Here is a 58,657-nt window from a genome sequence, read left to right on the forward strand (position 1 = left end):
AAACTTCAAACGGGCATAAGTCATGACTCGTTTCGTTTGAAGTCATGCAACTTGCTTACACGCGTGCTTTGACTCGAGCGGAAGACATCTGTGTCATTGTTAAGTAAGCGCCGCCCTTCGATTTTCCGCCATTTTGAGCAGTTTGTAAAACGCGTAAACCCGCTTTTATTCTGGAATTTTCGCTCCACGTGCACAAAACTTTTTTTACGTGAACTTTGGACCGATATCTAAAGATCTGTCAGATCGGATTTCTTTAAAATGTAAACATGCTTTTTTAATAATTCAATGAATATTGCAGTTTTATGCAAATTATTCTTCTGCCTCTAAATCATCTTGCAAGCACATTCCCAATAGGTCAAGGAACAGATACCACCCTTCTCACATTGGCCTGTTATAGCGCCACCAGCAGGTCAACTTTTGCACAACACATTTTTGGAACAAAATGGACCAATCTTTGACGTCAGTAACGTCAAAGAGAGCACTGCCTGCGATCTTGACATTGTGTACTTTTATAGCCATTGTTTTCTGGCTTGAAGCGAGCCCACAATTGTTTCGAAGGAACAATATTTTCTAGTTGTGGGCTCGCCTATAAGGCGAGCACACTTTAGATATTGTCATTATTTATTTATTTATTTATTTATATACTATATCAAGTTCTCCTCAAAACTTCGGTTCCTTTCTACTCCTACATACTTAGTGAGAAAATGAAAATAAAAACATCAATGTGTTCAGTTTACAGTGGCGAAGTGTGCTATTATTTTTTATAGCAATTGGCCAAATGGTGGCGCTGTAGGAAGCCTTCGAAAGTGCGATCTTTGAACAGGTATAGCTCATGCTGTGTTATACATACAGCCATGAAACCTGTATACACTTATGCGTCTCCTCATGCCGAACAACTTTTACCCTCTAACTTTTGACCTCTGACCTTTAGGTCTCCCACAATTCGGAATTATATGAAAAACAGTAAAAATCTATCTCCTCCTGGGTTTTTTTCGATACGCGCACGAAACTTTTTTCACATGAACTTTGGACCAATACGGTCAGATTTATCTCGGCGGATTTCTTTTAAAGTGAAATATAATTTTTTAATAATTCAATAAATATTGCGGTTTTATGCAAATTATTCTTCTGCCTCTAAATCATGCATGCAAAGTTACACGTTCATGGCATTTGGCAAAGATGTGGAGGGTTAGTCAAAGTATCACTGAAACCAATTTTATTCCAATCGGCCAAAGGGGGGCGCTATACGAAGCGTTTGAAAATTCAAACTTCAAACGGGCATAAGTCATGACTCGTTTCGTTTGAAGACATGCAACTTGTTACACGCGTGCTTTGACTCAAGCGGAAGACATCTGTGTCGTTGTTAAGTAAGCTCCGCCCTTCGATTTTCCGCCACTTTGAGCAGTTTGTAAAACGCGTAAACCCGCTTTTATTCTGGAATTTTCGCGTCACGTGCACAAAACATTTTTTTACATGAACTTTGGACCGATATCTAAAGATCTGTCAGATCGGATTTCTTTAACATTGAAACATGCTTTTTTAAATAATTCAAACAATATTGCATTTTTATGCAAATTATTCTTCTGCCTCTAAAACATACAAGCAAAGTCACATTTTCATGACAAAATAGTGTAGAGGGTTAGTTCAAATATCACTGAAACCAATCTTACCCCAAATGGCCAAAGGGGGGCGCTATATAATTTTGAGCAGTTTGTAAAACGCTTAAACCCGTTTTTATTCTAGGATTTTTTTTGCAATTTGCATGAAACATTCTACACGCAATCTAAGGACCTTTATCTAACATGCCTATGAAGTGCACACAAAAAATTATAAAATAATAATAATAAATATAGCTGCAAGCAGCGATAAAGTGTCCAAAGCCAAAAACACCTCAAATCATGAACACAGCCTGGGATGTGCGTGAAATCTTGCAAGCACATTCCCAATAGGTCAAGGAACAGATACCAACCTTCTCACATTGGCCTGTTATAGCGCCACCAGCGGGTCAACTTTTGCACAACACATTTTTGGAACAAAATGGACCAATCTTTGACGTCAGTAACGTCAAAGAGAGCACTGCCTGCGATCTTGACATTTTGTGCTTTTATAGCCATTGTTTTCCGGCTTGAAGCGAGCCCACAATTGTTTCGAAGGAACAATATTTTTCTAGTGACAATATCTAACCGTCATATCAAGTTCTCCTCAAAACTTCAGTTCCTTTCTACTCCTACATACTTAGACAGAAAATGAAAATAAAAACATCAATGTGTTCAGCTTACAGTGGCGAAGTGTGCTATTATTTTTTACAGCAATCGGCCAAATGGTGGCGCTGTAGGAAGCCTTCGAAAGTGCGAACTTTGAACAGATAGAGCTCATGCTCTGTTATACGTACAGTCATGAAACTTGTATACACGTATGCGTCTCCTCATGCCGAACAACTTTTGCACTCTGACTTTTGACCTCTGACCTTTAGATCCCCCAGAATTTTGAATTATATAAAAAACAGTAAAAATCTATCTCCTCCTGGGATTTTTGCGTTACGCGCACAAAACTTTTTTCACATGAACTTTGGACCAATACGGTCAAACTAGTCTCGGCGGATTTCTTTTAAAGTGAAATATAATTTTTTAATACTTCAATCAATATTGCGGTTTTATGCAAATTATTCTTCAGCCTCTAAATCATACATGCAAAGTTACACGTTCATGGCATTTGGCAAAGATGTGGAAGGTTAGTCAAAGTATCACTGAAACCAATTTTATTCCAATCGGCCAAAGGGGGGCGCTATACGAAGCGTTTGAAAATTCAAACTTCAAACGGGCATAAGTCATGACTCGTTTCGTTTGAAGACATGCAACTTGTTACACGCGTGCTTTGACTCAAGCGGAAGACATCTGTGTCGTTGTTAAGTAAGCTCCGCCCTTCGATTTTCCGCCTTTTTGAGCAGTTTGTAAAACGCGTAAACCCGCTTTTATTCTGGAATTTTCGCTCCACGTGCACAAAACTTTTTTTACGTGAACTTTGGACCGATATCTAAAGATCTGTCAGATCGGATTTCTTTAAAATTGAAACATGCTTTTTTTAAATAAATTCAATGAATATTGCAGTTTTATGCAAATTATTCTTCTGCCTCTAAATCATACATGCAAAGTAACATGTTCATGGTATTTGGCAAAGATGTAGAGTGTTAGTCCAAATATCACTAAAACCAATCTTACCCCAATTGGCCAAAGGGGGGCGCTATATCATTTTGAGCAGTTTGTGAAACGCTTAAACCCGTTAGGATTTCTTTTTGCAATTTGCATGAAACATTCTACACACAATCTAAGGACCTTTATATAATATGCCTATGAAGTGCACACACACACAAAAAAATTATAATAATGAATATAGCTGCAAGCAGCGATAAAGTGGCCAAAGCCAAAAACACCTCAAATCATGAACACAGCCTGCAATGTGCGTGAAATCTTACAAGCACATTCCCAATAGGTCAAGGAACAGATACCACCCTTCTTACATTGGCCTGTTATAGCGCCACCAGCGGGTCAACTTTTGCACAACACATTTTTGGAACAAAATGGACCAATCTTTGACGTCAGTAACGTCAAAGAGAGCACTGCCTGCGATCTTGACATTTTGTACTTTTATAGCCATTGTTTTCTGGCTTGAAGCGAGCCCACAATTGTTTCGAAGGAACAATATTTTTCTAGTGACAATATCTAACCGTCATATCAAGTTCTCCTCAAAACTTCGGTTCCTTTCTACTCCTACATACTTAGACAGAAAATGAAAATAAAAACATCAATGTGTTCAGCTTACAGTGGCGAAGTGTGCTATTATTTTTTACAGCAATCGGCCAAATGGTGGCGCTGTAGGAAGCCTTCGAAAGTGCGAACTTTGAACATATAGAGCTCATGCTCTGTTATACGTACAGTCATGAAACCTGTATACACCTATGCGTCTCCTCATGCCGAACAACTTTTACGCTCTGACTTTTGACCTCTGACCTTTAGATCCCCCAGAATTTTGAATTATATAAAAAACAGTAAAAATCTATCTCCTCCTGGGATTTTTGCGTTACGCGCACAAAACTTTTTTCACATGAACTTTGGACCAATACGGTCAAACTAGTCTCGGCGGATTTCTTTTAAAGTGAAATATAATTTTTTAATGATTCAATCAATATTGCGGTTTTATGCAAATTATTCTTCGGCCTCTAAATCATACATGCAAAGTTACACGTTCATGGCATTTGGCAAAGATGTGGAGGGTTAGTCAAAGTATCACTGAAACCAATTTTATTCCAATCGGCCAAAGGGGGGCGCTATACGAAGCGTTTGAAAATTCAAACTTCAAACGGGCATAAGTCATGACTCGTTTTGTTTGAAGACATGCAACTTGTTACACGCGTGCTTTGACTCGAGCGGAAGACATCTGTGTCGTTGTTAAGTAAGCTCCGCCCTTCGATTTTCCGCCATATTGAGCAGTTTGTAAAACGCGTAAACCCGCTTTTATTCTGGAATTTTCGCTCCACGTGCACAAAACTTTTTTTACGTGAACTTTGGACCGATATCTAAAGATCTGTCAGATCGGATTTCTTTAAAATTGAAACATGCTTTTTTAAATAAATTCAATGAATATTGCAGTTTTATGCAAATTATTCTTCTGCCTCTAAATCATACATGCAAAGTAACATGTTCATGGCATTTGGCAAAGATGTAGAGTGTTAGTCCAAATATCACTAAAACCAATCTTACCCCAATTGGCCAAAGGGGGGCGCTATATCATTTTGAGCAGTTTGTGAAACGCTTAAACCCGTTAGGATTTTTTTTTTGCAATTTGCATGAAACATTCTACACACAATCTAAGGACCTTTATCTAATATGCCTATGAAGTGCACACACACAAAAAGATTATAATAATGAATATAGCTGCAAGCAGCGATAAAGTGTCCAAAGCCAAAAACACCTCAAATCATGAACACAGCCTGCAATGTGCGTGAAATCTTGCAAGCACATTCCCAATAGGTCAAGGAACAGATACCACCCTTCTTACATTGGCCTGTTATAGCGCCACCAGCGGGTCAACTTTTGCACAACACATTTTTGGAACAAAATGGACCAATCGTTGACGTCAGTAACGTCAAAGAGAGCACTGCCTGCGATCTTGACATTTTGTGCTTTTATAGCCATTGTTTTCCGGCTTGAAGCGAGCCCACAATTGTTTCGAAGGAACAATATTTTTCTAGTTGTGGGCTCGCCTATAAGGCGAGCACACTTTAGATATTGTCATTATTTCTATACTAGGCAGGCATATCAAGTATCAAAAAACTTCGGTTCCTTTCTACTCCTACATACTTAGTGAGAAAATGAAAATAAAAACATCAATGTGTTCAGCTTACTGTGGCGAAGTATGCTATTACTTTTTACAGCAATCGGCCAAATGGTGGCGCTGTAGGAAGCCTTCGAAAGTGCGATCTTTGAACAGGTATAGCTCATGCTGTGTTATAAATACAGCCATGAAACCTGTATACACTTATGCGTCTCCTCATGCCGAACAACTTTTACCCTCTAACTTTTGACCTCTGACCTTTAGGTCTCCCACAATTCGGAATTATATGAAAAACAGTAAAAATCTATCTCCTCCTGGGATTTTCGCGTCAAGTGCACAAAACTTTTTTCACATGAACTTTGGACCAATACGGTCAAACTGTCTGGTCGGATTTCTTTTAAAGTGAAATATAATTTTTTAATAATTCAATCAATATTGCGGTTTTATGCAAATTATTCTTTTGCCTCTAAATCATACATGCAAAGTTACGCGTTCATGGCATTTGGCAAAGATGTAGAGGGTTAGTCAAAATATCACTGAAACCAATCTTATTCCAATTGGCCAAAGGGTGGCGCTATACGAAGCGTTTGAAAATTCAAACTTCAAACGGGCATAAGTCATGACTCGTTTCGTTTGAAGACATGCAACTTGTTACACGCGTGCTTTGACTCGAGCGGAAGACATCTGTGTCGTTGTTAAGTAAGCTCCGCCCTTCGATTTTCCGCCATTTTGAGCACTTTGTAAAACGCGTAAACCCGCTTTTATTCTGGAATTTTCGCTCCACGTGCACAAAACTTTTTTTACGTGAACTTTGGACCGATATCTAAAGATCTGTCAGATCGGATTTCTTTAAAATTGAAACATACTTTTTTAAATAAATTCCATGAATATTGCAGTTTTATGCAAATTATTCTTCTGCCTCTAAATCATACATGCAAAGTAACATGTTCATGGCATTTGGCAAAGATGTAGAGTGTTAGTCCAAATATCACTAAAACCAATCTTACCCCAATTGGCCAAAGGGGGGCGCTATATCATTTTGAGCAGTTTGTGAAACGCTTAAACCTGTTTGGATTTTTTTTTTGCAATTTGCATGAAACATTCTACACACAATCTAAGGACCTTTATCTAATATGCCTATGAAGTGCACACACACAAAAAAAATAATAATAATGAATATAGCTGCAAGCAGCGATAAAGTGGCCAAAGCCAAAAACACCTCAAATCATGAACACAGCCTGCAATGTGCGTGAAATCTTGCAAGCACATTCCCAATAGGTCAAGGAACAGATACCACCCTTCTTACATTGGCCTGTTATAGCGCCACCAGCAGGTCAACTTTTGCACAACACATTTTTGGAACAAAATGGACCAATCTTTGACGTCAGTAACGTCAAAGAGAGCACTGCCTGCGATCTTGACATTTTGTACTTTAATAGCCATTGTTTTCTGGCTTGAAGCGAGCCCACAATTGTTTCGAAGGAACAATATTTTTCTAGTGACAATATCTAACCGTCATATCAAGTTCTCCTCAAAACTTCGGTTCCTTTCTACTCCTATATACTTAGTGAGAAAATGAAAATAAAAACATCAATGTGTTCAGCTTACTGTGGCGACGTGTGCTATTACTTTTTACAGCAATCGGCCAAATGGTGGCGCTGTAGGAAGCCTTCGAAAGTGCGAACTTTGAACAGGTATAGCTCATGCTCTGTTATACGTACAGCCATGAAACCTGTATACACGTATGCGTCTCCTCATGCCGAACAATTTTTACGCTCTGACTTTTGACCTCTGATCTTTAGATCCCTCAGAATTTGGAATTATATGAAAAACAGTAAAAATCTATCTCCTCCTGGGATCTTTGCGATACGCGCATGAAACTTTTTTCACATGAACTTTGGACCAATACGGTCAAACTAGTCTCGGCGGATTTCTTTTAAAGTGAAATATATTTTATTAATAATTCAATCAATGTTGCGGTTTTATGCAAATTATTCTTCGGCCTCTAAATCATACATGCAAAGTTACACGTTCATGGCATTTGGCAAAGATGTGGAGGGTTAGTCAAAGTATCACTGAAACCAATTTTATTCCAATCGGCCAAAGGGGGGCGCTATACGAAGCGTTTGAAAATTCAAACTTCAAACGGGCATAAGTCATGACTCGTTTCGTTTGAAGACATGCAACTTGTTACACGCGTGCTTTGACTCGAGCGGAAGACATCTGTGTCGTTGTTAAGTAAGCTCCGCCCCCCGATTTTCCGCCATATTGAGCAGTTTGTAAAACGCGTAAACCCGCTTTTATTCTGGAATTTTCACTCCACGTGCACAAAACTTTTTTTACGTGAACTTTGGACCGATATCTAAAGATCTGTCAGATCGGATTTCTTTAAAATTGAAACATGCTTTTTAAAATAAATTCAATGAATATTGCAGTTTTATGCAAATTATTCTTCTGCCTCTAAATCATACATGCAAAGTAACATGTTCATGGCATTTGGCAAAGATGTAGAGTGTTAGTCCAAATATCACTAAAACCAATCTTACCCCAATTGGCCAAAGGGGGGCGCTATATCATTTTGAGCAGTTTGTGAAACGCTTAAACCCGTTAGGATTTATTTTTGCAATTTGCATGAAACATTCTACACACAATCTAAGGACCTTTATCTAATATGCCTATGAAGTGCACACACACAAAAAAAATAATAATAAATAATATAGCTGCAAGCAGCGATAAAGTGGCCAAAGCCAAAAACACCTCAAATCATGAACACAGCCTGCAATGTGCGTGAAATCTTGCAAGCACATTCCCAATAATTCAAGGAGCAGATACCACCCTTCTTACATTGGCCTGTTATAGCGCCACCAGCGGGTCAACTTTTGCACAACACATTTTTGGAACAAAATGGACCAATCTTTGACGTCAGTAACGTCAAAGAGAGCACTGCCTGCGATCTTGACATTTTGTACTTTTATAGCCATTGTTTTCTGGCTTGAAGCGAGCCCACAATTGTTTCGAAGGAACAATATTTTTCTAGTTTATCTATCAGTCAGTCAGTCAGACAGTAGACGGGAACTTCGGTTCCTTTCTACTCCTACATACTTAGTGAGAAAATGAAAATAAAAACATCAATGTGTTCAGTTTACAGTGGCGAAGTGCGCTATTATTTTTTATAGCAATCGGCCAAATGGTGGCGCTGCACGAAGCCTTCGAAAGTGCGAACTTTGAACAGGTATAGCTCATGCTGTGTTTGAGGTACAGGCATGAAACCTGTATACACGTATGCGTCTCCTCATGCCGAACAACTTTTAGCCTCTGACTTTTGACCTCTGACCTTTAGATCTCCCACAATTCGGAATTATATGAAAAACAGTAAAAATCTATCTCCTCCTGGGTTTTTTTCGATACGCGCACAAAACTTTTTTCACATGAACTTTGGACCAATACGGTCAAACTAATCTCGGCGGATTTCTTTTAAAGTGAAATATAATTTTTTAATAATTCAATAAATATTGCAGTTTTATGCAAATTATTCTTCGGCCTCTAAATCATACATGCAAAGTTACACGTTCATGGCATTTGGCAAAGATGTAGAGGGTTAGTCAAGGTATCACTGAAACCAATTTTATTCCAATCGGCCAAAGGGGGGCGCTATACGAAGCGTCTGAAAATTCAAACTTCAAACGGGCATAAGTCATGACTCGTTTCGTTTGAAGACATGCAACTTGTTACACGCGTGCTTTGACTCAAGCGGAAGACATCTGTGTCGTTGTTAAGTAAGCTCCGCCCTTCGATTTTCCGCCACTTTGAGCAGTTTGTAAAACGCGTAAACCCGCTTTTATTCTGGAATTTTCGCGTCACGTGCACAAAACTTTTTTTACGTGAACTTTGGACCGATATCTAAAGATCTGTCAGATCGGATTTCTTTAACATTGAAACATGCTTTTTTAAATAATTCAAACAATATTGCATTTTTATGCAAATTATTCTTCTGCCTCTAAAACATACAAGCAAAGTCACATTTTCATGACAAAATAGTGTAGAGGGTTAGTTCAAATATCACTGAAACCAATCTTACCCCAAATGGCCAAAGGGGGGCGCTATATAATTTTGAGCAGTTTGTAAAACGCTTAAACCCGTTTTTATTCTAGGATTTTTTTTGCAATTTGCATGAAACATTCTACACACAATCTAAGGACCTTTATCTAACATGCCTATGAAGTGCACAAAAAAATGTATAAAATAATAATAATAAATATAGCTGCAAGCAGCGATAAAGTGTCCAAAGCCAAAAACACCTCAAATCATGAACACAGCCTGGGATGTGCGTGAAATCTTGCAAGCACATTCCCAATAGGTCAAGGAACAGATACCAACCTTCTCACATTGGCCTGTTATAGCGCCACCAGCGGGTCAACTTTTGCACAACACATTTTTGGAACAAAATGGACCAATCTTTGACGTCAGTAACGTCAAAGAGAGCACTGCCTGCGATCTTGACATTTTGTACTTTTATAGCCATTGTTTTCTGGCTTGAAGCGAGCCCACAATTGTTTCGAAGGAACAATATTTTTCTAGTTTTAACTGAAACTATTTGACTAAAAAAAATATCAAAGCTGCCACAAATGTCCTTTAGTGTTCGCTCTGTACTTTTATTAGAAACAGAATATTGGAAATAGATCTACAAGTGCACGTGTTGAGCTTATGTAGATCTGCTATTTAGGCCTATTGTAACAATTATTTTACAATAATGACCAAAAAAGACACCAGTTTGAAAGTGGTTTAGACATGGCATGACTTTAAATATGAAGTCATGTACTGGTTGTGTGAACGGAGGAGTTTGGCACTGAATGTGTGCCGATTCAAACAGGGTTTTAAATCAGGGGACAGCACGGTGACATGAGAGAAACCTATAGTAACCGGATAGGCTACTCACTCAGAGCAATGTCATCTGAAGGGTTAACAGTAGACCATCAGGGGTCATCAAATGTCCACACACGTGTCAACTTAAGACGGTCCTTAAGACTTGCCCTTGTCTGTGGACATTTTAGATACCATTATAATGTTCTTATTTTTATCATAAGACCCAACTACTGAATGTCAATCTCCAGGTTTTCTTCGGAATATGACACTGATTTACTATGACGCATTAGGAGATCATTAGGAGTGGTTCTCAAACCTTTTATTTTCAAGGACCCCATTACTCTGAGAGTGTACAAATGCATTTGTCAGACCACCTTCAAGCAACCCAGAAGGTCTCCCAACCCACTTTGAGGACCACAGCACTATTAGGCCTATACAATTTAGGGCAGCTCTGTTTCTGGTAGACTACTATTAAGCCAAATATAAAAATGTTGTGTTGCAACAGACCCTCCATCAAAAAGATAGTTCACATCAGATGTCAATGTGGAATACAACTAAGCAGCCTACATACCTTTTAGCAAATCATGCCACTCAGTGAGATTAGATTTGAAAATAAATTAGGTTAAGAGGCGCTGTGGTAATCTTTTCAACTATAGGGGAGGGTTGATTCTTTGTCTTTATGCAAAGTATGACCATAATTGCGCTTGAATGCTTAGCATCAGCCTGATCATTCAGTGTAAAATGTTCAAAATCTATTAATTCAACTCTTGCATTTACATTTCTACACATTAGTTAACAAACACTTGAGGATCTTACTATGTCGATGCGATCTGGGACTGAGTGTACCTGTATTATGGGCCAAAAAAAATTCAACCCCATAAGTGACTGGCGACTGTAATGTCTTTGTCTTTGCATAAAAGAAAACATACCTGTGGATTCAGATTTGTAGATTACATTTGTCAACACATTTTCATTTCTTGTTTTTGCTGACACCTAGTGGTTATCAGCATATGCACAGTGACTTGTCATTATCCGAAGATTGACAAAGGATGGCACATTTAAAGGGCCATTCCGGTGGTCCTCTATCTCTCCATCCGAAGCATACTGTACTGTAGTTTGTATGATTTCCGAGGATATCATTGGATTCCATTAATTTCAGTAGGGCATGAAAATCAACTAGCAGAAACCTTTCCTTTCCGTTCCTTTCCCAACTAAATTCAAAACCAAACCATACAATGATGCTTAGCTCAATTATTCAGATTGAATAACTGATTCAGAGCCATTTTAATAACTGGAACATTTCTAAAACAAACAAAAAATAAAGCTGTTAACAGGAAAGAAAATCAATTTCTTTCTCACAACATACAGTATAGCCAAAGCTGTGAACAGACTGACATGCACAGCAGATGGCAGTGTGGTCCTTTAAGTCAACACACTCAACATTAGATTTCTCAATAAACTTAGATTTCTAGTTTGCATCCAGGGCTGGACACTTAAATACTTGGTAGCAGTGTTGCAATGTAAATAGAGTAGCCAAAATAGAATTGTCGTGTTTTGTGTCCATAACACATGTAATCAATGGTAGAATAAAGGGTGTGCATGTGCAAACAAAGCATAGAACCAGCCTGCCTCTGTAGACATTTTAAGATGGGACAATGAATGTCAAGCTGAGTCTGATGAAGATCACACAGAAAGCATTTTGAATGTCAGTGCAGCAGCATTCAGTGACATAGTGCCAATGAGCAAACCGTCTCATTCTCCACGCTACATGCACCTACTTTTCCTACATACTAGTGCCTACTGTCAGCTCAGCTCACAAGGCACAGACTGACAGAGGGAACTAGCATACGTATATACAGCGAGAGGTGTTCGACTGGGAGCATGTGACAAAAACATTTGCAATACCGAGCCCTGATTTTATCATTAAATCAAGTTCTTTGTACCCAGATTAATCAACCGTACATGAACAACGTAAGAATACACGAAGGAAAATGAATCTTTACTTTAATCACATTATTAATGAACCTATCAGCCACAGAAAGACACAGCTCTGTCTTCTTGTGTACTCCTTGTTTATAGGCAGATGTTCATGACAAGCCTCATGGCAAGTTACATTATACATAGAGACAATGACCACTGACTTACTTGGCAAACCAGGGCCAGCATTTCTGTAGCTCACAGGCTACATACAGTATGAGACAAACAGGATTCAACAGATCGAGTTGACACATGGACGAGCAGAGAGCGGGCGGTCACTGTGCTCAGGCTAGCAGCCTGCAAAGTTCAGTCTGAGTTCTTTACCGCCCCACCACCCAACGTCAAAAAGGCATTTGCTTCATCCCCAGGTTCCTTTCTTCTTCAACGTATAAAAAAAAAAGACAAACAGAAATAAGGAATAACAGCCAAACGGTGGAGGGACAGGCGGATGTGCAGGTCTACTCCAGCACCACGGTGCCACCTGCTGCCTCCAGGGCCGCTTTTAGTTTCTCTGCCTCCTCTTTGGAAACATTGGCCCGGATCTCCTGCGGAAGAGCCTCTACCAGCTTCTTAGCCTGAGTGAAGAGAGACAGAACAAAACAGAAAACAGTGAGGCCAAAGGCGACAAATCCCTTAACCACTTGAAACACAGCATTCATATTCTGGAGGGGAACGTTAGAGAGATTTGGTGTAGAGCAGGGGTCTTCCAACGTTTTCAGGCCAAGGACCCCTTAGCTGAGAGAGTGATAAAGCAGGGACCCCCACTACATATTGTATAAAATTGTGGCGGAGATTAAAAATGTTCATAGATTTCTTAGACAGAGTAGACTTGACAGCACTATCAGCAGAGTTTGACAGCACTATCATCATCATCATCAGTGTAGGTTGTTGGTCTAATGCAGGGGTCCTCAAATACAAATCTTGAAGGTCCACAAATATTTTTTTGAAACCGGTCTGGGTCCGGGGAAAAAAATAAAATAATAAACAAAAAAAGTACCAACCAGGGGTTGACACTATGGTCTCAGAGGCACTTGCCCGTCTGGCAAGTACAGGTCATGTTCTACTTGCCCTCAGGTCATGGCCACTTGCCCTCATAATCTTACATTAGGGATACCTTTCTTATATTATTTTACATTTGCTAATGTTAGTTTTTTTTAGTAGTTTGTTGATGCAGTAATGGTCTTTTTCCGTTTCTTTCTTTATTAAAAGGGTCTTTAAATTATAACTTCACTGTCATCTGGCCTGGCCTGGCCTGGGGACTCTGAGTCCTCCAAAATCATTTGGGGACCTCACTTCACTTGACTAAAGAACAACAACAACCCATTGAAAGGAAAACAGTAGTAAATCAATGTGGAGCAGAGATATTTTGCACTAGTGTTAGTTGCTCTGGTTTCTTTTAACAAACTGGGATAATCTTCGAATAATTTATGCTTGTGTCGCAACGTGAATATCGATCTGAAAACAAGTTGTTGCGCGTCGGTGACGATTGACGAAACGGCTCGTGGCTCACTCCTGTGCTGTACCGAGTACTGCGTGCAGCTCGCCATGCAGAAAGAGAGGCGGCCGTCACGGGCCGTGGCGTGTCGCGACAAACTCTCCTGAGAGAAGATTACAATCCTGCAAACGTATTCACGTTGATGTTGATGTGCGTGAATGAAACCCACTGATTTATAACTAGTTGCACTGTTGCAGGCTGCAGCTAGAGCTATAGCTGCTAGCTGCCTGCTCTGAAAGCTTCCACGCACGGTCTGTGGTAACAGCCTGTCAGCGCGTCGTTGTTATAGAGATGACAACCCATAATATATGTAGCCCGGCATCAGCCAATCAGCGCGTTGTTGTCTCTCTCTCTCACACACGCACACACACAGTCTCAGAGCGCATACAATGAAGTGAACGAGAAGTGGAAACATAGATATTTTCCGATTTTTTAATTTTTTTACTATAATTCGTCCTGGGTCCGGTCGGCGGTGCCTCGCGGTCCGGACATGGACCGCGGTCCGCCTATTGAGGACCCCTGGTCTAATGTGTATTTTTAGACGTTTAACCACTTGAACCATCAATAATTAGTCTGACTGCTCTTGTTTGCCTCTACACCAAACCTCTTTGCCAAGAATAGCAGATCTACAAGCTCACAACGCCTCGTGTTATGAGCTTGTGGATCGGCTATTCGTGTAGATTGGATATTCTTGGCTAATGTTCCACACATAATAGGGATACTAGGGTTCAAGTGGTAGTGTAGAAAAAAAAAAGTTCTTAACAAACAAAGATATGGAGGACCCCCTGTAGTAACTCTGAGGACCCCATAGGGGTCCCGGACCCCCTGTTGAAGACCCCTGGTGTAGATTCAAGTTCTGAGCCAACTAGGTTTAGTAAGTCCAGAGGGTTTAAGTGGTTAAAGGAATAAATTGTCAGTCCACTCCCTTTCATAGACAAACAGTAGAAACCGGAGTAAACTAAAGCCTGATGATTTATCCTAAAAGATTCGCTGGCAGTTCGACGAATAAGTTGAGATTTCTGGTACCTCACATCCATTCTTTATGGTTACATTGAAGGTCAATTGGGGCTAAAATTGTTTTGCAGCCATGGTGATCTTCTGACCAAAGTCTAAGCAAACATATCACTTTAGAGTGAGCATTATTGTACGTACAATCGTACATGGTAGCCTTCAAAGGATTCTGGTGGGGCACTGGGCATGTACTGTAAATGCACCACCAAAATGATCACAAAATCACCCAGAGCATGTCATCAAAACCAGCATGCTTGTTCAGAAACACCACCCATCTATAATTAAAGTATTTCATTTTTCAGCTGCCTAGTTGAAGTTTTTATATTAGTTTTGGTGCAATTTTTTCTGAGACTTTTCACTGAGCAGAGAAAAAGATACAGCGCATTCTTCTGTGTCTCATTGAAGGGATGACTATGAATTGCATATGATTTCACACTGTGCACACTTTGACAGTTTCCACAGAGAAACATTGCATATGGCATATGTGGACATTCCTTTTACTGAAGTGGTTCTTAAAGAAATGAATCATAAGAACCGATTTGACAAATTATTAATTTTGATTATTGGATGGCAAGTCAGGCGATATATTTGTTATAGACGGGTTTCTTGTTTACAAACATTGAGACTAAATGCACAGGTTACTGTATCATGTAATCAATTCCTACCAATCCCCAAACCTGTTGTTTTGGGGAGCGCTGGTTTCATTGGCTAATTTTGGTACGGGACCTGCGCACGCATCTAGTTCTTGTCAGTGTAACGTGGACCAGAAACCCGTCCATATCGTCTTTCAGACTTTCAATCAAAGCAAATACATCTGTGCAAGCGACCTCATTCTGTATGTGATTGTGTAAAATTACATGCACCGTGCAATCTGCAGCAGTAATAGAAAAAGTTCAATTCCGCCCTCTGAGACAGACCCTTATATCAATAATATATATATTAGTATCAATTCATGATGTTTTAAAGGGGTTTAAGTAATATATGTTTGTTGAAACATGTGTTGAATAACTAAATTACAATAACAGCTTAGTGTTAGTTCAGGAAAAGGTAAATTTCAGGTCGGCCGGGGATACCAATTTTATCCAATCAGGAGGGAGAACTCATACAGGATAAACAAGTGGAAATGGAAGTGAACATACTGAAATAGAAACCCTACCTGCACTAGATTCAAGCCTTGGATGCAGTTCTTCACTTCTTTTATGAGTTTGACTTTCTCAGCTGCTTTCAGTTCTGTCAATTTCACTGTAAAAACGGTCTTCTCTTTCTTGGCTGGGATGTCCTCCTCTTCTGTGGCCTGGGAATACACAAGATGCAGTGGATTACACATTTTATTTGGATTTGCTTCTGCATTGAGTGGATGAATTACTACACTAGATTCTAGAACCAACACCTGAAATACTGACACATGAAATACATTACTGACCACATGAGAGCAGTCATTTAGCTGTTAAATCTACTTCAGCCACGAAATGTAAATCCATCCTAAAGACTGATTTATACTTCGTCATATTAGTGCAATGTGTCGCTCGCCAAATATAGCTTATCTTTAAGCTCAGATAAGCGATTTCCGGTAAGTAACACACACACCAGTTTAATGGAGTATAAATTAAGTATAATGAAGCTAACCGGTCGCCCTTATTTTTTCCGCAGACCGCTCACCCTTTAGGAATAAGGTTAGGTTTAGGCCGAGTTTTACTGAGGTTACGTTTAGGAATAATGTTAGGTTTCAGGCAAAGTTAACTGAGTTTATGTTTAAGAACAAATGGTGTTGACCGTTCCGAGGTCGCAGGATTTGACCCGGGGTGAGCGTGTTTTGGGGGCGAGCATTTCTAATGAATGGTTTAAAGTATGTAATGAAGTACTCCATTACTCCATAATGTAATGATCTTTCAACTCTCACCTGAGCTGCAACAGCTCCTGCAGGCATAGCTCCCATCGGCATCATTCCAACATCTTGGATATTAAGGGTTTTCTGTGTCAAAGTAGTATGTCAGAATTATCTCTGGTGCAAGTTTATTATCACCATACTTAACAAGGTTTCAGATTGTGTCCAGATATGTCACATACCTTCAGTAGCTCATTGAGGTCTGACACCTCTAATAATGTGAGGTTGGCTATGTCATTGACCAACTGTTGAATTTTGGGCGGATACTGTTTGGGTGCCCCATCTAGTGGAGGGGTGGCGATGGCAGCATCACAATAAATGGCTGGACTGGTCTTGAGTAGCCTAAACGCACACAGTGCTGGCGTTTGCCTCTGAAGGTCTTGCCTGTGGAATGGAAACCAAATGAATGATTACATACATGAATTGATCCAAGGATTTGTCATAGATTAGATAGGTCCTCCATTATGAGTCTTGAGTCCAGCATTTTACATCACTGGAACAAAATGCATAGCTTTTCTTGAATACGTTTGGTTTGTACCAGTGTGCTCAAGAACTGTTCAGTTCATGCAGAACTGAAGCCCTTGGTGAAGCCAGCAATAACAATAATGCAACAAACATTAAGTCAAATGAGCATGACCTTGGCTATAGCACATCTTCTTGCAAGGGGGAGCTTGCAAAAAAAAAGTCATTTAAATCAGGTAAAAGATAACTGCAGTTCTCGCTTAGGTAGTTTTTCCTATCATGATAACGATATGTGCATCAACCTTGTGATAAAGGTCCACTTTACAGTTAGCAAAGCATCGCTAATGACAGCTAGCCATCACCAGCTAACTATCAACCGGGATCTTACAGAACAGTCTGCTGGGTCAACGCACATATCTCTAGTCTCTACCTATGTTAGCTGAGACTATAGTGTTTATTCTACAGTCAAATGAGCCGGCGGTCTTCTGTCCTTGAACATCACAGCCTGTCTGAGCAGCAATGACTGGGGTCTTTTCATAAATATGTGGTCTCTTTACGCAACAAGACCCCGTACAACCATACTGCTTCTCCGGCGCTGGCTGACGTTGACACCCGCTTGTCTTAACGTGTACATACCGGTGTAGATTGGCTGAGATCCGCAGCGCGGTCCGTAAACAGCGTCTGGTGCAATACATCCTATATTTTATATTACCCCCCAAAACCACTCTAATCCCGCTGGACTGTCTTCAGATGCTTCTCTCCTCAGTCAAAAGCACATGGCGTCCTCCGCTCTATTGCTGACCTACCCACAATGCAGTGCATTACGCAAACCAGGCTGGAACGTTCAACTGCCCTCAACTTTATTTATAACAGGACAAGGACAACAGTGTGGGTATTCTCACTGTAGGTCAGTCAGTGTTTCTCAAACCTTCACATTTCAAGGTCTCCCCAGAGTCTGACAGTGTACAAATGGAACCAAATGGACCATAACGGGTCCATTTGGTTCCATTTGCACGCTGTCAGAGTTACAGACTTGTATGGGTCATTTAATCCCCCAAAAGGAAGTTCCTTTGGAACCCACATAGTCCCACCCTGGAATCCACTTTGAGCACCACTGTTCTAGGTAATGAGTATATTAATTTGAGTAGGCCTACTTTTGCTGTTTTGATGTATTCATTTATTTGTGGTTTATGAAAGTATTTACATACAAATATTGTGGCACAAAATGTTGGTCCTCGGCAGGGTTTAACATTTCCCACCAAAACACCAATTGTGTGTGTGTGTGTGTGTGTGTGTGTGTGTGTGTGTTTTCCAGCTCCGAGTCCAGTCCAGGGGGATGTTAGTGGAACCTGTACCAGTGCAGTTTGGGGTTGAGTGGCGCGACATGGGGAATCAATCCTCTTAAACTGGTAGCCTAATCTCTGGACCCATCTGCTTCTATGATCATCTCCTGCCTCAGCCTCCACTAATAAGTCATTTCCTCGGCTTGTGGCTGATACAGCAGAGTAAGTGTCTTATTCCTTATTCTCTGAAAGAGAAATAGAAACACATCTATTCAACTTTTCCACTTCATTTATTTCTTCTTTGTGCGTTTCTTTTGTCGTGGCGGTGATACAGGACTGACAGTATCTAGTTGCCTTCTCCTCTCCTCTCATCCAGACCATGCTGCTGTCTCCTCTAGCGGAGAGGAACTGGGAGGATGTGTGCTCGGTGCTGGAGGAAGTCCTGGAGAGTCAGTCTCACAGGGAGCTCTTTGCCCTGGAACTGGGTTCTGGGACAGGCCAGCATGTCATACACTTTGCACAGAAGATTCCCTTTCCTATCAAATGGCAACCGTCAGATATCAAAGAGGAATGTCATGAGAGGTGCGTGCTATACATGGTGAATTGAATAAATGGGACCACAATGGAAACAAGTCCCCAGGACCTTTTTGCGTTATCCTTTTAGCCCAAATGTATTGACTGTACCTCGTGCTATTTGCATTTCTGTCTAATAAAGTGTTCAATTTATCAAAACAATGTAAATCTTCTCTGTTCATATTAAACGTTTTCTGCTTGGCTACCAGCACCAATATGCTCTTCTCACATCTTCAATGTGTGCAGTACTGACTGTCTGACCATACCACTAATGGCTACATTAACTTTTCACAGATACAGTCCACTATTTGATAGTAAAGCAGCAAGCACCATTCATTGATAGAATATAGATAACTGCTACTGTCACCTCCTGTTTTGTATTATTACCACCTATGTGTACATAATAACATTTATACATTTAATTAATCCGTTTTTGAGACCCTACTGTGTAAATATTTTCTTTATTGTCATTACTCGCTATTGACTAATGGAAATTCTTTGTACGTGGAAAGATAGTGTTTACAAAGGATACTTTTTATAATGTATTAATATGAAAAATCATGTTGCTTGTTCTTAACAGTATCAAGGCCTACATTGCAGTAACCAAAGCAAAGACTGTGTTGCAGCCTGTTCACCTGGACGCAAGTGAACCATGGGAGAAATGGGCGGGCCTGGCCCGTAACTCCTGTGACATCATTATCGCCATCAATTTGCTGCAGTATAGCTCCTTTAAAACAGCAGAGGTACATACAGAGGCATCTTAAAACACAGCTACATTGCTTGAGTAATTAATACTCACACACATGAAAAGCTATATTGTAAAATGTGTTGTAAATCCACCTCAATGGCTATGTCAAAGTCCAACATATTGTAAATAATTAGCCTATGTTGTATATTAATCTCATTCCCTAGGGTGTATTCAGTGGAGCTGGTCAGATCCTCAGAGAAAATGGCCTTTTGATGCTATATGGGGCATGTATCTAATAATTTCAAGTTTATTGATGCACATGCAGTGCAATCACATAATGAGGAAAATACAACAAGTCATACAAATTGATGCCACTAACCTTCCAATACACTTCCCAGGCATATGCCATTAATGGCACCATTACACCAAGCTCTAATGAAGATCTGGATGCAGAGCTACGAAAGATGTGAGTGTTGCATGCAGAGGCAGAATTAGACGTGATCGCTTAGTTTCTGCTGTTTGTGTTGTGAGTAGGCCTGTCACAATTGTTTTGTCATAATCGTCATAATCGTTTTCATGTTGAACATTTTTCATATATACATTTTCAAAAATAGTGGAAATAGCAGATCTACAAGCTCACAACACGCCTTGTAGATCGGCTATTTCCAATATCAATGTTATTTTTTAAGTATGAAGTTGTCAAATATGTCATTAATTTCTTGGTGTACCGGACTGGTATTTAGGTTATGTGTCATATTTGCCATGTGCAACTTCAAAGCCTGAAAGCCAAGAATAAATGTCAATGTCAATGAAAAAAACACTATTAAATCGTTAATCGCAATCGATAGTGACAATTAATCATGTAAAATGTCCTAATCGTGACAGCCCTAATGTGAGTAGAATCTACGTTTCACCCCCACAGGAATGCAGGGTGGGGCCTCCCTGACATCGATGTGCTGAGACAACTAGCCAATGGGAATGGGATGCGTATGGAAAGGATGGTGAGTTGCTCAACAGTTTGCACATTTGCTCCTAACATAGTTGACACAATATGGCTCATCGATTTAACTTCAGATATTTAAATGTTTTCCAGATTGAGATGGAAGAATACAACAAGTGCCTCATCTTTAGGAAATTCTAAAAAGAGATGGCGATTGGGAAACCTCATACTGTAGTACTGCACTAATCAAGCAAACTGAACTGATGTAATGTCTTGCCAAGCACTGCAGTGCACACAGCAAGATCCTGAGTGTAAATGGACTCCAAGGGGTCCATTTGTACACTCCTGAGTTAAATACTCAAGATTTTACAGTATGTAAACAAATCGATTGTTATTGACTTCACGTGAGATGTAAAATGTCTTTCCCTTTACTAATAAATGTCATTTTGGCCTTTTCATTTACAACACTAGGCTAATGTGTTAGTTCAGACATGCAGAAAAGGCTGCACTCACCTTACCAGGTCGAAACATTGGTATCCCTTCAATAAATCCTGCATCGTGGCTATGAGTGTGCAGCCTTTTCTTCACTTCTATACTTATTTACCAAGGTCAACAGCACATGAATACTGGTTTGTGCCCTTCGCCTGTTTGTTAGTTCAAAGTCATGTCATATTTTCAATTTGTGCAAATGTTATATGAAAACATTGTATTCATGAGAATAAAAAGTAAATAAAATACTAAGATAATAGTGTATGCCTCTAATTACATATTATATACCACAAGAAAACAAACAGGATGAAGCACGTGGACAATAAGAACAAGATATTTATTAAATATAATCTTAAAATTACTTTGAAGTCAGACAGATCAGTATGATGGAAGAAATAACTTCACAGATGGCATTTAAGGGTTACAGAAGTCACTGACTGGAGTTTATGTTACATTACACATGCAACAAATCGTGTCCATCTCCGCCACACGTGATTTTCATATCGTTTAAGAGACCCCAATGCACTTGAGAAAACAGGAAGCCCCCACCTGTGTTTTACACTGCAGATAACCTCATCCATGAAACACAATCAACAGCTGTGTTAACCAATGACAAGTGGACAGGACACCTGCTGGTGAATTTGCACTTGATTAATTGGCAATGGACCTAACACTAACAATCAGATAGAAAATAGCCGATCTACAGTACAAGCTAGGTCGGCCATTGTGACACAGCCGTACGACAGTGCTTCAAGTTAGGTGGTACTAGCCATTGATAAAAGGGATGCAGGGTGCCATAAGAGATGGGAGAGTAGTGGATCATTACTTTAGTATCTACAGTGTTGCTAGTTTTTCTTTTACTTGCAGAATCTATTGCCTCATTGATCATAGTTAGTGAAGATTAGAGTACCAGGCCACTTTTTGTAACAACCCTTCCGTTGCGTTATGCATCCAACAGATGGAGCTGTGCTAAAGGGAATGTCAATGTCAATGAATGATCCATATATAAGGCGCACTTGACTATAAGGCGCACTGTAGTTTTTTGAGAAAATTAAAGGCTTTTAAGTGCGCCTTATAGTCCGGAAAATACGGTACCCATACTGGCCTCTTAAACGGCACACACACTTGTCATACCATTGCCGCTACAAGTCACAACGCTCACTCCCATTTCAGAAAAGAATGACAATTTCAAAACATGCAAATTTTCTTTAGAAAAATATGAGACAGGATGGTTAATGTCTTGTCTTTTTTTACATTTTTAACATATTTGCGTACTCATATGTTTTATAACTCTATAATACCACTGACAATTTTTTGAGCTTCTGCAATTTGTTTAATACGGAAATACTACATACATATTGGAGGGACCAAGATTGAAAGGGGGAACAATTTGGGAGCGTCTGGGCTCCCCTTACCTCCCCACCATCTCAACCCACATTCCTGTCCTGTGGTGGAGTGTGTGTGTGTGTGTGTGTGTGTGTGTGTGTGTGTGTGTGTGTGTGTGTGTGTGTGTGTGTGTGACCAGGCCAGAAGAACAGTTCTGTAACATCATTACAATATTTTCACATTGCCACAACATCACAGCGAGGTGGATCATCCATGTGTGTGCTTCCAGAGGGGAGGGAAGGGGGTTCCAGGAGAAAGGAGGGGAGAGACCAGAGAAAGAGAAAGATATGGACAAGCTACAGGTGTAGTGTGTGTTGCAGCCTGCAGGTCGGTCGAGGCTAGAGTACTTGAGCGGAGGTCAGTCAAAGGAGATGAGCTGTGCCTCTGCACTGCCTGGGATGGCCTGGGGTGGTTGCTGTTGCTGTTGGTGTTGGTGTTGCTGCTGCTGCTGTGGCTGCTGCTGCTGCTGCGGTGGGCCACCAGGGGGCGCCATCTGACACACACAGAAACGCACAGGTTAAGAATCAAGGTTCAAATTTTGTATTCATTACCTCTGTCGTGCGAGTACGCGAGAGTAACATCTTTGGTTTAGGTTCCTCAACATTGTAGCATCAATAACAAACAAGATCATTAAAAAATAATTATAAAGTAGTATATAAATGGCTTGTACAGGAATGAGCAGACTTTGACACACACAAACGTGTGTGCGTACGTACGCGTGTGGAGTCCCATTATGTGATTGTGTGGCTGCTTCTATGTGCGTGTGTGTGTGTATGTAGTAGTAGGCAGAAAGACAAGGTAAGGGGATGGAGTCAGTCCTACACTTGTCAACCCACTCAGTACAATTAAAGAATTTGACATCAAGTTCCAGTTCGCAACTTAGTGTTACAAAGGTGTGAGACCACTCATCTTTTTGGTATTACATACCGTCTAACGTGCATGGGGAATGTTGTTTGTTCACCATTGGTGAAACCCTTGCTCAACATTTGCGTCTATGTGAACCACAGCCTTAAATGTGAACGCACAATAGCTTTGAGTGGTTCAAGAGTGAATTCTATTGAGAGTCCCTGATATTATAATGCAGACATTGAGGGTATAAACGCAGTGCATGGTGCTGGTTCTCTCTCACAGAAGCTCTTCCTATGATCATTACAAGTCAGACCATTCCCAAATAACTTACCTAAAATAAGAGTTACAAACCCAGGTTTAAAAAAAAAAAAAAAGTGCTCAGTTTCCCTATTTCAAATGGCGACTCGAGGCAGAAGGGAACGGTAGACTCACCTGCTGGTACATGGGCTGCTGGCCTGGCATGTAGGGCTGCTGCGGGGGCATGTTGGGGTCCTGTCCTGGCAAGGCTGACATCATGTTCTGCATGCTGTACGGCTGGTAGCCCATGTAGCCCATGCCATTAACGGGGGCTGCTTGGGACATGGGGGGCATACTCTGGGCTTGGGAAACCGCATTCTAAAGACGGAGAACACAGGCGAACAGGAATCAATCAACAGCCGCCCCCAGTTTATCAGAAGTACTGTAAGAGGTGAGAGTGTGAGACAATGGGCTGCGTGGCTCGCGGGTCATACCTGATAGCCTTGTGTTGGGGTGGGCTGGTAGTTGGAGTAGGCAGGACTGGTGGTGGGTGGAGGGGCCTGGCCCGGAGGAGCAGGCTGCCCATTGGTGCCCGCAGGCTGGTACATGTAGCCCATGTTGGGATCTGAAGGAGGAGGAGATATATCTCCCATAAGCATCCCAAATGCATGATGCTGTTTCACTCTATGTAACGCAGTAGTATTATCGATTGCATTTTATTACAAGTGTTCATAAGATTTTCAAACATGTGTGAACAGACTGTTGTTGAGCTCCTGACCTGTAGGAGGCATGGCCTGGTACTGCGGTGGGGCATTCTGCCCAGGCTGGCCCATGTAGACGTTGTGCATGGGGGAGCCCTCCACAGAGCCAGCGGGACTGAAGGTGCCAGGGTAACTTGGTGGGGCACCGGGCTGGTACACCACCCCACCCGCGACATTGGGAGGTAAGGACTGCATCTGCGCCGTGGAACAAATGTACAGCTAATGAATAATCCAGAATTCTAACAGTACGGAGGACAGGGTTGTTTCGTCAGTCTGTGCAAGATTCTAAATGAAGAAAGAACTTAAGGTTTAAGATATGATGAAAATACTATTTGGTATGGAGACTCATGTCAAAGTTACACCAAGCACTAAGCCAGTGGTTGTCATACCTTTTGTGCCCAAGGCAAACCAAAGGGCAAGTCATAATCTCAAGGCTACCCCTGTATTTATCATGCAAAATATCCTCTATAAACATGTTATCACAATGCTAAATAAAAAGTTGAACCACTAGTGCCCAATTTCATACTTTCAAGCTCTCCGATCTCCAAGCTGTGAGCACGTGAGACAATTGACTATAATGACCACAATAGGCACCAGGCTGAACATTATTTAAAATATATTTTTGAGGATATAGAATTTGCCTCTGCATTGGGAATAAATTACTGATATAGCAAATCATCAAAAGATCATTCATAAACTATATACAGGAGTAGATGATTTTTTGTCAGTACACGCCATGAAGCAAAACGTCATTATGATGACACTCATGTGTCTACCTGAGCGTAGGGCAGAGAGAAGGTGGGCATCTGGGCTCTCATCTGGATGGTGTGTTTCTGCTGTTCCAGGCGCATCTGCCTCTCCTTCTCCTGTTCCTGCAGACGCTGAATAGCCAGCTGTCTTTGCATCTCCAGGTACTCCTGAAATACAAAAAAATAAAAAAACACGCTCTCGTTGTCAAGGCACACATCACATTAGGTGCGGTGCAGAGATTGAAGTTGTGGAGGCGTCGTTGTGGCTGTACCTGCTTCTTTTGCCTCATGACGTCTAGCTTCTGCGCCAGCTGGATCTGCCTCTGTCTCTCGGCCTCCTCTGCCGCGCGGCGAACCTTCTCTCGGTGTTCGTCCCGAAGGGCGTTGAGGGCGGCCCGCGCGTCACGCACCTGAGCCAGCTTGTCCTGCAAGCCCTCGTAGTACACTGCACCCATGATGAGGAGACACAGGGGTGTGATTATAGGTTCTACCATTAAGACCCGAGGCCGATTCTACAAATGCCTTATAAATACATTTTCAAACACATTTCAAGATTTTTCCAAAATATAAAAAAATAGCAGATGTACAAGCTTGATATTTGGGCCTATAATGTCATGCCCAAAATAGGGGTGAGGGTGCAGCCACACCATACTCTGCCTATACAGGTGGATTCTGCCAATGCTTTTCAATGGGAACAGAGCCGTTTGTTGCTATTCAATGATTTTCGCAAAATAATCCCATTGAAAGGCTTTGGCAGAATCTGGCCAAATAGTTTGGTATGACTGCACCCTCAAAGTGGTTAACTGTTAAGCCCTTTGCACACAGACGCGTTTTTCTCGCACGGAAAAAACGGACAATTCAATTTTTTTAAAGAAAACAATGATTCTCTATGACCTCATGCACACCAGCTCCGAATTTGCCATGCGGCAGGTGGCTGCGGCTGTGCGTTTTTTCCCCCGATCGAACCCAGTTTGTGCGTTTTGTCGCATGCGGTAAAAACTCAATGACTCCTTTTGACTCCTCTTCGGATCCGCAGTGAGGATTCCGCACAGCCTTGCACACCAAATCCAATGCGTTTTAATCATGCAGCAAACGGAAAGAAACGCAATGGTCCTGTGTGCAAAGCCCTTTACTCTGAGCTGTGTCAAACAAGGCGTTTCCAGTGCAGAGTATGTTTTCAATGGTTTTCAATGGGAGCAGCAATGAGTGTCTACAAGGCATGTTGATTGTTCACATCTGGTCAAAATATTCTCAACTCTGGGCATTTGGAAGTGTTTGTTCTTTTAGGCATTGCTTTTTCAGCTGGGGAAAAAAAATACTTTGGTGCACACACAGCCTTTCAGAACTCGTAACCCTATAAAAAATAGAAGAATAAAAAGCTGGCACTCACGTCTCTTCTCGTCCAACTGGTTGAGGATGTCCAGCAGCTGCGGGTGCATGTTGTTGATGGACTGGAAGAGAGACAGCACGGCGCTGTCGTTGGTGATGCTGCGTCCGCGCATGTGGTTGCTCTTCATGCGGTTGAGGAAGGTGCTGACGGCGTTCTGCAGGGCCTTCAGGAACTGCTCGTGGTTCTCCTCCGACTCCCCGTTCTGGTACTGCTGCTGGAAGGGTGGAGATCGGGGGAAGAAGCGTCATTTGTAGCATTCGATTGAGCGTAAGACCTGAGCCTAGTTCTAAAACATGTCTTCTAAATCCTAACAGTTTTCTGAAAAACGTGTTTCTATAGAGGTGTTCAGAAGTAAAGGCTGCACACTTTATAGCCACGATGCAGGATTTATTAAAGGAATACCAACGCTTCGACCTAGTAAAGTCTACTTCAGGGAAGGCTATAGAGGCGTTTAAAACCTTTTCATGTCAAGGACGCTCAAAATTATATACTGCTCAAAGAAATGAAGGGAACAAAATGTTCCCTTAATTTATTTGAACTAGCCCTTACCCGTTCAAAGATATGAGCTCCAAAATGATGTGCAGTGTGTGGGTTATGGGATGTGCACTGTGCACACAGTATATGAGGGATGGAAAGTAACTTTAACTGGTGCTTGCATGATGTAGGAGCATCAATGTAAGAAACCCGTTTCGTTTAATGGCTACAGAGATACTGTCCCCCCCCCCCACCCGCCCGCCCGCCCACACACACACACACACACACACACACACACACACAGAGCTGGTTAAACATGTTGCCTCATGCTAGATGCAGAATAGATGTGCCTCATGCTAGATGCAGAATAGATAGTAGATACACCATAAAAATGCTAATATACAGCATATGATTTGTGAAAGTGACAAACGGGCTTCACAGTTATGTCAGGTGTGTTCATATGCTAATGGTGATGCGATTTCAGATCAATTGCTCCAGCCACTGAGGAGAAACGCTGTTTCAGACAGACAGACAGACAGACAGACAGACAGACAGACACTCACTCACTCACTCACTCAACATTTTGTTCCCTTCATTCAGACCACCGTCTCAAAATATTTTGTTCCAGGGACCCCGAGAAGGAAAGATTTGCTTTAAAAATAAATAAATACATGTATTCAAAGATTTGCAAACATTTTCAAGATTTTTCTAAAATAGCAGATCTACTAGCTTGAAGTGACATGCTGTGAGCTTGTATGTCTGCTATGTTTGAATAGCCAACACTAAACGCTTTCCCGTTTGTAATCGGTTACAATGCCTAAAATCTAGACAGTTTTGACGCACTTCGCATAAAAGATTCAAAATACCTCTACTATGTTGGCGGGCTGAACGGCGACGGCGATGTGAGTCTCCACTGGCTGTGCCTGTGGCTGTGGCTGTGGCTGGCTGACTGCTGCTGGCGGCGGCGGTGGCAGGGGCTCGGCTAACGGCACAGGAGCCGGGGCAGACGGGGTGGGACTCTTGCGAGCCTCTTCTTGTTTCTTCTCCCAGTACGTTCTGTTCAGGTAGCGAGCCAGCTGGAATGTGATCAGAAGCTTATATCAATATCAGTGGGTTATTATAGGTTTGGGTCTTGTGGTTAATGAATACACTGAAGCGCTCGTACCTCTGGGTCCACGTCTTCAGCTGACGGAGCCGAGGAGTTCTGGAGAGAACATAACAGTGTTTAATGACAAAAGAAAAGACACAGTCTACCACAGATCTAATAGTGTAAACACAAAAGAGGCTAATTTACACATGACGGAAAAGTGTCAACGCAACTCTTTTGGCGGTAGAAAATACAGAATCTTAAGAAATCTTACAATAGGAGAGGAATAGAGGGTGCTGACTGGCGGGGCCGAGGATGTTACAGGGGTCGGCTCGGCTTTAGGATACACCGAGTAGTTGTTCTTCTGCCTCTGTAAAAACAAATGCACCCACGGGTCAGCTTCTTGACGCACAGTTAACATGGTTGTTGTGGTTGTAGTTTTTTTTCCCTGAGAAACCCACCATCCTCTCCTTCTCCTCGGCCTCGCTTTGGGACAGAGCGATGGCCAGCTGGAGCTCCTCCTCCTCCTGAAGCGCTGCTTCGTCTCTCTTCGGGGGCATCTGTTGAAACACGGGGGGGAGAAGGTGAGACCCGAGAGTAACAGCGAGTGGAAAAGCCCTCAAGGACTAGCAGAGTCACAAAACATTACCATGAATGGGTTTTGGCAGGGATGGGTGAATTATGTATACAGTAGAAAATACACGAAAAACACACCAATCCAAATTGTACAGTATACCAAAAACTAATTTTGGTACATCTCAAGAAGATTCTGACAACATGAGGACCCTCAACAACTCACAATTGTCTAACATCAAATGGGAGACACTCAGGAAGTTATTTAACACACCGAGCTGCATCCAAGTAAGCCTCAACCTCAAGATCGCTCGAATTGAGCCACAGATTACGATCATTTTCTTTTAGACGAGGCAAAATGTTTTAACTCTTAACGCCTCATAAAGGCTCGGCAGTAAGTTTCTACAGCTCCACTTACTGTTTCTGAGACCTCTACCTGAGACTGCTGAGAGAGCGGGCTAGTCAGGTACTCCGGGGGCAGCTCGGCAGGGCTCGAAGGCGGGGCTTTGCCCTCTGCTTTCCTAAGCGGGGGAGAGAGGGAGGGGTGGCTGGTGAGGAAAGGGGATCAGGGGGGACAAACAACTCTGTGAATCAGCAGCGGGTCAAACGCTGTTTGAAACATCAACCACAACAAGCCAAAAAGCGACGCCCCTTTACAAAGTATAATACGCCATGTACTTCATTATACAATAAAAGCTCAAATAGCTGATCTACATTGCATGGGACGATCCCATCATGATTGTGTCGCAAGCTTGTAGATATGGTGTTTTAGCTAAATCTGAATAATGACATAAGGTGTTGACAGAAGGTGTTCTAAAGCTTTAACGAAACAACAGATGCAATTATAAGACCGTATAAGACAATTATAAGACAGTAATAAATACCTATACTATAAGTGATCATGCATATTAGAGTACAGCATGAAATCAAAGCAACTGTAGGTTCTAAATTACACCACTTGAAGCAGTCAGCATGACTACATTTCCTAATATAAAGCTGAACCAATGGAGAAACTAATATTTCATTTCAGGGAACAGCTGCATCCAACATGTTGCATGCAGCCCACTTAACACCCATAGAATGGAATCCTAGCTATTTCCACAAGTTCCACCCTCGGTTCTAAAGCCACTCACTTGTTTAGAAGCTCATAGCAGGGCTCACACACACGCACTTCCTTCTCGATGCCAAACTTTGGAATGGTGGAGTATTTAGAGGAGCACTTCCCACAGAAGATCTGACCGCAAGCACGGCAGTGGTGCTGGCAAGGCAAGGGACAGGAAACTAGGTCAAAATCACGTCAACAACATGTGCCAACGTTAAACAATTACTCCATACAATACTGTCTGTTACTCAATAAAGGCAACCATAAACTGTCTCCCCCGGGTGGCCTGGTTCCGGGTTGGCCTACCTTTCTTGTCATAACACCAAACTGGACTCTGCACCGGTGGCACTCTTCAGCATCAACCCAGTCTGGGGCCTGGACAGGACACAGAGCGCAGTACATACATTTATGAAATGTCACCAAATTAATACACCGGGGGGGGGGGGGGGGGGGGGGGCAGTGGGACTGAGTTAGTAGGGCCCAAGGTGGAGGGGCCTTAATTTTTTTATACTTTACCTATTGAAAAATAGCAGATATACAAGCTCACTTGACTTTTTGAAAAGTCGTGAAAATGTGTGCAAATCTTTGAAAAGATTATGTATTTTTTAAGCAAACATTTGTAACTCAAATTTTGCTTCTGCTTCTCAATATTTTGAGATGGGGGATTTTGAGTTTGGACTTTCACGATTTTTCAAAAATAGCAGATCTACAAGCTCGCAGCGCGGCACTCGCTGTGAGCTTGTATATCTGCTATTTTTCAAGAGTCAAAGCACAAAATAACGCATAAATGGGTTAAACCCCCTCCCCCTATGAAGAACATTCATGGGGGGCCTGCAGTGAATCCTTGTACCCAGGGCTCAGATTGATTCGACACCCCTAAATGCAGTCAAACCACAAGCAGGAAATATGAGAAAATATTATTAACTCACCCTCTCAGCTGCAAACATAGCATCACTCTCCTTAAACTCAGGAAAAACGTGACCTGTGTAAAAAGGAAAGATATTTTCTTTAGTAGAGTGTATGCCATTATTACATGTATTTCAATGTAGTTATAGGTATAACAGTGCATAATGATATAGAGGGGTATGATGTACACGTTTTTAATACATGGCATTTATTGAAGGGGCGGCATAGCTCAGGGGTAGAGAAACTGGTATTAGAGCACGAAGGGTATAAATCCCGAAGGGTTCCCAGTTCGAATCCGGGCTCCCCCTGAGTTAATGTCGAAGGGTCCTTGGGCAAGACTCTGAACCCCTAATTGCCTCCGTTGAGTAGGTTGGTGCCTTGCATGGCTTCCTCCGCCACCGGTGTATGAATGTGCGTGTGAATGGGTGAATGTAATGACAATCTCTGTAAAGCGCTTTGGATTAAAAGCGCTATATAAATGCACCATTTACCATTTTTATTTACCATTGAAGTTTATTATACATTTCAGTAAAAGCTGTGGATTCAAAAGGTTTGGTCACAAAAAGTAATGTTGCAACACTATGGCAACATTTATTTTTGTGAACAAACTTTGTTGCTAGAAATTTCTCTGAGTCTCTGACTTGAATATTCCATGTCTCGACTTCCATAATTGATGCGAATATTGCTGAAATTCCCAAGATGGACTAGTGCAAGTATATTACTATCATATCTAACACTCTAGAGAACTAAAGATGAAAAAATGATTGCATCCATTATATGATATCACTCACTTTAAGAACACCATAGGGGCTTCAGTGTGGCCTAGCTAGAATTTTGCTTTCAACATTTTGACAATTTTTGGGGGCCCACATTTGTCACCGTCAAAGTAAAATTAACATTGAGGATTTTGTAGTGTGGTGGTAAAGAGTGCCACCTACCCTCCACTTTCATGATCTGGTAAGTGTCTTGGACCACTTTGTACTTGGGCTCGTTGCGGAAGGCGTGAGCCCAGGCCTGGATGAGGTAAAGGATCTTATTCTTGACGTTGGGTTCAGTCTGCTTCTGTGAAAAAATGAACACAGCTCAATCTTTTGTAATACAAAAAGCTTCCTATTTCTGGTTATCTATAGTAGTACAGAGATAAACCTAAAATACAATATACCTCTTTGTTTAAATCTCTTAACAACTAACAAGCATATCACATTTCAGAGTGAGGTGTTAGAATCCCTGTCTTGCTCTACTCTACTCTTTCCCACAGGGAAGTCCCTTGCTTTGGTCTGACCGAAAACAACATGTGACCAGGCGGTGACATCACCAGGAAGTAAAGCCAGCATCAGCTGTGTGAGCCTGTATCACATGATGAAGTCAGCGGCCAATCAAATATTGCTAACTCATACCATAATGCAGACAGCTCTGGGTGCAGAAGTAAGTGATTGTGGAGCCAAGTGGTGGGTGGCTTAAGTGAAATGCCTTAGTTATAATAAAAGTTCACACTAATCACCAATACAAATACAAACACAGTTAAATACATTTGCATATATGTAGATGCAAAAGATACAAACAATGCCCTAAAATTAATTGCTTTTAGATTATTATTATTTTTCTGGGAATTGGATTGCTTTCAGCAGGCTGGTAATAGTAATGTAAGTATGGTTCATGCTATTTCAAGTTAACAGTGAAAGTATAGACTGGTGGTTTAAACAAATGTAAAAGCTAATGCAAATGTGTGGGTGGGTCTATGTAAGAACTGGACTACTCACTGTCCAAAGTAGTCTAGTGGTATATTTGTTACCAGTAAACATTGGGTTGAGTGATGTGATTTTGATTTGAAGGGATTACGTCCAAAGTGGAATGAGAGAACCTATTAACGGGACAAAGGTCACCTTGAGCAGATCCTTTAGTTCCTCCATGGTCACTTTACTGGCCACCTCATCGTGGACGGTCTGACCACAGTTCTTTACCACCGACTCTAGGACCTGGCGGATTACAACATTAAAACATTAGCAAATCGATCACGAGATGATACAGAATGCAGCCTCAGCGATAAGACTATTGGTCCAACAAGGCTGTTTTCAGAAGAGAAATAAAATGATATAGCGCTATAAACTGATAATGAGGTACAGGTATCCAGTTACTAAAAGTATCGGCTGTCTTTATTCTTTTCCAAAGCACATCATGCAAAATGAATCACTTCAAAACCCACTATGCACCCCACCTACCTCTAGCGCATAGAGGGCAACATGTGGATTTTTGTCATTCAGTTTCTTCTTGATGGCACCGATTGCATATTTAGCTCTGCAGGTGAAATGAGAAAAAGCACAGTCAGCTAAAGAGAGAGGTGATGAGACATTATTCAAAAATGATTTGTCAATAAACTCAACAGAACTTTTCACCTTCCCTTTATCGTGTCTGCATCATGGCTAGGGAAGTGAAACAATAACATTATCACTCACTGTGTGTCTCCTTGCCGAATTAGATCACAGATCTGCAGGATGGACTCCCAGTCTGTCTCCAGCAGAAGTTGACTGGTGGCCTTATCTGCAGTAGTATAGCAAAAACACCAAGGGGTCACACAACTAAAGTCTGCAAAATGTCAAATAAATGCTATATATGACTGGCATCTATGCATCCAGGGAGGCATAACAGTACCACCCTTCTTTTTTCTTTAGCAAAGGCTGTCGGGATTGGGACTCAAACCTACAGGCTACATTAGAGCCTATATATACACAACATATCTCTTTGTAAAGAACATACAGAAACCCTCTATCTTGTGATGTTATTATAAAGTGTGACCATCTTTTGTTGTTAAATGATTTAATCCAGGTATAGTATTACATTAATAGATAGCCAATGTCTAACACCAATGTAAAGCCGAGTTTCTCAAGCCTCTGTCAACTGAAATCATATGTTTGTCCTAACATTACAGAACCCACCTCCTCAACAACCATGTGTTTTTCCTGCAGCTGAGTTGGACCTGAACAAGGTGTAGAAAAGCTTTTGCTTTAGGAGTGACTAGCAAACCTAATGCTTTTAACAGCGGCCCAGGATTGATGGTTGTCATTTTATTGTTATTGCCTTGGATTTCACTATGGACAATACGATACTTAACAACAATACTGTTTTTAATACTGTTGCAATGTAGCTGAAGGCAGCAGCCAATTTATGCATTCGTCCAATTTTATTTCCTACACTGTGACTGTAAATGATGTGCTGTCTTTTTTTTTAATGCAATGTTGCATGATGTCAGTTCTTCTACAGTAAACTTAGTATTCTATTCAGTTCCTGTACCTCTAATAGTACAATGAGCCTATAAGGTGGCATACCAAATTCTGTTTTCAAGATTATGATGTAGGCTTATTTACACTTATGATTGCTACTAATACAGATGTTAATTATCTGTGTTCTTTACAAAGAGAGATGTGCGTCTGTATTCATAAGTATTTAGTAATAAGAAATATTATGTATTTGTAAATAATTTACTAGTTTGACAGCAGGCCAAGTATTGTTGACCAGCAATGTGCTGGACAGTGACACATCAGCAAGCCACGTGAACACTGTAGTTATTAGCATTAACTGATGCAATTGTCCGATTATCAACAATATTCAAAAAACCACCAAAGCGTCGTTGAGCTCAAAGTTGAAAGGAGACGCTAATGGCATTAGTAATTAATCAGGTTAAACATTAGTTACTTGCTGAGCCTTTTCATTAGCTATTTGTTACACAAACTAAAACTGACAAAAGCACCAACAGAAGCTAGTTGTAAACCTTAATACTCTTTGTTACATGCTCAGCTAAATTACAGCGTTGCTAGACGGATTCAGTTTATCATGACTCTGGACATCTCCATCTGCTTGATATGAGCTGGCTCAACCATGTATATGTACCGTATGTTACAATGTAAAATGATGTTATATCAATATAGACTAGTTAGCCTTGGATCAAGGACTATCACAGCTGTATTGTATTTATTTATATAAAATGAAAACCAAATATGGTTTCATATTACGCTCTCAACTCAAGAGTTAAATTATTGTTAAATACCTGCATTACTTAATTTACAAGAAGTTTACACAATTAAAGAATGTAGAAGAATTGTTATTTCGATCAGTGTTTTGCCTGTTATCTCTCCCCTAACACATCAACACAGCCTGGAATTGTGGACTACAATCTTATCCAAAGACAACCAAATATTCTAAGTCTTGTGTTGAGACTGGCTAAACTCATCAAACGGTGGATCCGTGGCTCAAATATCGAATAAACAACGGGCCTTGATATGAAAAAGGGTTGAAAACCACTGAACTTGGGCCTCCAATCCTTGACAATAGCTGTGTTGCTAAGCCAGTAGCAGCCGCTATGTCTTGGCCTCTAGGAGCCCCAGCCCAGCGCACTGCTGTCATAACAATACAGAGAAAACATCGCACTTTTTAGCCGTTAACGGCTAAACTAAATAAGATGCAATATATTGTCCATGGTTATATATCTCACCCAGCAGTCGATCGAACGTGCCACCGCCTTTCCCCATGATATGATCCAGGTGTCGGACAAATCACACGGCGGAGGGACTTTAGTCAGCGAAACGAGACTGTTGTTTTTCACCGTAATGTACGATAGATTAGCTTGATAGCCGTTAGCCACCTTAGGCACCACAGCTGTAAAGTTTCCCACTTCCTGTTTCCGGTGGAGTTTTAGCCAATCAGTGTTTACTGGATTTGTGCTGGGAACTTTGCTCCCTCTTGCGTTCGACGAATGAACTGATTATACCTGACTGAAATATCCATATTGATTGATTGATTGAAGGCTTTATTAGAAGTTTGCATAGGAAAATGTACAGATTCATGACGGTACAGTTCACTGGTACAAGGTCTACTAAAAGGAGATCCATGAAAAGACTAAGCTTATTTCAACAGGAAACCATTAAAGTATCTCATATAACATTGAATGACAGACAAATAGAACACAGTACTATGCAGTAGATATGTAAAGAAAAAAAATATATATATATATATATATATCTGCAGATATATCTGCAGATAAAAACTTTACTTGTATGAATTTTGAGGTTTTAGGATATATTACTTTTAATCCCCATACAATATTGATGAAATTAAAACACAGGACCACAATGTAAACAATCCCCTAGGGCTTTTTGTGTTATGTGTTATTTTTGTGTTATTACTCTTAGTACAAAAGAACAAGCCATTGTGCTTTCTTTGGTATAAATCTTAATAGTAGACAATGTATCTGAACTGTACTGTCCTGTGCTTTTCCTATGCGAACAGCTGACAAAGTATTTAATCAATTGACCAATCAATCAATCAATCAATCAATCAATCAATCAATCAGTTGAAGGTTTTTAGTAAATGTGTAATCTACTAATCTTGTCACTGCAACTCAAAAAGCACACAACCCAATTTCCCTTATAGGCCTATACCTCTATTTGCGTATATTCCCAAGAGGAAAGGTTTAGTTTTGGTAGAAGAAAATGAATTAAATTAACCACTCTGGCATGTTCCTCAAGTTATAACAAATGTATGAAATTCTAAGTATCAAAGCAATTCATGAGGAAACCCTTAGATAAGGCTGCTATATAGTTGTGTAATGTCGACTCATGTGTTACCAATGAAATTACTATCAATTAAGGCTCTGTTTATACTGCATAACTTCTTCTACTGCCTTCTATTGTGTCTTTACAGTGAGCCAACATAAGCATCCTGACCAGTTTGACCTGAATGGGAAGAGCCTAAATTATTAGTGGCATTAGTAACACCTGTGTGTGAAGGAAGCAACATACTGTATGGGTACCAAAGGGTCTATTGTCTGCCTGACATGCAATGCCACAGACTGCCAGTCTGAAGGAGTTGGAAAAGGTCTCGAGACTCTCTTGTAGTCTGTTTAGTGAAGAGCACCTTGTGAGGTAAAAAAATATATATTTTATTTAAGCATACAAAAACATGCTGACATGGTATGATATGTATCCTGGATCGACTCAAATCACTCAATAATACTGGTATAAATGTGGTACAGAGTAGCACACTAACTCCATTGGAAGCTCCAGCAAGATGTTGCTCTGCTTGTTTATTGCCTATAGTGCAGTTTTCATGCTCTGTCTACGGTCTAAACACAAGGACACAAACTGCCTTGCTGCCTTATACAGCATTACTTTATTTCCAACATTGGTATAGGCCTGCTTAGGTCATACGTGAGTCACTACCTGGTACTTGGAACACTAGTGTCCATTGTCCCCGTGGTGTTGTAATGCTCTGTACAGTGACAGTGTGGTGCTCTGCCCTCAGCCGTTACAAAAGGACGGTGGAAGAAAATGAATGGGATGCTGCCAAGTATGTTGTCATCATCATGGGCTAACTTACAGTTTATTAATCTACAGTAAATACAGTAACATTTCTGATTTTCTTGTACAACATCATGGACCATCCAGACCCCTCAGGTCATCTGGTAATTAAAGGCCTGCTTTCTGTCTCTATAACCAAAAACAAACGTGTGTAAGCAGTATTTAGTTTTTATGCATTATGCAGCACAAATCTGGAACAAACTCCCAGAAAACTGCTGGTCTGCTGTCACGCTTATTTATTTTAAAACACAACTAAAGACCTGTCTGTTTGCCGCCACCTTTGATTGAGTCATTTTAATTTTTTCTGTTTTCTTTTCTCTTCTGCCCTGTAACTGTATCTATAACTGTTTACATATTTTGTTTTATGCATCCTAATGTCATTTTATAATTTGGAAAATTGTTTCCTTTGCTTGATGTTCTGTGTTAAGCACATTGAATGGCTTTGTTGAAATGTTCTATACAAATACAACTGCCTTGCCTTGCCTATGTGCGACCAGAAAAATACAAACCACTGAATAATAATGAAATCCAATAACCAATATTGCTGATGATATGTGTTAATAATGTCATCATAATCAAGAGAAAAAAGTTCCATGTGGTTAATATTAATTTGCTGGAATAGTTTAAATATCAAATCAAATCAAACTTTATTTATAAAGCGCATTTAAAAACGACAGTGTCGACCAAAGTGCTGTACAGTATGTAAAGTACTGTATACCGTATATATAAATAGGGATCATGAAGAGCCATTTAAATCAAAGACATTTAGCAAAATATGCTGAGAGATCTCAACAATGTCTCATGAATAAAGATATGCTCCATAGTGAGCTAAGATCATCCCACATTACATGCTTGCACACTCAAGGAGGAAGTGTCATGAATGTGTTTGGTTTATTGGTCTGGCTCAGTCTGTGTTAAACCATGGAAGGATACAAAGTCTTTATAATCTTGGGACAAAGATTAACATTATTATTATTATTATTGTTTCTATTTCTTCATTGCTAGATAGTAGAGAACAGAGAATCGGGCGAAAGACAATTCACGCACACAATTCCTTTCACTCTCACGCTCTTTCATTCTCTCTCTCTCTCTCTCTCTCTCTCCCTCTCTCCCTCTCTCCCTCTCTCTCTCACACACACACACACACACACACACACACACACACACACACACACACACACACACACACACACACACACACACACACACACACACACACACACACACAGAGACACTTGTCAACAGTATGGCACCACAGACAAACGTAAACACATCCCTATTGTTCTATTGTTCTGCCCCAATCAGCGCAGCACTACTCATTATTGTTCACATGAATGAGAAAACATGTGCTGTAGAAACTAAAAGCACATTTTTTTAAAGAAGAGCTACTGTGTTTCTGTTTGTAAGACATGGAAATACACACAATGTTCTCCTTTGGAGGAATTGGAAGACTGAAGACTTTATTGTATATTTTACACTGACAAACAGAGCAAACAAGGTTATCGGAGGACATGGGAATAATGAAATAATAAAATGAGTTCAGATTTCCCCAAATAGCCTCCTGCAGCTTTCCAAGGAAAAAGGCAAAATGGCAACATTAAATATCAAATAATTAAAAAGAGGAATATTGAGAGAGGGAGAGAAAAAAAAAATAGGTTTTTCAATTTTCACTGGTCAGGGTGGATTTGTGGGTCTGGGGTATGGGCTCTCAGACGTAACCTTTGACCTGTGAGGCAGGTGCCCTACGCGGACTGCTGTCTCCACTGCTGAAGGTGGGAGAGCCAGGCATGCCAGGGGGCGCCGATCCAGCGTAGAGCAGAGACCCCCCTATAAGGATCAGGGCAGAGGCCACCCAGCCGATGTACAGGGCAGGGCCCAGCTCACGCTTGTGTGGCGCTGCTACGTGTGGGTCATAGAAGTCCCTGATGATGGCATGGGCAGTCCAGCAAATGGGCACAAGGTACAGGAAGCCTGCGATGGCGAAGATGGCGCCGGAGATGCGAGCGATGCGGGCCTTTAGGCTGTTCACCCCGATGCACTTGGTGCACTTGACTCCCACGACACCCAGGGCCAAAGAGAGGCCGCACATCAGCATGGACAGCACCGTTAGACCCCGGGCAGCTTGCATGTCGCTGGGCAAGGCCAGCATGCTGTCGTACACCTTACACTGGATCTGACCTGTGCTCTGCACAATGCACGTCATCCAAAGGCCCTCCCAGATGATCTGAGCCACCACTATGTTGTTACCAATGAAGGCAGTAACTCGCCACATGGGCATGGCACATACTAATGCGCCACCTACCCAGCCTATGATGCACAGGATGAGGCCCAGCAGTTGCATGCCTGTGGTTGCCATGGCAAAAGGTGTAGTCTGGATCAGTTGGCTTCGTCTTGGCTATATGAAATCTGTCTCTCTCCTTGTCGCACCAAGGCCCGACTATAGTCCCAAGAAGAGTCGTGATTAGGTCAGCGCAGTCTATACGGCTGGAAAAGTGTGGTAGACTCTGGTCCCCCGGACCCCCTGTGAGGTCAGCTTGGGGCAGACGAGGGCTGGTACCTGAAACAGAAAAACAGAAAGCAATGGTTAGACTCCAGCTCCCTTTGAGTACATTTTGTCCACCACACAAGTAGTGCCGCACAACCATAATAATAGCAAAAAAAAACATGAATGACTCTAAACGGGATTACTACTTGTAGACAATTAGCATAACATGAGTAGATTTCAAAAGATCATGGAGCATATATTTATCATAAATATTTGGACACAGGCTGGGAGGCCCATGTTGAGTGGATTCCAGTGAAGAGCACAGAGAATGGCTTCCTTTGACACACAGCTGTGGGTGTCAAGCTACGCCTGGCCGGGTGAGTGGATAATCTCAGAAAAACATGAGGAGCCTCTGAACACAAGCAGCTTTCATGGAGACTTGTAGAGTGGGCCCGGACGACCTGTCTCAATTTATCACAGCTCTCAATGTCCATCTTTTACCAATACTGTGAATCAACTCATCTCTTCTAGTATATTAATTCATACACTTTATTCCTGCTTGTATAGGACCAGATGTTACAGTTGTCCTACCCATGTGGAGAGGCACATTTGTTGGGGTGTTTGTAGGGAGATACTACAGTATACAAATATTTGTTTCGAATTTCAACACACAAGTAACTCTATACACACTTACTCTTAGCATTGTGTAAAACTCTGTAAGCATTTAGATTCAATGCTGGCAGAGGGAATTTACTTAATGATGACACGTGTGTTCCTGTCTTTGAAATGAACTGAAACTAATTTCTTTTCAGTCATTATTTTCAAAAGTTGACTACTAGGTGTTGCTACGGACAACATTTGAAATTTACCTCAAGTTAAGCGTTCTTGTGGAGCCGAAACGCCTTCCCTTGGTGATGGTCCAGAGACTGGTCTTAGTCTTCCAGTCCTATGGTCCAGGAAGTCCGTTGTAAGTGCCTGGATCAGGTTGATGATGATGATGATGGCCCTGAGAGGATCTTCACTCAGAGGGTCAGGTGAACTGAAGCAAGAGAGGTGCTGATGGGCTTGGACACACCAGGACTGGACTGAGAGAGAGGGGCTGTCCTCCGGAGATGCCAGCACAAGACTGTGTGGTGGCGGTGGGCAGAAGCACGCGCTTCTGTGCGCGCCCGAGCCAGTGTGTGAATGCGTGAATGTGTCCGAGTGTGTCTTCCAGTGCCTGGTGTGCGAGCACAATGCCCCGCTGTTCTGCCCGTGCCCTCCATCCCCACTCCTCGCCAACCTCTCTGTCCCACCCTGCACCCCACCAACAACTCATTCTCTCCTCTTTTTCATCTTGGGCTCTCTTGTGTTCCACGCTGCGAGCCTTTTCTCTCGCTCTCTGTTTCATCTCGCCTTCTCTCTCCTGTACAGCCATTTGATAATACTTCATACTGAAGGGAATAAGTGTGCTTCATGTTGCTCCTTGCTGTACCTTGTGCAACCTCTTTGTGCCCACGTTCATGAAAGAAAGGTTGAAAATAGTTATGTAATGTGCTGGAGAGGAATGGGTCAGTGCCAGCATTGGGCCATTCTGCATTGTTATATATATAATCTTAATTAATAGCATGATTATTACACTGCTTGAAGTTGAAAAAAAGTGCCCTTATAAATTAATATATTACTGTATATAAATATATGTACACTTTAGAATATATTTCCTAGAAGTTCAGATGCTGCAGCAACTGGAGATAATCTTTAAGGGGGCAGCGTTTTTGCCACTGTACAGGCGCCCAGGGTTGAAGAAAGGATGGAGCCTGTCAGTGAAGCTATCTGTGAAGGTGTGGATGTGGACTCCGGTGTCCACGCAGTAGAAGGACACATGGCCCTCCCTGTAATCCAAAAACACGCCGATCTTCGTCGGCTTCTGTCCCACAGCCAGTGGGGTGACGGGCGACGTGTTGGCCACGTACTGGCCTCCAGGCTTCAGGCTCAGTGTCCAGTAGCCGTTGGCCGGGCAGACGGTGAACTTGCCTTTCCTGTTCACAGACTGTCTGACCACTCCGAGACTCCACTCTATCTTCTCCCCCACCTCCACCTCCCAGTAGTATCTCCCACCGCCGAAGCTCTCCTTGCCCAGGGTATTGGCCACGCGGTCGAACCTCTTGGGGTTTTCGGGCACCTCCTGGAGCTTGTCCGTGTGTCTCACCTCTTTTCTATCGTCTGAGACACACAGGGCGGGATGGGCCGTCTTAGCACTCAGGTTAATGTCCACTGAGACGGAAGGAGAACAAAAGGTCAGCGGGAAGTCAAGCAACTGTTACATCAGGTAATAAAACATATACAAATGTGGTTCATGTCCCTGGCATGCACCCAATGATTACCTGAGTATTTTTCAATTCGCTTTAGTTCTGCAAACAGAGAAGTGAAAGAATTGAGATCTTAGTGAGGTAGGAAAAATACGATAGAAGCTGGGTTATAGCCAAGGAGAACTGAGAAGTGCAGTCATTCACGTTAAAAGACCCGAGTTGAGTGAGATATATGGGTCATGCCAAAAATTTCACTGACCTGATTTGCAGAGCCTGTTTACCTCCGCCCTTATCTTATCCATCTCCTCCGAAAGGGCTCTTCTGGTGACCCCAAGACAAGGGTCAGCTTCTATCGTAACCCTGGACCAATCCTTCATATTAGAGGGCCATACGTTGGAAGTGATGCTCTGTGTAATATACACAAGATACATAATATACATAAGATATATTACTTTGAGTGTAGCAATTTACAAGGCATTTATCATATATATCGCCGTTGTCGTGTGAAAACCTTATATGTCCAAAACCGTTCATTTTGCATTTATCAGTTTAAAAATGATTTAAACTACTGAAAACAGCTGATCTACAAGCACATAGAGCTGTTGTTTTCACTACTTTTGTGAGACGGCCTTGTATGATGAAGCAGGGCTTTACTTTGCGAAAGAACGTACAAATTTGAAACTTGGAGATACGAGGTTTCCATCCGACAACGACGATATGATAAATGCCTATACATATACAAAGTAACATGATATCCCCGAAAGGTGCTGGTGCTCAACCTTTTTCTCATCGTCTCCTTCCTCGTCCTGTGGCTCAGGGGCAGACTCATTGTTCTCGCTCCTCCTCAGTTCCTTGATCTCCCTTTCGAGCTCCTTCACAAACTTTTCTACTCTCTTCTCTTCCTCTCTCTGCCTGTCCTCGATTGCCACCACGACCGCTTTGTGGCTCTTCTCCATGGCGTTCACCAGGGCAGAGAACACCTTCTGGCTCTCACGCACCTCCCTGTGACAAGAAGTCTGATTGGACCACAGCATCATCATTACCATCATCATCATCATCATCATCATTACCGTCATCATCATCATCATCAGCATCATCATGATATCACATATATTATCAATATGAAATGTTACCTTTAAGAGCTGTAGAGAGCATTTTATCCTTTCTATTTTCTGTAGCCTCTCTTGAATCAGTTGCTCAACATCTACCTGTGTGTGTGTGTGTGTGTGTGTGTGTGTGTGTGTGTGTGTGCGTGCGCGTGCGTGCGTGTTTGTGTTTATTTGTGTGTGTGTGCGTGTGTGTTTGTTTGTGTGCAGGAATAAAGCAAGACACACATGAGCAACAACATCAAATTAAGGCATGTTACTATTTTGATAGTTATGGAGGAGAAGAAATGGCAGCAAGATTCGAGTTATTACCATCTCCTCAACAGGTGATATCACCGGTCGATTCTTCCTGTAATTGTCTGACACATCTGCCAGGATTCGGTTGACACTGAGGCCAGGCCTCTGAGTAAATACTCTCTTGCACTGGGGGCAGTAAGACTGGTGTCGCGTCCAATACTGGCTGAGACAAGTCTTGCAAAAGCTGTGTCCACATGGTATGGTCACTGGGCTGATGAAAATGTCCATACACAGAGCACACAAGAAGTGCTTCTCTGGGAGGAGGCCTATCGTAGACGACATACTCTGGAAAGACAGACAATGCCTTTTACCAACCAGCATCGACAAATAGGAGAGAAAGTGGCAGCCCTACATGACTCTGCTGAGCTCCCATACGAGTAAATATTTGTTTTGCTACCGTAAAGGAGAAATGCAATGCCTGGGGAAATAATCTTATAAAAGTTAAAGGGGAGAACCACCCATTTTCAATATTGAATTGTCATTAATATACCTTTGAGTTGTTATGTGTAAATAAGAAAAAAGCCCCCCCCCCCCCCCCCCCCCTTCTGTGTTGCGTAGAACTGGAGGATTTATTTTGGTATATTAATGACAGTTGATGACAATATTGAAAAAGGACTACATGGGTATCTATTTTAAATACACATATACAGGAAGGCACAGAAATAGAGGTTTCCCAGTTTGTTACAGAAAACTATGAAAGTCCAACTTTCTTCACACTTTGTTTAAGCGCTGTGTTAGTGAAGATTAAAACAATCCCACTACTTGAACACGTGAATATGTAGTGATATGAAGCTCAAACAAATTGAAATATACTTGAGATGAATAAACATTTAACTTGGCTTAAAAAAAAAGCAACCAAGCTCAAATGTCTTTTGTTGAAATAGCAAGCCTATTGTGAAAGTATTTGAATAGGTTATCTTCAACACTGTTGGCATACATTTATATAAAGAATACTAAACAATAATAGTACAATAAGTATAGTAAATTGTTCTAACGTTGCTTTTGAAAACTATATTTGTGAAAGAAACAGCCTTCTTCTATCTTTTTTTCCAGTTTAGAAACACAGTTTATTCTGCACTCAAAAGCATTTACAGTAGAATACAAGAGCTAAATCAATAAGATCATCAGTTTTCAGTTCAGCACAGTTGAACTTATGCCCTTGGGCTGCATAGAGCAGCATTCCACCTCCTGTTACGTAATGGTATTACACAAATGGAATGACATGTACACTATGTTCGTTATGTAGAGAACTATCATTCGTTTTATTGGCTGTGAATGGCATGTTTGTAAACGTGAACCCTCTGACTATAGGTAACCTCGCCTCACCAGGCTTTCAGACTATAGGTACTACTATACACTATATACCACGGTCCAGTGCCGTTTTATTGATCAAATAACGAAATGGAGAGAATTATTTTGGTTAATACTTAAGAGGAAGTTAGTGAGAAAGGTGACGCTGAGTGACTGAGAACAGGACGTAAACTAAAGTATGTGGCAGAACAGGTAGCCACAACACAATGGATCTCTGAGGTTACTGCTAATGAATTCTTCTGAAAATCTTTCACAAGACAGACATGAAACCCTTTTCTTTACTTCAAATACAATGAAACCAATACATTTCAACAATAATGTGGTGAAACACAAGTTTGTAAAAGGAAATATTTCTAAACAACAGTTACATCGTTTGTGTTTTAGTTTCAGTTTCTTCACGCTTTCATCATTATCAAGACAGAACACGAGCACAGTTTTAGAAAAGAGAATTACCGACTGATAAAGTTAGCTTGTAATGACAAAGTTTACCTTACCTATAACAGCTGTCCACAAATAGTCTCTGTTTCTGGATAATTCAGACAGTACAATGGGCTACGGCAGGTGTACTTAGGTGTGTGTTGTTTAGGAAGGGGGCAGTACTTTACACAATGGCATCTCAGGTTGAGACTCCACCCCAAAGGATTATGTACACAGGATAGTGACCACTGACAAGCAAAACACACACTGCTATGGGGAGGTCAATCAGTGCAAAACAAAACTAAAAGAGCTTTGAGAGATTTACTGTCAGAACTAATAATAACCACTCCTAAAGAATCCACTGTTCCAAATCTACGTGTTAGCTTGAAGTGAGGCTGATTAAAGTTACACATTTTCTAAATCCAATTTTGAATCTGACCAGAACATGTACAGCAGGGTTCCCCAATAGGCGGCCCTCGGGCCATTTGCGGCCCACAGGGGGCTACTGTCAGGCCCCCACCAACCCCATTAATAATGGTGGTATAAGAGCAGAAACAACACTAGTATATCGTTGTTGTCGGGTGGAAACCTTGTAGGCCTATCTCCAAATGTGTACGTTCTTTCGCAAAGTAAAGCCCTGCTTCATCATACAAGGCCGTCGCACAAAAGTAGTGAAAACAGCAGATCTACAAGCACACAACGCCTCGCGGTGAGAGGCGTTGTGTGCTTGTAGATCGGCTGATCGGCTGTTTTCACTAGTTTAAATCATTTTTAAATGCAAAACGAACGGTTTTGGACATATAAGGTTTTCAACGACGATATCTGAACTGTCACTGGAGTTGCGGGAATGCCACTGTCACCCCCTGCAATGTTGTGGCCCTAGGCTTGGTACCCTAGACATAATTCGGCCCTTGGGGGACACTAATTGGGGAACCCTGATGTACAGAAACCACAGAAACAAAGGTGCATGATATAAAACATGTTTTTAACACTTTGTTCCCACACGAGAGATCACATAAAACGCAACACTATTCATTGTATATAGAAGCGATTGATGAAGATGGAGTTGAAGTTGAGCCTGGAAGGAGGTGCAACTCTGCCGTCTATGTTTTTTATGGCCACCTGGGCCGCACCTCCTGCTGCACCCCCCATAGCACCACCTATTATCCCATACAGAACCATGATCCCCGCGCCCCCCACAGCGCCCACTAGGATGCCCATGCCAACCCCGGCACAGAAGCCCATTCCCACCCCTCTGGTCCAGGAGATTCTGAGCCAGTCGTTGTCCACTTCTGCCCGGGCTCTGATCTCCGCCGCGACGGCAATGTTGTAGGCTTCTTTCTGCCGATTCAGCTCCTGCCTACTGTACTGCTTCTCCAGTTCGCTCCACAGCTTCTCCGCCTCCAGCTCCTTCTCTTGCCGGAGTTTCTTCTCCTCTTTCTTCACGCTGTCCTCCGCCGTACGGAAGCTTCTGCTGGAGAAGTGGTCACCGTCCATAGACTCCACCATCCGCTCGAGCTTCTGCAGGAGCTCCCGGCTCCGGCTGCGATCCCTGCAGTTCTTGCTGAAGATGTGGAAGCGCCCTCCGAACATCTCGATCAGTTCCAGCACCATGTCACCCAGGTTTGCCCGATCCGGGTTTCCTCCGTACGCCAAGAGGACCATGCAGTGAGAGATGCATTTCTCTCCGAAGCGTCTCATCACCAGCTTTGGGGCCAACATGTCGTTTGGGGAGATCTTCTCCAGGTCAAATACAATGAGCAGGGCGTGGGGACCGGGGACGCACAGGCACTTGGACCTCTTCAGCTCCATTGACCTCTTGGCCTGGCATATGTCTTTCGCGAAGATGTTCAGTCCATTGATCACAGCCACTCGCCGCCCTGCCAACTCCCCCGTGAACTTTGTTGCGCATGGGAGGCTGGTGGTGTCTTTAGGAAACAGATGCCTGCCAAGGATTGCATTGGTCAATAGAAACTGAGATGGTCCACTGCTGCCGACAACCAGGAGCCTCAGTTCAGGTGCTGAGAAAACTAAAAAAAACAACAACAAAAAACAGGTGATACATAAATTAATAATGAATTAAATTAAATCAAAATGGTGTGTATGTCAAAAGTATTCAGAACTGTTAGAAAGTAAGGAAACTCACCTTTCCTTTTTTTATCCATTTGCCAGGTTTGTAGTGCAGGGATTCACTCTTTAACGCTTGCCTTTCATTCACTTGTTGCAAGGACGTTGCATGCAAATGTTCAGTGGGTTTAAATACCCACCCTCACTCCTCTCTCTCAATCTCTCTCTCTCTGTTGATTGGGCACCAGATTTAATATTTGGTGGAAAATACCCTCGGGGTATGAGGCTGGCAGAGAGCACATGCTCATTTATTGACTTCTTTATAAAATAAATAAATAAACAAGCACTCATTATGCAATAAATCATTATATAATGTATGTGAAGTGGTTGTTTATTGTCCTAGAATTCTTTACAATAAACCAAATCTGGTTGATGAGCAACTCATCATTATATAACCAGTATAACTGGGTACACATTTCCTACAAATCACTTGACCCTTCTAGGTGATTCAAGCAGAACTATTATTAATATAGACAATGTGTTGCCACGAATCAGGGAAGTCAATAGCTAATTAGCCTATGTCAGTTTGATCTTTGGACATAAGTTGTTGTGTCCAAAGATAGACCTGTGTGTGCCCTAGTGTGAACTCCAGACCAGTAGACCAGTTTAGTGCTCTTAAAATAGACGACAGAGAATACCCATTCAGCTGATAATGGAAAAGTAAATAGAGGCACAATATTGCTTGGGGTTGTTTGTAGAGAGGTATTCAAGCACGCATGCATACATACATGTCAGTATTGTATTTGTACAAGAGTCTAAGGTAGAATATCTGTAATTACTTACGTCGAACAGCACCACCACGTGGTCAAAGTGGGTAAACCAACAAGCTGGAGGATGAATTATTTGTTTTTCTTCCTGGTTCGCCGTGTGAAGGCTTCCGGTGTTATGCCAACATCTCTTTTGACTGGAGTGGGGGACGGTTCCGACGGTCCGGTATTCCGACACTAAAACTATAACCCTAACTCTACCCCCAACCCTAAACCTAACCTCAGTAAACCTTACCTCAGTAACTAACCTGCCGACGCTAAGTAACTAACCTGCCTTACGCTAAGTAACTAACCTGCCGACGCTAAGTAACTAACCTGCCGACCATGTCGGAACAGCGGATAGTCGGGATAGTGAGCGCTTCCCGTGGGGGGTCAGGGGGCACAATATGGGAATTTATTGTTGTACATTAGAACGTCATATACAGTGACCAGAATGATTACACGTGCATTGCTTACAGCAGCATTTGCCCCCTCATTACATGTAAGACGGTGCTCATCCGTGATTGAAAGAAGCGACTTATTTCAAGCAGTGACAGAAGTGTCAGGCTCGAAATCTGTCCCGAACGAGGCTTCGCTCTATCTGCATGTGAGTTGAGTTGGCACTTGACTGGGTTGCATCATCATATCACCGTAATGGCATACTTATTTGATCCATTACCTTATATTTTATGTGACAATGCCATTGTATACTGAGTTAATTATGTATGTGCCCTCAAGCTGTCAAACTCTCTGTCACTGACACTGTCTCCTCTCTCTTGCAGTGGCCCTACTGTTTGAGAAGGTGTTCCTACTGCAATTTCAACAAGTACATTCCTAAATCTGACAACAATGCCTTAATGACAGAGTGCCTTCAGCGAGAGACTGAAACATTACTGCGACTGAGTCAGGTGTCCAGGTTGGCCTATATGGATATTTATTAGACTATAGGAACTGTCTCAAACTAATATCTAATGCCTACCCACCTTTCAGCTTTAATGACATTGTTGTCAGTTGGTCTTTGGTCTACTCACACATCATTGATTATGATTATGATGTTTCTTTAGCATCACGTCTGTCTTCTTCGGTGGCGGGACTCCAAGTCTCGCCCCCCCGTCCAGCATCGCTGCTGTCCTGGAGACAGTTTCCAGACATGCTGCTCTCTCAGACAAGGCAGAGGTCACGCTCGAGGTCAACCCTACACCTGCAGGAAAGTCCAAGTTAGAGGACTATTGCCGGGCAGGCGTGAACCGTTTCTCCATTGGTGTGCAGGTGAATAATTAGTAGCAATAATAAACTATTTCTGGCTTAATTCAGGATCAAATGTTTGGTTCATTTATTGTTTTGTGCCAATACAAAAGTGGAAATGTGAGTACTTTGTCCCCCATTGATTTGAAATTTTGGATGTGCTACCTTTTGGGTATTTTTTTTTTTTTTTCAGTTCCCATTTTTATTTTTGGGGTCTTTTTACCTTTATTGATAGTACAGTAGTTGTTAGACAGGAAATAGGGAGAGAGATGGGGAGTGACACGCAGCAAAGGTCTGGCCTTGAACCCGCGACATCAGGCATCAAAGCATGTAGTACGCACCTGGGCTGCTATAGGCCAGTGGGCACCCTCAGTTACTATTGTTGATATGTTATTGAGTGATTTTATTTAATTTTTCTTCTCTCTAATCCTACAGTCTTTACGGGACGAGGACTTGAAAGTGCTGGGGCGAGACCATAACTCCCAGCATGCTTTGCAGACCGTTACGGAGGCTCGGCGGCTGTGCCCGGGCAGGGTGTCGGTGGACGTCATGTTCGGGCGGCCGGGGCAGAGCCTCGACGACTGGGAGAGCGAGCTGTCGGAGCTGCTGGAGGCGTGCGACGAACACGTGTCTCTGTACCAGCTGACCCTGGAGAGAGGCACCCAGCTGTTCAGACGGGTGCACGGCGGGGAGCTGAGTGTTCCCAGCGACAACGTCGCGGCGGCCATGTATGCGTCCGCCCGGAGGATTCTTCACGGGCGTGGTTTTCGGCAGTACGAGGTGTCAAACTTTGCGAGAAACGTAAGTTCCCAGCAAATGTGGATATTGACCAGTCAGTGGTGTTTTGTGAGTAGCTTTAGTCCAGTGGTTCTCATAGTGGGGTCCAGGGACTCTCAGGGTTCCTTGACCCTTACTAGTAGTGACGTAAGTAGTACTCTGACAGTACTCTGACTCTGACGTAAGTAGTACTCTGACAGTACTCTGACTCTGACGTAAGTAGTACTCTGACAGTATGCAAAATGGAACCAAACGGACCCGTTAATGTTCAGAGTTAAGGCTGTTCCTTGGAATGTAAACGTTTGAGAACCACTGCTTTAGTCAATGCAACTATTGCAACAATAAAGCTGTCGGGTGTATGTGCGGTATGTACGGTATGTCACTCTCGGTCCACATTGACTAAATACACTGTTATTACCATTAGCCCTATTTATGAAATAGCATGTCTACAAGTTCACAACACAATGAAATACGATACATAGCAAGCTATTTTAGAAATCTTTTGCCTTAAATGATATATACCAAAAATGGGGGATGAATCTTTATTAATGACATTTCTCAATATCTCAATATCTGACGTGCAATTCGGTGGTCAAAGTTGTGCCACACAGCAGCACAACTAAGCACCCTAGGTTTGCCGTGTTTGTTGAAGTGCTCTTTCAGTAATCTTTTATCAGTGATGTTTTCCTGTTTTTGTTGAAGTGCTCTTTCAGTAATCTTTGTCACAGTGTGTTGTATTTATTTTGCCTCTTCAAAATGAGTGAATAGAAAACACTTTTTTTGCAGAATGCCGTCAGTCTTCACAACATGAGATACTGGAAAGGGGGACAGTACCTTGGTGTTGGCCCAGGTAAGTTATCACGTTGATTGAGTGCATCATTTTAATCGGACATCATTTGTATTATCTCAATTTGATTAGATTTGAGGAGGTGCTAAGCCTTTAGTATGAAGAACAAAGAGCCATTGTCTTTCTCAGGAGCGCATGGACGTTTTGTTCCCCTGGGGGAGGGAGGTGTTGTTCGGGAGGCTCGTACCCAGACCCTGGAGCCTGACGTCTGGATCCAAGAAGTCCAGCAGAGGGGACATGGGACACGGAGGAGGATCCCACTCAACCATCTTGGACTGTAAGCCGATCGATTGTATCTTCAGATTCTTCACAGTGTTCAACTGTTCATCCCAATGCAGTGTTTTGCATTGCGTTGTGAGCTCGTAGATCAGCTATTTTCAGCGAAGATATTTGGTGTAGAGGGAAAAAGGGAGGGGAGCCAGTAAGTATAGACCCACCCCCTTATAGAAAGTATACGTTTAAGTGGCTAATACGTATATTTAGTAGTAAAACAGGGGGAAGAGAAGCTGGCATTCTCCTTTTGTTCATTCATCACAAAAAGAAAATCAAACCTCGGTTCGAAGTGAAGCGGTGAATTTTTATTCTATGTGTTCTAGAGCTATGAAATCTGTGTTCTAGATCTATACATTTTGTGTTCTAGATCTATACTTTCTATGTGTTTTAGTTCTATATTTTTATGAATTCTTAATGAATTAATGATTTTGTCTGGAGGGCCAAATTGTCATGTGAAGCTTGACCAATCCTCAATACTGCATGCACGGGACATGACACGGACACGGGACTCCTTGGAAGCCTAAGGGACAGACTGTACGGGACAGACAAAGCCACTCCTTGGAAGCGGCTTTCACCGCTTCAAAAATACTGTGAAAGTCCATACCTGTCACGACGGAGTGACGTCATATATCCACACCACTCATTGTGATGTTCACTGTGTTTGGCAGATTGGAGGAAGTGTTGGTGATGGGACTGCGAATGACTGAGGGCATAACTCACCAGGTGATCCACAGTGAATGCACACAGTTACTCATCCGTTCATACATGTATTCTACAGCAGTGGGTCTCATAGTGGGGTTCAGGGGGTCCCCAGTAAAATTAGGAACACTTTAATTTAACTATAATTTCACGAGCTAGAAGTTAACCTAATGAGATGATGTATACGAATAACTATTCAGATCGTACTGTAGGTAGTACTGTGAAAGACTAAATGCACCCGAGTTCAAGTAAATGCAATCTGTTGTTATCCTGTCTGTGTAAAGGTGCTGATGAATGACCAGAAATATAATTAATAAATGTAGAGTAAGCGTGGCTGTTCATTAGGACCACATGTCCCTTTCTCTGACCCCTCTCTCTCTCTCGCTTTGCACTGGCATATTGTTTGCAGCATTGGCAGCTATTCAGCTCTGACCTGGATCTTCATGAAATCTTTGGTACGTCCGTGGATGTGCAAGAACTGCTCGCAAGCAGACTACTAGTTCTTGATGACAGGTACTTTATATGGGCAGAATTTTATGTTTTTGTGTCATAGATTTTCACCACAGAAGGAGAAGAGTTCTGATTTTTGTTTTTGAGTCTCTGACCTGATTTTCCTTTTGCTTTCTAGGGGTCTGCGCTGCTCCTGGAAGGGACTGGCCTTACTGGACAGCATGTTACCAACCCTACTGGTGGACCTGGAAACCCAGGTCACGCAGAGACGACAGAGAAACCATGTTGCTGACAGACAGAGAGAAAAAACTGCCTTGCCCAGTTGACATATCTCGCAGGAGGCGCAGTGTCCACAGAAAACGTTGCGCTGGAGCACTACCTTTTCCTGGCAAAAGCAAAGCGTTTAAGCCTCTGGATGTCTTTGATCTTTGGCAGAAATCTCTGTGTGCCTTGAGCTGAAAACAGTTCAACTTTTGGGAGAGAAGCACCCCACATACGGTAAATGTCACTTCTCTGTGCATAGGGTTGGAGAGACCCACAATCACTGAGCAAAGTTGTCTGACTCAGTGCATGTGTAACACTCTGGATATGATATCCAAAGCTCATAGAGACTCAAAAAGCCCTTTCTGTGAACAGTCAGTCCCTTATGGAAAGGCCACCCTGGCAAAGTTGGTACATACGCCAAATAACGGTTCTGCTGAGCTCGTGGCTCTCCAGAGGGACCAGGGTGAGGATGGCGAGGAGATTCTGTCCTTTGAGTTTCAGAAGATCCGCTACGTCTTCGACCGAGAGGAGAAGAAATGTTTCCTCCCGGTGGCGTTCCCCATCAGCCACCCAATGAGCCACTTCCAGGTGTGGCGTGGCTACCAGGAGGAGACAGACCTGAGAGCGGCAGAGAAGCGTTACGGCACCAACCGCGCTGAGATGATGGCCATGTTTTTTTATAATTCGTTTTTCTTTTGAAAATTAAATAAATAGATAAATGAAAAGAATAATAAAAATATCACCCGTGCGAAGTGAGCGGTGCAAATATATTTATGGAGATACATTGTGGACAATTTTCAAGCCTTGTTTTTCTTTAAATAATCATATATGCTTTGTGTGTCTTCAATCAAATGGCCGTGATCAATCAATAGCTGTTCTAACCATGAATTAGCCGAATTCAACATGAGCAGTTTAGTATTCACAATCGCCAAGTCAGCATTTATCAGCATCGTCAAGCTAGCATTCACAATCACTAGGTTAATAATTAATATTCACAATCATCAATATAAACCAATTCCATTCAATCATTTACATGATGTCATTTCTACATCACAATAGATGATATATAGGAAACATGATCAGACTTCCAACAATTAGGAAGTCTCCATAATAGGGTTAGGGTTAGGGTCAGAAGACAGTGTTGTTAAAGAGGTGGTGCCACAGTTTTGTACTAGTATAATACCTGATGATCGTATTTTAGGGGGAGTGAAATCATGGCACTTCATCTTTAAACCAGTATCGGTTTGAAATTTAGTGCACTGCTAACAGCCAGTTAGCCAGCAAGAGGAGCCTCGGGCAAAGTCTCTGCCAGAAAGAGACCAGAAGGCAGGGGATGGGATAGACGGTGCGTGGCCTGCCTGGCGGAGGACTGTCAGCTAGGTCCCGAGATCTAACTAGGAGCTTTTGAAGGGGGGCTATTGGTCCGTGCACGCGCACTGCTGGCTCACCTGCTCCAAGGAACCTGACCCACAAAAGGCCACCCTGGCAAAGTTGGTACATACGCCAAATAACGGTTCTGCTGAGCTCGTGGCTCTCCAGAGGGACCAGGGTGAGGATGGCGAGGAGATTCTGTCCTTTGAGTTTCAGAAGATCCGCTACGTCTTCGACCGAGAGGAGAAGAAATGTTTCCTCCCGGTGGCGTTCCCCATCAGCCACCCAATGAGCCACTTCCAGGTGTGGCGTGGCTACCAGGAGGAGACAGACCTGAGAGCGGCAGAGAAGCGATACGGCACCAACCGCGCTGAGATGATGGTGCCTGATTTCCTGGAGCTCTTCAGGGAGAGAGCCACCACCCCCTTCTTTGTGTTCCAGGTGTTCTGTGTGGGGCCGTGGTGTCTGGATGAGTACTGGTACTACAGTGTGTTCACACTCTTCATGCTGGTGGTGTTTGAGGCCTCGCTGGTCCAGCAGCAAATGAGGAACATGTCTGAGATCCGCCGCATGGACCATAAGGACCATAAGCTGGACTTTGCCATGTCTACATACCGGTACCTAAAGATTAGAATACATGAGGATAGTGCATTCTAATGACCCTGAAAGGTCATGTTCAGATACTTTGAAGACAAAGTCATTTGAAAAGACAAGTCTGGCATGTGGCAGAGTGTTATTTCTGTTGGGACGATATTTGATGTCTTCTTGCAAAATGATGGCTGAGAAGCCCAAGACCAAAGAGCATGAAGAGCAGCTGGAATGTCATGCACAGTTTCTATTGCTTTACTTGACAATGACAAAAGGATCTGTAGAGTTGCAGACAAATACTGGACTTGTTTGGTCGAGACTTTCCCACATCTGCTGTGGAGTGGTTCTAGACATTCTAGACATCTTGCAAACATTCTCTCTGTCACTCAGTGCTGACATCCGCAAGGATCTGCCAAACATGACATTATTATAGGTATCACCTTTATGATCACTGTCCCAGTTTAGCCAGAAGGCCGGCAAGATGAGAGACCGATTGTACAAAATTCAACAGTAGTTGCAGATCCAAAGAGGAGAAGGAGGTTCTACTGTATTTTCGCTCCCATGAAGTGTCCAGGATATGGGGTTGGTTAGGCGTGGTAAAGCTCGTACTTCGATCTACATGATAATCATAAGCTGTTTATTTATATTCTTTGAATTTCAAAATTGTCTTGAGCTGGATATCTCTATAATACATGAAAACAAACCACACTTTTAGACAGGGCCCTGTGATTAAAGCGCTCTGTCTAAAAGTGTGGTTTGTTTTCATGTATTATAGATAATAAATACATGACTCATACAATTGAGAAATTCAAAGAACGTCCTCTCTAATACAATTTTGAAATTCAAGGTTAGCACCGCTAAGCAAGTGTTTCATTGGTCTAGCGGACTCATGTCATCATCATTTGTGACATCATGGTTTTGGTAAAAAAGCGGTCTATAGGAGCGGTTAGCACCGCTCAAAAAAAACACTGCCTCACATTATTAGAAAGTTTCTACCAACTCAGTGTAGTACTGGAAGCTGACACTCCACCTCCACATCCATCTCTCAGAGGTCTAGCACATTGTGAAACGGGATAGACTCCCACGCTCTGGCTGATACAGACTAAATAAGCCTCTACCAACTGCTTCAATGATTGAAATAGAGTTTGAAGTTATAATGGGTTTGTATAGGAAGGAGACATGTCCGATCAAATTCATATCAAATATCTGAACCCAGCAACCTAAAAACGGTCTGGATGCACACAAAAGCCTGGTTAGACATTAAAATGATACCAAACCATGTCATCATAAGCAACCATACAGACAGTATGGCAGATTTATGTGAACATGTGGTGAAAATATCTATATTCTGTGCATATGTCCAGGACAAAAAGGAGAGGTCCAAGTACAAGCCCCATGCCCCAATTTGAAATGATAGATGCAATGTGCTTCATGTAAGAGACTTCAAATTCTAGTTGCTACGTCTTTGCTCCAAGACTTCAACATTTAAAGTATTTGAGTAAATAGGGAGCAAAGAGACTTTGATGTGTCTTTGCTCCCAGATTCAGTATTCAAGAGTTTATTTGTTCAATTGTTCTCATAGTAAAACTAGAAGCAGTGCTCTTCCGAGCACAGGTCTCCACCAGGCCACACAAATAGCCCTGTTATAGCGCCACCATGAGGCTGATTTGAGAAATCTGAAATGGCATTTCTTCCTCTACCTAGTGGACGCCCAATTTCACCAAGATTGCACGCTGTGTTCATAATTTGAGGCATTTTGTTCAAAACGGAGCAGTCCTGCAAACTTTGGAAGCCAATTGTAGCCAATCAGGATGGAATATGGAAAATCGGACATATCCATGATGATCACATGACTGTCGAGATACTGTCTACCGATTTGTAGGACTTTTGGACAAAATCTGTAGGAGTAGTGTACAGAAATGTGTTTTGCAAACATCGGCCTCATGGTGGCGCTAGAACAGAGCCATTTGAAAAATGTGGGGCAGAGGTTCTGAATTTGCATCCAAGGAGTGTGTGTGCTCATTTTGGCAGCGACCGGGCCAACGGCGCCGGAGATTAGCTGACCACAAACTCGGAGGACGGACGCACGGACGGACAGGGGCGAAAACATACTCTCCCCCTGCCTTCGGCTGGTGGAGACAATCACAAGTAAAAAATAAATCACTTCTGGTGGTTGACTGATATTGCATGGTATGATATGAGAAAGAAAGGATTAACATGTGCACTTCTGGTATAATGAAATGAAACTACTGGAAAATGTGTACTGTAGGTTGAAAATAATGCAGGTCCCACATTGCTCCCTATAGGTGCAGTCTGTGCACTGTCTGTGGTGCTGATTTAATTCATTTTTTGTTATTTTCTCACATCACCTCTTTAGGCCTATGATTTATTAATTTCCTTATGGATTTAATTTGCTCATTTCATCTGACATATCAGGATGATGCATGACTAGAGCCTAATGTTAATGATAAAAGTGCTGTATTTTCAAGTGTGTTGTCTCTTTAAATTCCATGGTTTCTACACATGGCTCATGGCTGTATGGGCTCCTATACCTATACATCTTCACCCACCACATCCAGTCTGACCATAAATGGTTATTATCGGCCCTTTGAATAGGCCTACATACATTTTTCCTAGAGACTTATTTGAAAAACCCACCAGTTCAACACATAAGGACATCCTTTTATTGATTTTAAAGCAAAAACAGCCATACAATACACAAAGCAAAGAGTTCATAGGTTCCTGAAGAGATGTCCTTCGCTGGTGTCTGCATGACACCAGGCTGAGCCTTATAAACCAAAACAATTCTCATTGTTTTAGGCACAGGCTCCATGGCAGTAGATAAGGCCTCATCAGACAGATACCTTGTGGTTACGGTACATGACCTTAAAGCATCACACAGTCACAAGCTGTGCCTGAGGGTCAGGTTGTCAGCTGGTCATCAATATGAATTGATAAAAAGATGATACCAGTAAGACTCCCTAATCGGGAGATAAGCGACCGTTGGTCGCTTATCTCCATAAATAGGCCAAAAAGTAGTTTGTGCAAAATCGTCCTGATGGTGGCGCTAGATGGGACAGATGCGTTGTGATTACATGACTGTAGAGATACTGTGTACTGGTGTGCATGATTTTAGGGCAAAATCTGTAGGAGCAGGGTGACTGTAGAGATACTGTGTAGTGGTTTGTGTGATTTTAGGGCAAATTCTGTAGGAGCAGTGTCCAAAAATGTGTTTTTTAAAAATCAGCCAGATGGTGGCGCTAGATGGGACAGATGCATTTTGATGACATGACTGTGTAGTTATGAACAATAGCTAATGTATACAATTGAAAGTGAAAGAGATGACCTTTTTAACATTCCAGCATTTACAAAAGCAGTTTCTGTTAGCTAAAGGGTGGGCATCTGTATTTATGGTTGCTAATATGTGGCTATTGTTCTGAGGTTTCAGCAATGATCACCTGACACTCCAGAGTTCGGAGGGACAGCCGGTGGAGGTTTGGATAGTGTGCAAGTGAGAAATGCCAATACTAGCATGCAAGATGCAAGCTCTCCTGCTAAAAGTAGACACACCCACAGGCAGATCTTGATAGTGGACCCAGGTCTGTTTATTTAAGCATGGAGGCTCATCCTTCCTGGACTCCCTGGTGTGAAGGGGTGTGTGTGTGTGTGTGTGTGTGTGTGTGTGTGTGTGTGTGTGTGTGTGTGTGTGTGTGTGTGTGTGTGTGTGTGTGTGTGTGAGAGAGAGAGGACAGTGGCAACATTCCTTGCCACTTGGCAGGTCACACATTATGTTTGAGAGAGAGAGAGAGAGAGTGTGTGTGTGTGTGTGTGTGTGTGTGTGTGTGTGTGTGTGTGTGTGTGTGACACAGAGAGAGCAGCCCCGTTGGGGTGGTCATTTGGTCATTTTTGCACATTTGGTAATTTTTTACACCTGGGGGTCCCCCAGGGACCTGGGGGTCCCCGAAACTCCGGGGGTCCTTGGAGGTTGTAGTTTGACAGGCAAGGAGTGTGTGTGCAAAATCTGGCATGGATCGGGGCAACGGTTGCAGAGATATGAGCAGGGCAAAAGTGTGACGTGTGACGTGTGACAGAGGGAGTGACGGAGGGACAGCCGGTGGAGGTTTGGATAGTGTGCAAGTAACTGCGACCTACGGTCGCAATAAACCACAACAAAATACCTAACAATCATCAACCAGGGTAAGGTACAGCTTTGCACACTGCTGCGTTTTTCGGGCCAAATATCGGGGTGAATTTCGAAGCGCGTGAATACTGCCGACACTTTCGCATTGTGCCCCAACGTCACAATGCGAAAGTCTCGGCAGAATGCGTCTTAATGTAAGGCTATGTCAGTCACGTTTGCACACTGCCGCCCGTTTCGCGCACCACTCGGTCCCTTGCTCTCTCTATCTCTCTCTCTCTCCTTGCCCTGAAAAATGCATTTCGCAACGAAAAACGCGGGTGCGTACCTTTTGCGCGAAGCCCGAAAGCGCGAAGTGGGGAAATGT

At 42.3% G+C, this 58,657-nt stretch overlaps 6 protein-coding genes across 12 annotated transcripts; 2 read left to right on the plus strand and 4 right to left on the minus strand.

Moving 5' to 3' along the window:
- Positions 1-12,262: 12,262 nt before the first annotated feature.
- On the minus strand, positions 12,263-17,800 carry mrpl12 (mitochondrial ribosomal protein L12). Its single transcript, XM_080724293.1, has 5 exons — positions 17,661-17,800; positions 16,745-16,946; positions 16,578-16,649; positions 15,834-15,971; positions 12,263-12,746 (listed from the first exon to the last, which is right to left on the minus strand). The coding sequence occupies exons 1-5, from the start codon at positions 17,717-17,719 to the stop codon at positions 12,630-12,632; spliced, it is 588 nt and encodes a 195-aa protein (XP_080580419.1). The 5' UTR covers positions 17,720-17,800; the 3' UTR covers positions 12,263-12,629.
- Positions 17,801-18,686: 886 nt separating this feature from the next.
- Positions 18,687-20,709, plus strand: LOC308283672 (methyltransferase-like 26 B; the record flags this gene model as incomplete). Its single annotated transcript, XM_080724141.1, has 6 exons — positions 18,687-18,889; positions 19,461-19,623; positions 19,793-19,852; positions 19,967-20,034; positions 20,491-20,569; positions 20,662-20,709. 6 exons carry the CDS (start codon positions 18,687-18,689, stop codon positions 20,707-20,709), a joined length of 621 nt encoding a protein of 206 aa, XP_080580267.1.
- Positions 20,710-21,315: 606 nt separating this feature from the next.
- hgs (hepatocyte growth factor-regulated tyrosine kinase substrate) lies at positions 21,316-35,147 on the minus strand. 6 transcript variants are annotated; one of them, XM_080724996.1, is made up of 20 exons: positions 34,998-35,147; positions 32,965-33,049; positions 32,731-32,806; positions 32,395-32,487; positions 31,450-31,567; positions 30,535-30,587; positions 29,912-29,980; positions 29,637-29,761; positions 28,922-29,024; positions 28,392-28,490; positions 28,205-28,300; positions 28,009-28,047; positions 27,710-27,919; positions 26,370-26,583; positions 25,252-25,424; positions 25,007-25,147; positions 24,248-24,425; positions 23,964-24,094; positions 23,665-23,847; positions 21,316-22,876 (listed from the first exon to the last, which is right to left on the minus strand). In XM_080724996.1, the coding sequence occupies exons 1-20, from the start codon at positions 35,032-35,034 to the stop codon at positions 22,742-22,744; spliced, it is 2,358 nt and encodes a 785-aa protein (XP_080581122.1). In that variant the 5' UTR covers positions 35,035-35,147; the 3' UTR covers positions 21,316-22,741. The 6 variants fall into 6 exon arrangements, with proteins under 6 accessions (XP_080581122.1, XP_080581120.1, XP_080581123.1 ...); XM_080724994.1 differs by having other exon boundaries at positions 28,922-29,051; XM_080724997.1 differs by having other exon boundaries at positions 26,370-26,580; positions 31,450-31,573.
- Positions 35,148-38,336: 3,189 nt separating this feature from the next.
- Positions 38,337-44,920, minus strand: cldnk (claudin k). Of its 2 annotated transcripts, XM_080723636.1 has the most exons (8): positions 44,843-44,920; positions 43,053-43,322; positions 42,768-42,842; positions 42,414-42,650; positions 41,894-42,041; positions 41,710-41,736; positions 40,216-41,599; positions 39,237-39,418 (listed from the first exon to the last, which is right to left on the minus strand). In XM_080723636.1, the coding sequence occupies exons 2-7, from the start codon at positions 43,317-43,319 to the stop codon at positions 41,055-41,057; spliced, it is 1,299 nt and encodes a 432-aa protein (XP_080579762.1). In that variant the 5' UTR covers positions 43,320-43,322; positions 44,843-44,920; the 3' UTR covers positions 39,237-39,418; positions 40,216-41,054. The 2 variants fall into 2 exon arrangements, with proteins under 2 accessions (XP_080579763.1, XP_080579762.1); XM_080723637.1 differs by lacking the exons at positions 41,710-41,736; positions 41,894-42,041; positions 42,414-42,650; ... (1 more) ...; positions 43,053-43,322; positions 44,843-44,920 and having other exon boundaries at positions 38,337-39,418; positions 40,216-41,040.
- An 877-nt stretch (positions 44,921-45,797) lies between these two features.
- LOC308282952 (GTPase IMAP family member 4) lies at positions 45,798-46,930 on the minus strand (the record flags this gene model as incomplete). Its single annotated transcript, XM_080723340.1, has 2 exons — positions 45,798-46,795; positions 46,912-46,930. 2 exons carry the CDS (start codon positions 46,928-46,930, stop codon positions 45,798-45,800), a joined length of 1,017 nt encoding a protein of 338 aa, XP_080579466.1.
- Positions 46,931-47,957: 1,027 nt separating this feature from the next.
- rsad1 (radical S-adenosyl methionine domain containing 1) lies at positions 47,958-52,411 on the plus strand. The gene is made up of 9 exons (XM_080724405.1): positions 47,958-48,245; positions 48,421-48,554; positions 48,703-48,907; positions 49,319-49,684; positions 50,447-50,510; positions 50,637-50,784; positions 51,449-51,503; positions 51,889-51,992; positions 52,108-52,411. The coding sequence occupies exons 1-9, from the start codon at positions 48,093-48,095 to the stop codon at positions 52,253-52,255; spliced, it is 1,377 nt and encodes a 458-aa protein (XP_080580531.1). The 5' UTR covers positions 47,958-48,092; the 3' UTR covers positions 52,256-52,411.
- The last annotated feature ends 6,246 nt before the right edge of the window (positions 52,412-58,657 follow it).

The sequence above is a fragment of the Nannobrachium achirus genome, assembly GCF_963921795.1.
Source record: "Nannobrachium achirus genome assembly, chromosome: 4".
NCBI lineage: Eukaryota > Metazoa > Chordata > Actinopteri > Myctophiformes > Myctophidae > Nannobrachium > Nannobrachium achirus.

What these genes read in the sequence shown, in the direction of transcription:
- mrpl12 (XM_080724293.1), bottom strand. Translation starts at nt 17,719, where the DNA reads ATGTATTGCACCAGACGCTGTTTACGGACCGCGCTGCGGATCTCAGCC. An exon ending in CAGGAGCTGTTGCAGCTCAG is followed by an intron (nt 15,972 to 16,577) that starts GTGAGAGTTGAA and finishes GTGTATTCCCAG; the next exon opens with GCCACAGAAGAGGAGGACAT. An exon ending in AAGGCTTGAATCTAGTGCAG is followed by an intron (nt 12,747 to 15,833) that starts GTAGGGTTTCTA and finishes CTCTTCACTCAG; the next exon opens with GCTAAGAAGCTGGTAGAGGC.
- hgs (XM_080724992.1), bottom strand. Translation starts at nt 35,034, where the DNA reads ATGGGGAAAGGCGGTGGCACGTTCGATCGACTGCTGG. An exon ending in CTGAAGACGTGGACCCAGAG is followed by an intron (nt 27,920 to 28,008) that starts GTACGAGCGCTT and finishes ATCACATTCCAG; the next exon opens with CTGGCTCGCTACCTGAACAG. An exon ending in TCTCTCTGCCCTACGCTCAG is followed by an intron (nt 24,426 to 25,006) that starts GTAGACACATGA and finishes TCCACGGCGCAG; the next exon opens with ATGCAGTCCTTACCTCCCAA.
- cldnk (XM_080723636.1), bottom strand. Translation starts at nt 43,319, where the DNA reads ATGTCGTCTACGATAGGCCTCCTCCCAGAGAAGCACTTCTTGTGTGCT. An exon ending in GCTCTCTACAGCTCTTAAAG is followed by an intron (nt 42,651 to 42,767) that starts GTAACATTTCAT and finishes TGGTCCAATCAG; the next exon opens with ACTTCTTGTCACAGGGAGGT. An exon ending in AAGGAGACGATGAGAAAAAG is followed by an intron (nt 42,042 to 42,413) that starts GTTGAGCACCAG and finishes TATATTACACAG; the next exon opens with AGCATCACTTCCAACGTATG.
- rsad1 (XM_080724405.1), top strand. Translation starts at nt 48,093, where the DNA reads ATGATTACACGTGCATTGCTTACAGCAGCATTTGCCCCCTCATTACAT. An exon ending in CGACTGAGTCAGGTGTCCAG is followed by an intron (nt 48,555 to 48,702) that starts GTTGGCCTATAT and finishes ATGTTTCTTTAG; the next exon opens with CATCACGTCTGTCTTCTTCG. An exon ending in GTTTCTCCATTGGTGTGCAG is followed by an intron (nt 48,908 to 49,318) that starts GTGAATAATTAG and finishes CTAATCCTACAG; the next exon opens with TCTTTACGGGACGAGGACTT.